Source organism: Ziziphus jujuba, chromosome 3, assembly GCF_031755915.1.
Source record: "Ziziphus jujuba cultivar Dongzao chromosome 3, ASM3175591v1".
Taxonomy (NCBI): Eukaryota; Viridiplantae; Streptophyta; class Magnoliopsida; order Rosales; family Rhamnaceae; genus Ziziphus; species Ziziphus jujuba.
In genome coordinates this window covers 4,636,244-4,707,790 of record NC_083381.1, presented here as the reverse complement: position 1 = coordinate 4,707,790, position 71,547 = coordinate 4,636,244, and the positions used below count along the sequence as shown (strand labels likewise).

General features: G+C 33.6%; 5 protein-coding genes across 8 annotated transcripts; 2 read left to right on the top strand and 3 right to left on the bottom strand.

The window, feature by feature from the left end:
* Window positions 1-42,873: 42,873 nt before the first annotated feature.
* Window positions 42,874-47,927, top strand: LOC125423411 (WD repeat-containing protein 26 homolog). Of its 2 annotated transcripts, XR_009638269.1 has the most exons (6): window positions 42,874-43,401; window positions 44,105-44,912; window positions 45,736-45,837; window positions 46,253-46,882; window positions 47,276-47,416; window positions 47,523-47,689. XR_009638269.1 is itself a non-coding variant. In XM_048477311.2 (5 exons), exons 2-5 carry the CDS (start codon window positions 44,133-44,135, stop codon window positions 47,739-47,741), a joined length of 1,731 nt encoding a protein of 576 aa, XP_048333268.1. In that variant the 5' UTR covers window positions 42,893-43,401; window positions 44,105-44,132; the 3' UTR covers window positions 47,742-47,927. The 2 variants fall into 2 exon arrangements, 1 of the variants encoding a protein (XP_048333268.1); XM_048477311.2 differs by lacking the exon at window positions 47,276-47,416 and having other exon boundaries at window positions 42,893-43,401; window positions 47,523-47,927.
* Window positions 47,928-48,655: 728 nt separating this feature from the next.
* On the bottom strand, window positions 48,656-52,730 carry LOC125418199 (uncharacterized). Its single transcript, XM_016031225.4, has 6 exons — window positions 52,151-52,730; window positions 51,486-51,584; window positions 50,379-50,556; window positions 49,700-49,797; window positions 49,221-49,282; window positions 48,656-49,095 (listed from the first exon to the last, which is right to left on the bottom strand). The coding sequence occupies exons 1-6, from the start codon at window positions 52,631-52,633 to the stop codon at window positions 48,972-48,974; spliced, it is 1,044 nt and encodes a 347-aa protein (XP_015886711.2). The 5' UTR covers window positions 52,634-52,730; the 3' UTR covers window positions 48,656-48,971.
* Window positions 52,731-53,970: 1,240 nt separating this feature from the next.
* LOC107421876 (mitochondrial intermembrane space import and assembly protein 40 homolog) lies at window positions 53,971-57,372 on the bottom strand. Its single transcript, XM_016031223.4, has 4 exons — window positions 57,172-57,372; window positions 55,171-55,202; window positions 54,829-54,954; window positions 53,971-54,473 (listed from the first exon to the last, which is right to left on the bottom strand). The coding sequence occupies exons 1-4, from the start codon at window positions 57,299-57,301 to the stop codon at window positions 54,291-54,293; spliced, it is 471 nt and encodes a 156-aa protein (XP_015886709.3). The 5' UTR covers window positions 57,302-57,372; the 3' UTR covers window positions 53,971-54,290.
* A 145-nt stretch (window positions 57,373-57,517) lies between these two features.
* Window positions 57,518-65,719, top strand: LOC107421888 (uncharacterized). 2 transcript variants are annotated; one of them, XM_048477196.2, is made up of 11 exons: window positions 57,744-57,813; window positions 58,782-58,842; window positions 58,925-59,016; window positions 59,157-59,243; window positions 59,435-59,604; window positions 60,597-60,736; window positions 62,501-62,678; window positions 62,782-63,376; window positions 63,899-64,011; window positions 64,775-65,018; window positions 65,318-65,719. In XM_048477196.2, exons 3-11 carry the CDS (start codon window positions 58,966-58,968, stop codon window positions 65,546-65,548), a joined length of 1,809 nt encoding a protein of 602 aa, XP_048333153.2. In that variant the 5' UTR covers window positions 57,744-57,813; window positions 58,782-58,842; window positions 58,925-58,965; the 3' UTR covers window positions 65,549-65,719. The 2 variants fall into 2 exon arrangements, with proteins under 2 accessions (XP_048333152.2, XP_048333153.2); XM_048477195.2 differs by having other exon boundaries at window positions 57,518-57,813; window positions 58,782-59,016.
* A 1,218-nt stretch (window positions 65,720-66,937) lies between these two features.
* On the bottom strand, window positions 66,938-69,510 carry LOC107421879 (uncharacterized). 2 transcript variants are annotated; one of them, XM_016031226.4, is made up of 5 exons: window positions 69,352-69,510; window positions 69,105-69,183; window positions 68,926-68,979; window positions 68,139-68,261; window positions 66,938-67,373 (listed from the first exon to the last, which is right to left on the bottom strand). In XM_016031226.4, exons 2-5 carry the CDS (start codon window positions 69,171-69,173, stop codon window positions 67,245-67,247), a joined length of 375 nt encoding a protein of 124 aa, XP_015886712.2. In that variant the 5' UTR covers window positions 69,174-69,183; window positions 69,352-69,510; the 3' UTR covers window positions 66,938-67,244. The 2 variants fall into 2 exon arrangements, with proteins under 2 accessions (XP_015886712.2, XP_015886713.2); XM_016031227.4 differs by having other exon boundaries at window positions 66,938-67,367.
* Window positions 69,511-71,547: the final 2,037 nt, after the last annotated feature.

The following is a 71,547-nucleotide window of genomic DNA, read 5'->3' as shown; positions in this document are numbered from 1 at the left end:
ACCATTGGCCACGATCTCTGGTGGCACTGGCCTGACCTCGTCCTTCAACGCCGTCTAAATCAACGGTCCAGATTCATGGTTTTCCAAGAGGTCTTTGTACTGCACAATGTAGGTGTTATTTTTGAGAGGAGAGACCACCGTAGCAGCGTAGTATGACCCAAGAAAGCCATCCTCTTTGCTGCAATCTTCAGACCTGGTATCCTCTGCGAAACGACATTGATTCTTGAGTGCAAAAGAAACAGAGAGAACAGTGAAGGGTGAGAGAGAGAGAGAGAGCGAAACTTGGAGACTAGTAGGAAATTATTTTGGCAAAGAAGTTGATTTGGTTTATGGGTTTAGAAATGGTAAAACAGGTTCTTATAATATATATAATGGATATAGCCGTTGGGTTCGAAAGGAGCTTTTTAGAAAATTGGAAATCTGTACGAAAATCTATGGTCTCTGCATAGAGAAGTGAAAATTTAATGCTTTTTAATTCTAATACAGGTGGGGGCCCACTGGAAATATACTCCTAATTGTGACCATTCGGTGGTTTTTTTGTGACAATATTGCTTTTCAGGGGTGCAATTGTAAATTCGGAAGCTTTTAAGCTGGTTTTCACTTTCGTAACTCGAAAGCCTCTCTTTTAATCTCGGCCGTTTAAATTTTTCTCCCTTTTTTTTTTTTTTTAAATTTTAGGTAAGATTGCAAAAATACCACTCAATTTTTACCTTATCTATGTATGTTTTAAATGAAAATATATGAATATCAGTTATGATGTTAAATAGGGTTGGTTTAATTGGTATACCTATCAAAATTATAATAATAAGTGAGATTGACTATATGTTCTATCAATTATGATCCAGTAGATTATCTAGTTTATTTTATGATTGACTTTAAGGGTAGGATTTACAAATAATAGATGGTAATATTAATTTATATATATATTTTTTCAATTTTCATTTTATAATACTAAAAATTTAGTAAAAGAAAGTGAAACTATATCCGATTAAATTGTCATATATTATATATATATATATATGTATTTCTACTTTAAAAAAAATGAACATTTTATAAACTTTTTTTTGCCTCCATTTAGTATTATACCATGCTACTATCATATACCATGAGATGAGCTGGTTCATTGGATTATAACTCTATTATACATAGAAAGAAATATTCTACTAATAATATTATATGTTTTGATAAACCATTAATTATATGTAACGCAATCATGAATTACACATAATCGTTGAGCTGTCAAGCAACATAATATATCAGATATCATCTAATAGAAAATGATTAAATTATAAGTCATTAATTGATTGTCAGGCAACATAATGGTCCTATATCGCTCATAGAAATGGCCACATATATATATATATATAGAGTCTTTCTATAATCAGATTAGACTTGATTAAAATGGTGCGGTTCAAAAACGTCGGAAAATGGCCAGCTATTAGATTTCAACTTATCACACGAACGACTCAAATTCTTTCTTGTCATAAGTGAGAAAAAAATTGCTTGACAAAAAACATTCCTTTAACATTCCTGCTATTCCTTTCCTTCCTGCTTGTACCACTGTTTCCCCCAAACCCCACCGTTTCAAAATTCTCAAATCCACCATCTCCCACTAGCAGCACCGTTTTCCAAAAATCCCAAATTCAGCTCAATTAGCCACCGTTCAGAACCAGAAAAAGTTGTCGCCGTGAGTGTCAAACCACCAACACAGATGTTCTTCTATTGCTTCTAATGAGGACATGACCAGGAGTACCTCAAGATGGAGTCTAGATCCACTTTAAATCTTTACAGGACCAATAACTAAGGCAAAAGCAAAGAGATTTAAAGAAGCACTGAATGGTTTAATCTAGGAGGTCTTTACAACCCAAGGAAGCAAGTTCATTACTGAGGATGAACTAAAATTGGTCCATATGACTGGGATGGTGGATGCCAATGTGAAAGAGAGTTTAATGCATGGAATCCTATAACATGGTGATGTGGCATCATATGGTGACATGGCATCCAATTAAGCTTGGCCGAATTTTATAATTAGGAAAACATTAATTTTTATTTATGTCTTGATTGGATTTTGGCATGTTGCCTATTTACTTTCCTAATTTAGTTTTTATTAGGTTTTTAAATTACTTTCTTGATTTTATTAGAGTTGAATTGGTCAAAGTATTAAAGGCCATTCAAATTACGAAACTAGGAGCCAAATTAGGTTTCCTAAACCTAACCACATTAGTTTCCTAAACCTAACCACATTAGGTTTCCTAAACCTAATTTCTGTCCATCTTTATTTTTAGTAAATTTAGGAAAGCTTTGTAATTTATTTTTCCTATTTAAAGACATAAAAGTCATGAATAAAAAATAGATTACAAATTTAATTCAAAGTGAGAGTGATTCTCGTGGTTCTGTAAGAATTAAATCGAACTTTTCAAGCTTTTCTTGTGGAGTACAAATTTAACTTATCAATAGGTTATTTCGTACCCTATTATGGCGTCTTCACTATACCAAGGTTCTTACCTCAAACATAGATAAAGGGTCGAGGTCTTCCATTGATAATTTGTAATTAGACGGTCCAAATCAATCTCATTACAGGTTTAGAGGCAAGTCGCTCTACGTTCATATCAATTTGGTAGCAAAGCTAGTTTCTAATTATAGGTTTAATCTATCTATTTTTTTTTTCTCTTGTTTCATTGTTTTTCTTGGTTTTTACAATTTTTAGCACTAGGTTAGAAATTGCTCCTTTAATTTCTTTGGTTGTTCTTTGTGTTTGGGTTGCTGCGTTTTTCTTTGCTGTTTGTGTTTTTTTTTTTTTTTGGCGTGTTCTTCTTCATTCATTCCAATTAAATCTTATTTAAAAAAAAATTATTTGATGTTAAAACCGATCAGGCATAATCCAAGCTTATCCGTTAGTGAATTGTTCAATGACTTAGTGTTGTTTCTATTAAAGTTTGGAGCGTTTGGTGTTGCTAAGCCAAAAAAAAAAAATTGTCCTTAAAATTTTGTTCTTGTTCCTGTGGTTTGTGGCATTGAATTATTAAGATTTTAAGAGAAAGTAGTTAGTGAAAATTCTTTTTGATTGATTTGAGGAGCACAAAAAATAAGCCAAAATCAATACCGAAAATAAAGTTTGTTGAATATTCACTAATTCCACTTTGCAAATCTGATTCCAATTTGTTCTTAACATTCTAGTTTCTTGTGTTTATGCCAAATTTCTTGTAGCAAACCGAGTTTATCATGATTGCCTTGTTCTTGTTATTTTTTTCTTAGCTTTTCTTTCATAAATGTTAGATAGGTTTTTTTTTTTTTTTTTATTGTTACTTGCTAGTTTGATTTAGTTTGAAATTAGTTTGCAAAGAATCAAATAGAATTACTAGAGCAGTAAAAGGAAAGAGAGGTGAGAATTATAGAGGGTAAAAGCTGAAATATAATTAGAGTGCAAACATGAGTGAATTGAGACCTTGAATTTGAGCGAAACACGTGAGGGAGTGTTGTGAGGTCCTTTTTACTAACAAGTTTTGTAGAAAAAAAATCATGTCACATGACCAAAGAAAAGAAAGCATGGAAGGAACTCCAAGTGTGGCTGATTCGAAGTTATACATGGTGGGAGAACTCCAAAGAGCACTGCAGATGGAGATCGGGCAGATCCATGATAGGTTAGATAGGATGGAATTATTAATCCAAATGCCGTCGCAATAACCACTATAAAGGTTCACTCATGGTCGTGGGAGAGGAAGAAGTTCTCCAAGAGGGGAAGATTTGGAGCGAGTGAGAGATGACTATGAGGAAGAAGAAGAAGACATTGGTTCAGGTACCAATTAATTCTATGGGAAAGAGAGATTAGACCGAGACAATGACTATGGAGGAATTAAGATGAAAATACCATTATTTCAAGATAAAGGTGATCCCGAAGCTTATTTAAGTGGGAGAAGAGGATTGAGATGGTATTTGATTGTCAGCACTATTCGGAGGCTAAAAAGGTTAAATTAGTCGCTATTGAATTCATAGAGTATGCCATTGGATGGTGGGACAAAGAGACACTTTCTAGGAGGTGAGCGGGACAAAGACCTATAGATACATGGGATGAGATGAAGGCTTTGATGAGGAAGCGTTTTGTACCTAGTCATTACTATATGAGCATTTTTCAGAAGCTACAAAGCTTGTCTCAAGCAAATAGGAATGTGGAGGACTATTATAAGGAGATAGAAATCCTTATGACGAGGGCTAATGTTGAGGAGGATAGGGAGGCTATAATAGAACATTTCTTGGCTGGTTTGAATAGGAAAAAAGCAAATCAAGTGGATATGCATCATTATGTGGAAATTGAGGAGATGTTGCACATGGCCATCAAAGTAGAGCAACAACTCAAAAGGAGGGGTACCACAAGACCTAGTATTGCTTAAAACACTTAGAAAGCAAGCCTATTCACATGGAAACCCAATCTACCCAAGTTTGAAGATAAAGCCACCACACGGTCTAAATTCGAAGCTAAGACCGCACCATCCTCATCCAAGCAAGTAAATCAAATTCATCTTCAACTAGAAATCGAGATATCATGTGTTTCAAATGTTAAGGCAGGGGTCATATTGCAAGTCAATGTCCAAATAAGAAAGTCATGGTGATTCAGGAAATTGGAAAAATTGAATCTGAAGAGGAAGAGTTAGATAATGAATCCATGCCACCATTGGAGGACATTGATGATGAAGATGAAGATGATTACAAGTATTCGGTTCGTGGAGACTTATCATTGGTTGTTAGGAAAGCTCCAACTGTATATAAAGATGAGAAAAAAGTGCAACGAGAGAACATCTTTCACACTAGATGAAAAGTCAAGGATAAGGTATGTAGTATGATTATCGATAATGGAAGTTGTACTAATGTTGCTAGTGTTATATGGTTGAAAAACTAGGTTTACCCATTATGAAGCATCTAGAACCATATAAGCTACAATGGCTTAACGATTGTGGAGAGTTGAAGGTGAATAAGCAAGTGAAGATTGCATTCTCTATTGGCGATTATGAAAATGAGGTTATTTGTGATGTGGTGCTAATGCAAGCTGGTCATATGCTTTTGGGATGTCCATGGCAGTTTGATAAAGATACTAATCATCATGATCGTACTAATAAGATCGTCTTCAACTTTAAGGGTAAATGAGTGGTGCTTATGCCAATGACTCATAAATAGATTTTTGATGATCAATTGGCTTCACAAAGGAGGAGAGAAGCTAAACAACAACAAAATCAAACTGTGTCCAACAACCAAAAGAAGAAAAAGAGTGGTGAGGTTGAGAGTGCGAGAGAAAACGAAAAGAAAAAGAGTGGAAAGAAAAAAAAGAGTTTTTATGCAAAACAAAGTGAGATAAAGAAGCTTTTTGCCTGTAGAAAGCCTGTGACTGTAATGATGTACAAAGAAGCATATATGAATCATTTAACTAACCCTGATGAATTTGTTTTGCCTAGTTCCATTGTCTCTCTTTTGTAGGAGTTCGATGATGTCTTTTCCAAGGAGATTCCAAGTGGGTTGCCACTAATTAGAGAGATTAAGCATCAAATTGATTTTGTTCTAGGATCAACAATTCTAAACCGGCTGATTTATAGGAGTAATCCAGAGGAGACAAAGGAACTTCAAAAGCAGATTAGTGAATTGCTTGAAAAGGGATATGTTAAAGAAAGCATGAGTCCATGTGTTGTACTTGTGTTATTAGTCCCTAAGAAAGATGGAACATAGAGAATGTGTGTAGATTGTAGGGCTATTAATAGTATAACTATCAAATATCATCACCCTATTCCTAGGTTAGATGATATGTTTAATGAATTGTATAGTGCATGCATGTTTTCAAAAATTGATCTTAAGAGTGTTTATCATCAAATTCGCATGAACGAAGGTGATGAATGGAAAACAACATGTAAAACAAAGCATGGTTTGTATGAGTGGTTAGTTATGCCGTTTGGGTTAACTAATGCCCCTAGTACTTTTATGAGACTTATGAATCATGTTTTGTGTGCTTACATTGGAAAGTTTGTAGTTGTGTACTTTGACGATATCCTTGTATATAGTAGAAGTTTAGAAGAGCATGTAGGGCATCTTAGGTTAGTATTAGATATTCTTAGGAAAGAAAGACTTTATGCCAATCTTAAAAAATGTGACTTTTGTAAATCTGAGCTTGTATTTCTAGGCTTTGTGATTAGTGCTGCAGGTATCAAAGTTGAACAAGAGAAGGTGAAAGCCATTCAAGAGTGGTCCATGCCAACTAGCATCACCCCAGTTAGAAGCGTCCATGGTTTAGCTAGTTTTTATCAAAGGTTTGTTAAAGATTTTAGTATTGTTGCTACACCTTTGACAAAGGTTATTAAGAAAAGTGTAGGTTTTCAATGGGGAGAAGATCAAGAAAGGTCTTTTAATTTATTAGAAGAAAAACTAACAAATGCTCCTTTATTAGTGTTGCCTAACTTTTTCAAAACTGTTGAGATTGAATGTGATGCATCAGGAATAGGTATAGGTGTTGTTTTGATGCAGGAGGAAAAATCAATTGCTTATTTCAATGAAAAGCTTAGTGGGGCAGCCTTAAACTATCCAACTTATGACAAAGAGCTATATACATTGGTTAGAGCATTGGAGACATGGCAGCACTACTTATGGCTTAAAGAGTTTGTGATTCACATAGATCATGTGTCCTTGAAGTACATAAAGGGACAAGGAAAGCTCAATAGTTGCCATGGCAAGTGGATGGAATTCCTTGAGATGTTTCCCTATGTTATTCGCTACAAGCAAGGTAAGGAAAATATTGTAGCAGATGTATTATCGTGCAGGTATGTATTATTTTCTAGTTTGGATGCTAAATTATTTGGTTTTGAACAAATTAAAGAATTATACTCTTTAGATCCTGACTTTGGTGAAATTTACAAACATTGTGAAAAGCATGCTGAGGGAAAATTTTATATATTTGAGGGATTCTTGTTTAGGAAAAATAAATCTTGTGTGCCAAGTTGTTCTTTGCGTGATTTACTTGTTAGAGAATCTCATGGTGGGGGATTAATGGGACACTTTGGAATAGCTAAAACCTTAACTGTTCTACAAGAACATTTTTATTGACCACATATGAAAAGAGATGTAGAAAGAATTTGTGATAGATGCATTAAATGTAAGCAATCTAAATCATGGCTGCAACCAAATGGGTTGAACATGCCACTTCCTATACCTAACCACCCTTGGGTAGACATTTCTATGGACTTTATTTTAGGGTTGCCTAGGACAAGGAAAAGTAAGGATTCAATTTTTATGGTTGTGGATAGGTTCTCTAAAATGGCACATTTTATTGCATGTCATAAAACCGATGATGCATCTCATATTACTGATTTGTTCTTTAAAGAAATTGTTAGGTTGCATGGAATGCCTAGAACAATAGTATCTGATAGAGATGAAAAATTTTTGAGTTACTTTTGGAAAACATTATGGGTTAAGTTGGGTACTAAGTTGTTATTTTCTACTACTTGTCATCCACAAACTGATAGACAAACAAAGGTAGTAAATAGAACTTTGTCTACTTTGTTGTGTACTTTCATAAGTAAGAATATCAAAACTTAAGAAGCATGTTTACCTCATGTTGAATATGCTTACAATAGATCTGTACATTTAGCCACTAAATTTTCACCTTTTGAAATTGTATATGATTTTAATCATTTAACTCCATTGGATTTAACACATTTACCTTTGAATGAGCGAGCTAACTTAGATGGGAAAAAGAAAGGCAACTACATGAGAAGGCTAGAGCTAACATTGAGAGGAGAACCGAACAATACATGAAGCAAGCAAACAAAGGGCACCAATAAGTTGTTCTTGAGCCTGGAGATTGGGTTTGGTTGCATTTGAGAAATGAAATATTTCCGGCACAATGAAAGTCTAAGCTCATGCCATGTGGAGATGGTTCATTCCAAGTATTATAGCGACTTAATGACAATGCCTACAAATTAGATCTTCCAGGTGAGTATAATGTAAGTGCCACCTTTAATGTCACTAATTTATCTCCTTTTTGTGCAGGTGATGATTTGAAGACAAATCATTTTCAAGATGAGAGGAATGATGAGGATTAGGAGCACCTCAAGATGGAGTCCAGATCCACTTTAAATTTCTACAGGACCAATAACCAGGGCAAGAGCAAAGAGATTTAAAGAAGCATTAAATGGTTTAATCTAGGAGGTGTTTACAACCCAAGGAAGCAAGTTCATTATTGAGAATAAACTAAAATTGGTCCATATGACTGGGATGGTGGATGCCAATGTAAAAGAGAGTTTTAATGCATGGAATCCTACAACATGGTGATGCGGCACATTTTGATGACATGGATGGTGAAGTGGCATCCAACTAAGCTTGGCTGAATTTTATAACTAGGAAAACATTAATTTTTATTTATGTCTTAATTGGATTTTGGCATGTTGCCTATTTACTTTCCTAATTTAGTTTTTATTAGGTTTTTAAATTGCTTTCCTAATTTTATTAGAGTTGAATTTGTCAAAATATTAAAGGCCATTCAAATTAGGAAACTAGGAGCCAAATTAGGTTTCCTAAACCTAACCACATTAGGTTTCCTAAACCTAATCATATTAGGCTTCCTAAACTTAATTTTTGTCCATCTTTATTTTTTGTAAATTTAGGAAAGCTTTGTAATTTATTTTGCCTAGTTAAAGGCACAAAAGTCATGAATAAAAATTAGATTACAATTTAGATTTAAAATGAGAGTGATTCTCGTGGTTCTCTAAGAACTAAATTGAACTTTTCAAGCTTTGCTTGTGGAGTACAAATTTGACTTATCAATAGGTAATTCTGCACCCTATTGTGGCATTTTCACCATACCAAGGCTGTTATCTCAATATAGGTAAAGGGTCGAGGTCTTTCATTGATGATTTGTAGTTAGACGGTCCAAATCAATCTTATTATGGGTTTAGAGGCAAGTTGCTCTACGTTCGTATCAGCTTCCACTGCCTAGCCCAGGACTTTTTCTCAACAATCCTAAATCCATTTAGGGCTTAGGTTAAAGGTTAGTATTTGTGAGCTATTGGTCTTTTTTTTTTTTGTGTTTGCATTCCCTGTATCGTAATCAACATTAAACAACAAAAGATTATGTTTTGAGAAAAGTTTCATAGAATAACGGGAAAATTCTAGCTAGACCCCCTAAGGTTAAGGGAAAATACGAAATAGGCCTTAAGGTTTGTAAAATTTCAATCGTCACCTTTACGGAGTGATTCATCTATTCAAATTTATTCTCTTCCCTACGTAGTATATTGCAATAACATTAATACCCTTGTTTCATTAGTTGATGTAACCATTGGGATTTAAAAATTAATAAAATTTGAAAAAAGGTTGAAATACTGGTTAGAGACCATTTCAAACTAATGGCTAGTAGTTGAGGAGCTTCAATGACACCCTGTGGAAGACAAATTTTGTACAAAAACTAATGTTCTCATACAGACACACAAACACTGCTTATAAAACCAGCAACACTTTTTCTTCAAAAACCATTAAATTTCAACTTCTCTATGTCTCACAAAACCTGCTCATCTCTAAAATCCCCTTCCCTTTATCAAAAAGGCTTTTTCTCCTAAACACACAAAACCTGCAAAACACATATTAAATCCCTTAACTCAACAACACCTACAAAACACACTCCTCCAACCAAAGCTCACAATACCTGTACAACCCATAACAAAATCACAGACATAAAACCAGCAAAACTTCTTCAAAAATGACATAACCTTCTCATTCTCTATACTTCACAAAAGTTGTACAATTCCAACCCACAACAAAATCTCCATAACTCACAATAAAATCATAGAAAACAACTTAAGAAGCTGCTGATCATATACTCCATTATTGAAAATGCAAGCATTAAGTGGTAGGAGTGAAGCTAATGGATTTATAATCAAATTTAAAAATAGAAGGTGCAATTGTGGCAAAAAGGCAGGGGTCAAAATTTCAGAATTTACCAAGAACCCGTCAAAACTTTACTTTGTTTGCTTAGAAGGGAAATGCAATTATTACTCTTTTTGGATGCCAGATGAAATGGAGTTTAATATGGTTAATGGTGCAAGTAGTAGCAAGCGGAGGCAAACAAGATACAGTCAAACAATTGAAAATCAGAGGCAAAATGATATTAAATCATTAACTGTAAGAATCGAAAATTTAGAAGCAATGCAAGGTGGATTGAAGAATATGATGCTTATAAATATGTTATTTTTTTGGCATATCAGTTGTTATACTCACAATATGTATCATGAGTGTGAAAATAAATTAAAGTTTAAATAAAAGAACAACTTCAACACACAAGTAATATATAAAGTGTCTAAATATCCTATTAAACTCATCAGGTACATAAACTGATTACATTTCCATCATTAATCCCCCAAAGTGATAACTGTTATATACAATTGTCATGTGTGTTGTGCTTCAAAAACAAAGATGACACAGTCATATATGATGTACACATTCATATATACCAAATCACCTACTTACAATGTCATATGCACAAAAAGATAGGGTATTACATGTCATATTAAACCTAATCTGTCTAGTTGAAAATTATTATGTGAAAGTTAATACCCCACTGCACTAAATAAACAATTTGCCACTCCAAGATGTCCAAGTATATTGTATTCCTGAATGCAACAAAACATAATCTAACATAAGATACTAGTTAATTGTATCCACTTGAGGACAAAGTAATTGAGGTTCCTATTATCTTTGCTGAGAAAAAGCCCTTGGAACATTTGAGGCCGATGTTGATGGATTGTCATTTTCATTATTCCCCTAAATGTAGGAATATTATAACTAAAATATAAATTAATAGTTATTATTCAATTCAATAAAATTGAATAAACAAAATTAAAAGACTAATTAAATTACCTGCAAGGTTCTTTGCTTTTTTGCATTTCTAACAAAGCATGATCTCTTGTTGTGGCCAATGGTTTTGCATATGCCACATCTAAAAGTGAAAAATCTGTTCTGTTTTAGAGCTGGTTCATCATGTGCGCTCCTCCTTGTCATTTTTGCCTTCTAAGTCTCGTGTCATATGTTGGAGGCTACACCCTTTCCACATCAACTTCTAGCCATAGTGTCTCATCTAGTATAGGGTGAATCATACCACTATAAGTCTTAAAATAAGTTGCCTTGGTCAAACTCTTATCAACATATAGCAGGCTTCATCCTCATATGGTCGATAGCTACCATGGCATGCTTACATGGTATTCCAATCATTTGCCAAGATCCACATCCATATTAGGCTTTATTCAAGTCTATAATAAATACCTTTGTCTCATCTAAAAGCTCATAGTCATCATTACCAACCCAAATAACATTTAAATGTCGTCCTGCCTTGTGATTCCTATTCATCTTAATTTGGACATTCGGTGGAAGATCTATAGTCCAAGACAATACCTTCCTTTCTCGTCTCCTAAACCTGCCCATCATATTCCTCCTCAAAAATTTAACCAATTGTAGGATAGGTTTGCTTTTATACTCATTTGTTTGACTGTTAAAAGATCCAGTCATATTGTTGGTCACATGATCTGTTTTATCACTTTCATCAAAAGCATGTATGCTCCAATGACAAGCAGACATTTCCATAAGCCATTCATAAGCAGCTAGACTAACATTCTTTATGCCTTCCATGTTTTCTTCAAATTCCTTGACATTCGTTGACCTTGCTGCTGCCCAAAATATCTTTCTTAACTTCATTCCAGGAAATTTGCCTTTAAAATTGGAAAAAATATGCTTAGCACAAAATCTATATTTATCATTTGGCAAAATCTCATTCAAGGCTGCCAAAATCCATTTTTATCTATTAGACATAAAAAGTAATCTTTTAGTTTCATGCACCCCAATATACTCATTTAGTAAATTCAAAAACCACCTCCAACTATCCAAGTTCTCACCCTCGTAGATACATACTACCACAGGAAATATACTGTTGTTGGCATCCAAAGATGCAGCAGTTAGCAATATACCACCAAGTTGTCCTTTCAAATGGCACCCATCTAGACCAATGAATGGTCTACAACTCTTTAAGAACCCATCCTTCTATGTTGGAAAACTTAATAAGAACTTCTGGAAAGTGGGTTTCTCAGATAAAGCATTCCTCATAGCCATTACATGAACCAATGTACCAGGGTTCTTAATCCTTAAAATATTTCCATACTTATGCAGCTTTGAATAACTTTCACCATGGCCACCACCTAACCTGGCCAATGCCTTAGTTTTAGCCTTATACAACGTTGAATTCTTAACCTCCACTCCATATCTTGATTTGACCTTTGCAAACATCTAATGATGCGAACCCGCCGGAGCTCGCACCACCGACAACTCACTAGGGTACTGATCCGATACGGATGAAGACTGGACCGCTCACTAGGGCTCAAGCTAAGAGGTTTAAGGATAACCTTGTTGCCTTTATCTAGAAAGTAATTCATTCTCAAAAGGGCTTGTCCATACCTGAAGATAAAAGACCTATTTTAAGTATCCAAGTGGTGGAGGTTGATACATCGGACACCCATACATCGGACATTTTATATCGGACACCCATGTCTCGGACATCTAACCTCAGACTTCGGACATCGGATGTAACTTAGCTCGGACAGACATCAGTTAGCTCGAACAGACATAAGTTAGCTCGGACAGATATCAGTTAGCTCGGACAAACATAAGTTAGCTCGGACAGACATAAGTTAGCTCAGACATCAGGCAGACATAAGTTAGCTCGGACATCAGACATAAGTCGGCTTAGTTGTCAAACTAGTCAACTCGTTTTCTTATTTGCGTTTGACTTTTCTTTTTGGGTTTTTATTTATTTGCTGGACAAATAAGTTTAGGAAAGTTTTTATTTTATTATTTTGTTTGTAAATTAATTAATTCTTAATTGAAAATAAGGGAATTAATTAATTAGATTAGGAAAAGGAAAGATTAGGTCAAGCTAGAACTCTTCATTGTGTGGCCGGTTTTTCCTAGGGTTTTTAGGGTTTATTTTGTTTCTTTCAAAGCCTATTTAAAGGCTTATTTTTCAATAAGAATACAACTTTGATTTGATAAAGAAAATACTTGTGAGATTAATTATCTCTTTGTTCTTTGAGAACACCTAAAACACAATTAGAGAATTGGTTGTTTTAGCTTGACTTATCAATAGATTTTCCATCCCCCATTATGGCGTCTACATTATACCAAGGTTTCTAACCAAAGGTTGGTTAGGGGTTGAGGTCAATTCCATTAGAACCTGAACTTAATTAAGATCCGGACTAATATAATACAGGTTTAGGAGCAGGTCGTCCTAGGTTCGTATCATTTGGTATCAGAGCTAAATTTTGTTCAGGTTTGATATATCTTTATTTGCTTTATTTGTTTTAGTGTTATTATACAATTTTAGCATTAGGTTAAGGTTGCATCCATTCCATACATGTTCTGCATCTTAAAAAAAAAAAAAAAATTCATTCCTAGTTGAATTAGGATTTCCTAGTTTTACCATATTTTTTGTTTCCTAGTTTGTTGGTTGTTTTTCATCATTGTTCTTTTAATTTGGTTTTTGTTGATTATTCTTTGCTATTTTAGTCTTAAATATTTGCATTCATCTATTCAAAAAAAAAAAAAAAGAGTTTGCGGCAACATTTAAAAAAAAAAGAAAAAAAAAACTGCACATTTGTGTTTATTTGGAGGTCACGGGCTTGGTGAATTTTTGGAGTTGGAATTGCAAATTTGTTGTTTATTATTGCTACTTCAGTTGTGTCTGATATTCAGTGAGTGAAAAAAAAAACAAAATAAAAAAAAAAAGAAGAACAAGCCAAATAAAAATTAAAAAAAAAAAATTTCGGTTTGTTGGAGTTTGATTTGTTTGCTGGAAATTTGTTGGAGCTGCTGGTTTGTGATTATTTATTCAACATTTGAGTTGCTGGAGAATTATTTTTTCTGCTGGATATTTGGAATTGTGGGTGTTTAAATTATATGGATTAAAATTAGTTAAAGGATTTGATACAAAACTTGAATTACAAGAACAACAACCAACACTTTTCTATATTTTTGTTCTTTTTGATTCTCGTTCGTATTTGAATTTCTTTTTCTAGAATTTTATTCTTTAATTCATAATATATTACCATATGGTCAAGTTCTTAATTTCCTTTATTTTTCCTAGAAAAGCCTAAACTAGGTTTTATTGAATTCTTTCGGTATTGCCTACTTTTTGCTACTGTTTCGTTGATAAGTTTAATTAAAACATACTTGTGATCTAATTTCTATGTTGAGAGTGTTTTAATTAGAACTTAGAGATAATTCTTTGAGTGGAAAAAGGCAAGAGTGTGTGAGCTTAAAAGAGGGTAAAAGCCGAAACTAGTGTGCAAACACGAGTGTCGAGACCTTGTTTAAGTGAAACACGTGAGGCAATGAATATTGTGAGGATTTATTTTATTTTTGTAGTATTTTACTAACATGGAAAATTCTAGAATAAGAAGAGGAGATCCACCCTTGAGGATCAATGAGGAAGAGTCCTAGCATTCCATGGCGATGCCCGAGCTATCGGGAATGGAGACCAAGTGGACATGAGAGCTGTTTTGGAGTCAATAAAGCGGGTTAGTGCTCAAGTTGAGCATATGAATCAAAGAATGGGAAGGATAGAAGCCTCACAGGGAATGCCGAACACAAGAAATAGGCAATAATTCCATGGAGGACGAGGAGGTCGCGAGAGACTGAGAGAGGAATTTGATGAGGAGCCATTCAGTGGAGACTTTGAGGAAGGTATGGACGAAAATTTTGTTGTCCAAGATAGAGCTGGCCGTGGAAGGTATAGGAGGGAAGATACAGATGATGATTTGGGAAATATCAAGGTTAACATCCCACCTTTTATGGGTAAAAGTGATCCCGAAGCTTATTTGGAGTGGGAAGAAAAAATGGAGATGATTTTTGACTGCCACAACTATTCGGAAGGTAAGAAGGTGAAGTTGGCAGCAATGGAGTTTGGACATTATGCACTCCAATGGTGGACCAATGAGCAAAATACCTAAAGGAGAGTTGGTGATGATTTAATCTCGACATGGTGTCAAATGAAAGGAGCCACGAGGAAATGGTTTGTGCCATCTCATTACCATAGGTTGCTGCATCAAAGGCTTCAATCTTTATCTCAAGGAACTAGGTCCGTGAGGATTATTACAAAGAGATGGAGATGCTCATGATGAGGCTGAATATGAATGAGGATAGGGAGGCAACAATGGCAAGATTTCTTGGAGGGTTAAACCGTGACATTGCCAACCAACTTGAATTACAACAATACTTGGAATTGGAGGAGATGTTGCATGTAGTAATTAAGCTTGAGAACCAATTCAAGAGGAGGAGTGTTAGCACACGGTTTGGAGGAGTTTCTAGCAGTGGAAGGACAAGTTCAAGTGGCTGGAAAAACAATTCCACTTATGAAAGCAAGCTGAAGCCGAAACTTGGTGAAGAAGCTATCAACCGGCTGAGAAGAGACTTTAAAACCGAATCTACCCAAGCCATTAAAGGTGAGGTAAAATCTGAACCTAAACCTTAAAAGTCAAGAGAAATTATTTGTTTCAAGTGCCAAGGAAGAGGACATATAGCCAGCCAATGATCGAATAGAAGGATAATGGTAATTAGGGGTAATGGAGAGGTGGAATCCGAAAGTGAGGCTAGTGAGGCTGAAATCGAACAACAAGATGAAGGACTTGATGATGAGATCGAACCATTAAACACATCAAATGTTGAGCTAAATTTGTCTCAAGGAGGGTACTTGCTGTTTACAAGGATGAAGAACAAATTCAACGAGAGAACATCTTCCACACTCGTTGTGAAATACAAGGTAAAATTTGTAGCATGATTGTACATAGTGGGAGTTGTACTAATGTAATAAGTAACCTTGTAGTTGATAAATTGGGCTTAAAAACAATAAAACATCCTGAACCATATAGTTTACAATGGCTTAATGATAGTGGTGAGATGAAAGTAAACAAACAAGCCAAAGTAAAATTTAATATAGGTAGATATGAGGATGTAGTTTTATGTGGTATTGTACCCATGATTGCTGGACATATACTATTAGGTAGGCCATGGCAATTTGATAAAGATGCTACTCATTTTGGTCGAGAAAATAGTATTGTTTTCAGGTTTAAAGGGAAGAAGGTTAAGCTGGAACCATTATCTCCTAAAGAAGTTTACAAAGACCAATTACAAATACAACAAAGGAGAGAAGCCGATAAGCTCAAGGAAAAAGCAAGTATGGTACCAACAGCTTCACCATCCTTTCAAGAAGGTAAGAATGAGGTTGATGATCAAGGTAAGGTTTCTAAGACTCATATTGAGTGGAAAGATCAAGGGAAAATAGAAAGAGAGGGGAAAGAAAGTGGCAAAACTGAGAGCTTGGAGAAGGAAGAAAAATCCGAAGGTTTGCGCCAATCCAAGGGAAAAAAAGAAAAAGAAAGAAAAGAAAGGTTAAGTAGCAACTTTTATTTGAGTTTAGGGGATATTAATAAGGTTATTGAGTGTAAAAAACCTTTGCTGGTCATGATTTATAAAAAAAATTATTTTAATGATCAAACTAACTTTGAAGAACTTGAATTGCCAAGTTCAATGATTTCTCTTTTGAAGGAATTTGGAGATGTCTTCCCAAATGAGATTCCAAGTGGACTACCACCTATTCGAGGGATAGAACATCAAATTGACTTTGTTCCAGGGGCTGCCATACTAAATAGACCAGCTTATAGGAGCAATCCTGAAGAAACAAAGGAGCTGCAAAAACAGGTAAGTGATTTACTTGACAAAGGTTATATTCGTGAGAGTTTAAGTCCATGTGTTATACCTGTTTTGTTAGTGCCAAAAAAAGATGGTACATGGAGAATGTGTGTTGATTATAGGGCTATAAATAACATTACCATCAAATATAGACATCCCATTCCTAGATTAGATGATATGCTTGATGAGTTGCATGGTGCTTGCATGTTTACAAAAATTGATCTTAGGAGTGATTATCACCAAATTAGGATGAAAGAAGGTGGTGAATGGAAAACCGCATTAAAAATTAAATGGTTAGTTATGCCTTTTGGATTATCCAATGCACCTAGTACTTTCATGACGCTTATGAATCATGTAATGCGTCCATTTATTGGTAAATTTGTGGTTGTTTATTTTGATGACATTCTAATATATAGTCAAAATTTGGATGACCATGTGGATCAACTTAAGCCAGTTTTGCAAGTTCTTAGAAAGGAAAGATTGTTTGCTAACATTAAAAAATGTGAATTTTGCAAAGATGAGCTTGTGTTTTTAGGATTTGTAGTAAATGCTGCAGTATCAAAGTTGACCAAGCTAAGGTGAAAGCAACCCAAGAGTGGCCGGTTCCTACTTCTATCACCCAAGTGAGGAGCTTTCATGGCTTGGCAAGCTTTTATAGAAGATTTGTCAAGGATTTTAGTACCATAGCAGTACCATTGATTGAAGTTTCCAAGAAGAATGTCGACTTTAAATGGAGGGAAGTACAAGAAAAATCTTTTAATTTGTTAAAAGAAAATTTGTGTAATGCACCTTTATTAGTTTCCCAAATTTTTCTAAGACTTTTGAAATTAAGTGTAATGCTTCGGGTGTAGGTATTGGAGCTGTCTTAATGCAAGAAGGAAGACCCATAGCCTACTTTAATGAAAAATTAAATGGAGCTGCCTTAAACTATCCGACTTATGACAAGGAGATGTATGCTTTGGTGAGGGCTTTGGAGACGTGGCAGCATTATCTCATGCCAAAGGAGTTTGTGATTCACACGGATCTTGAGTCTTTGAAGCATAGCAAGGGTCAAGGAAAGCTCAACCGAAGGCATGCCAAGTGGATTGAATTTATTGAAACCTTTCCATATGTGATCTGCTACAAAAAAGGTAAGGAAAATGTGGTTGCCGATGCATTATCCCGAAGGTATGTACTCTTTTCTACCTTAGATGCTAGATTGCTTGGATTTGAACAATTGAAAGAACTTTATGAGCATGATAGTGACTTTGGAGAAATTTTTAGAACCTGTTTGAAACATGGATTTAATAAATTTTACATATTTGAGGGTTATTTGTTTAAGGAAAACAAACTTTGTGTGCCTAATTGTAGTATTAGGGAATTATTGGTTCGGGAAGGACATGGGGGTGGTTTAATGGGTAATTTTGGTGTTTTAAAAACTTTATCCTAACTGCAAGAACATTTTTATTGGCCTAACATGAGGAGAGATGTTGAGAGAATTTGTGAAAGATGTTTGAAGTGCCGAAAAACAAAATCAACATTGAAGCCGCATGGATTGTATAAGCCTTTGCCGATTCCTACCTATCCTTGGGTAGATTTATCTATGGATTTTATTCTTGGTTTATCTAGGTCAAGGACAGGTAAAGATTCAATATTTTTTGTAGTAGATAGGTTTTCTAAGATGGAACATTTTATTGCATGTAATAAAACTGATGATGCATCCAATATTGCTAATTTATTTTTCAAAGAAATTATGAGATTGCATGGAATGCCAAGAACTATTGTTTCGGATAGGGATGCTAAGTTCTTAAGTTATTTTTGGAAAAATTTGTGGGCTAAGTTAGGTACTAAGCTTTTATTTTCAACTACTTGCCACTACAAACAGATGGGAAAACCGAAGTTGTGAATAGAACCTTGTTCGCTTTGTTACGTGCTTTAATTAGTAGAAATTTAAGAACTTGGGAAGAATGTTTGCCACATGTTGAATTTGCTTATAATAGGTCTTTACATTCAGCCACTAAATATATACCATTTGAGATTGTTTATGGTTGTAATCCTTTGACTCTGTTAGATCTAACACCTTTACCTTTGAGTGAGCGTGCTAATCTAGATGGAAAACAAAAAGCTGATTTTGTAAAACAGATTCATGAGAAAAAAAAGGCAAATATTGAGAGGAGGACCGAGCAATATGCAAAGGTGGCTAATCAAGGCCTAAAATCAATGGTGTTTGAACCTGGAGATTGGGTGTGGCTGCATTTAAGGAAAGAAAGGTTTCCTGAACAAAGGAAATCCAAACTCATGCCAAGGGGCGATGGACTTTTTCAAGTTTTGGAGAGGATAAATGACAATGCCTACAAACTTGATTTACCAGGTGAGTATAGTGTTAGTGCCACCTTTAATGTTGCTGATTTATCTCCTTTTGCTGCAGGTGATGACTTTGATTTGAGGATAAATCCTTTTCAAGAGGAGGAGAATGATGCGAACCCGCGCGAGCTCGCACCACCGACAACTCACTGGGTACTGATCCGATACGGATGAAGATTGGACCGATCACTAGGGCTCAAGCTAAGAGGTTTAAGGACAACCTTGCTGCCTTTATCCAAAAATTAATTCATTCTCAAAAGGGCTTGTCCATACCTGAAGATAAAAGACCTGTTTTAAGTATCCAAGTGGTGGAGGCTGATACATCGGACACCCATACATCGGACATTTTATATCGGACACCCATGTCTCGAACATCTGACCTCGGACTTCGGACATCGGATGTAACTTAGCTCGGACAGACATAAGTTAGCTCGGACAGATATCAGTTAGCTCGGACAGAGATAAGTTAGCTCGGACATCTGGCAGACATAAGTTAGCTAGGACATCAAACATAAGTCAGCTTAGTTGTCAAACTAGTCAACTCGTTTTCTTATTTGCGTTTGACTTTTCTTTTTGGGTTTTTATTTATTTGCTGGACAAATAAGTTTAGAAAAGTTTTTATTTTATTATTTTATTTGTAAATTAATTAATTCCTAATTGAAAATAAGGGAATTAATTAATTAGATTAGGAAAAGGAAAGATTCGGTCAAGCTAGAACTCTTCATTATGTGGCCGGTTTTTCCTAGGGTTTTTAGGGTTTATTTTGTTTCTTTCAAAGCCTATTTAAAGGCTTATTTTTCAATAAGAATACAATTATGATTTGATAAAGAAAATACTTGAGAGATTAATTATCTCTTTGTTCTTTGAGAACACCTAAAACACCATTAGAGAATTGGTTGTTTTAGCTTGACTTATCAATAGGTTTTCCATCCCCTATTGTGGCGTCTACATTAAACCAAGGTTTCTGACCACAGGTTGGTTTGGGTTAAAGTCAATTCCATTAGAACCTGAACTTAATTAAGATCCGGGCTAATATAATATGGGTTTAGGAGCAGGTTGTCCTAGGTTCGTATCATCTGAGCTACATTCATGTTAGGATTGTCCCTAAACTCTTGTTCAAATTTCAAAGAAATCCACTCAACAGTCACCAATGGATTTATGGTCAATTTAGTATATTTATTGATACGAACCTAGGACAACCTACTCCTAAACCCATATTATATTAGCCTAGATCTAATTATGTTAAAGTTCTAATGGTCACCTTGACCCCTAACCAACCTCTGATTAGAAACCTTGGTATATAATGAAAATGCCACAATAGGTGATGGAAGACCTATTGATAAGTCAAAACTAAAACACTCACTTTCTAATGGTGTTTTAGGTGTTCAAAGAGAACAAAAAGAATTCAATCTCACAAATTAATTTCTGTATAAAATTCAAGCTTCATTCTTATTGAAAAATAAGCCTTTAAATAGGCTACAAAGTCACAAAATAAAAACCTAAAAACAAAGGGAAAACCAACCATACAAAGTAGTTTCCTATGGTGGCCGAAATTCTCACTCATTTCCTAATCTAATTTGGATTAATTAATTCCTTTATTTTGAATTAGGAATTAATTAATTTACAATGAAAATAATAAAATAATAACTTTCCTAAACTTATTTTTCCAAAAAATAAATAAATAAAAACTAAAAAGTAATGGTAATTTCCTAAAACAAAAAGTAGAATCAAATTAGGAAACTATAATCCTAGCTTTTTGACTAAGTTAACTTTGACCAATCTTTGACCAAATTGAGCTCCAAATCAACTTCAATATGCTTTGTAGGATGCCAAATAAGCTGACCATGAAGCCCCACATGTTGCCCTTTCTTGGAAGAAAGATAAAAAGCCAACTTAGCAAAATATAGTAAAAATTAAGCCAAATTTGAAACTGTCCGTACAACCCCTTTTAGAATGCCTTTGAAGCTGGCTTGACTTGATTCCATATCCTCTTAGACATATGTATTGATTCCCTAAAGAGTTGGAACCATTTCATGTTGCCCGTTGTCTATGTTTGCACCAAAACTGCTACCCGGGTTCGTATCGGCTTCCACCACTTGGATGCTTAGAATAGGCTTTGTATCTTCAAGTATGGATAAGCTCTGTTGAGAATTGATTACCCCCTGTATAAATGCTCACAAGTTGTCCTTAAATGTTTTCATTTGAGCTCTTGTGATTGGCTTGGCCTTCATCCGTGTCGGTTCAGCACCCCAGCGGGTTATCGGTTGAGCTGGCTTGGGCGGAATCACATCATTTATATTCTTCATTATATATCTTAACTTAAAAACTTTGACCATCAGGCATTAGGGATGCATGTATCCTCCATGGACATCCTTCTGCAGTACAATGTACAGTAACTCTATCCTTTTCATTTTTAAGTCTTATATAACTAAAATCCTTCTTCTATGGCATAATCCAACAAAACATTTCAATAGTTGATAACATTGTCAAAAATCAGTCCATTATACAAGTAAGGTTTTCCATTTGGTCTAGGCACATAAACAATGCCTACCATTTGCCTAGACATTCTAGTAATTGGGTTCTCTCCTCAGAATCAATTCCAACACTCCTATCATCATCATTTGACTCATATACATCAAAATTATCATCACTTTCGAGGTTCACATTTGAATCCTCATCTACACTAGAGTCCTTATATATAGTTTCATCTTCACTCATCCAAACTGTTCTAAGGCATTAGATTCCCTAGGAGTTTAAATTGAGGAAGGCATGGTTCAGTTTCAGATTAAGATTCATAAGTGGCAACTGGTTCTGATTGGGGTTCAAATTGATGTTGAGTTTCAGTTTCAGCTTGGATAGGGGTGTCATTTAGGATTGGAATTTCATTAGGTTAATGAATGCCATTTGTTGGGTCATTTTTTGGATCATCATTAAGATTATACATGTCTAATGGCAAAAATGCTATCTCCGTTCTAATTCTCTCAACAGCTTTTTCTTTAAACATTGCAAACAACGCCAACAAATCCACATCATTCTCTATAAACATACTATCCCCCATAGTCGAAGGTAACCTAACTTTAACAGATATCTTCTTCCCTATAATTCAAAACAAATCTATTACAATCTCAAATAACATCTTGCTGTAAATAAGAAATAAATAAATAAAACTCAATGTCTAATAGCTATTTAACATTCAAACACCATATATCAAAGGTTCAAATACCACATATCAAGAATAGAACATCTACCATTCTAAAGTGACAATCCAAGAACAATTACCATTTATCAAAAAATTGTATAGGTGTGTGACTCACTACAACATGTGTTTTTATTTGGAAGGCAACAGTTATTATGAGTTGTGGGAATTACCTCCACTCTGTCAAAGCCATGTTCATCTTTTCCTTTTCTTTTTCTTTTTTTTTTTCTATTTAAGAAAGGGGATTTAGAGGACTATCGAAAGCTTACCTAAATCAAGAGGGGGAAAAATGCTCAACCTAAATGTACAGAAAAAGAAATAACTAACCTTCTTGTTCGAAAGATCCAACTTTTTCTCAAGTGTTTCCCTTCTTGGCTACCTAAATCTACACAAACTGTAAACTAGATGAAATCAAAAAATAAAGTAATAAACCATATCCAAACAAACACACTAATCAACAACAAAAGCTTCACATAAACTTACCAATGGTGGTTTGGGTTTCTTTCCTTCCTTTTTTCAGTGTGAGCTTTTAGGTTTTTGAAAGTATAGTTTAAGGATATGATGGCAGGAACAATGGGTAGAGAACAACAATGATGCCAATTTTCTGGGTAAAGACTGCACAATGTGTAGAGAACAACAATGGCACCAATTTTGATAAGAATCTGCCAGAGCCCGCATATCCGACAACCCATTGGAGTGCTAATCCGATACGGATGAAGACCGGACCGATCATTAGAGCTCAAACCAAGAGATTTAAGAAAAAATCAGCTGATTTTATTCAATGAGTAATTAATTCTCAAAAGGGCTTGTCAATACCCGACGATACAAAGCTTGTTTTAAGCATCCAAGTGGTAGAAGCTATTGCGGACCCAGGTAGCTGTTTTAGTGCAAATATAGACTCCGGGCAGCCACAAACGGATCCAACACTTATTAGATTCAATGGATATTACCAAGAGGCCATGGAATCATGAAAAGGCAAAATCAAAAGCACCTAAAACCAGCTTGTACGAATAGCATTAGGCTTGGTCTCGGGTTTGGCTTATTTATGGCTAGCAATTGCCATGATTCTCTAACACGTATCATTTGGTATTAAAGCCAAGATTTTGTTTAGGTTTGATCTATCTTTATTTGCTTTATTTGTTTTATGTTAATCTACAATTTTAGCATTAGGTTAAGGTTGCATCCATCTCAAACACGTTCAGCATCTTTAAAAAAAAAAAAAAAATCTCCTTCATAGCCAAAATTAGGTTCTTTATTTTACTGTATTTTTGCTTCCTAGTTTGTTGGGCTCTTTTCTTCATTGTTCTTGCTAATTTAGTTTATTGTTGATTTTTCTTTGCTGTTGTTGATCTTAATTATTTGCATTCATATATTTAAAAAAAAAAAAAGGAGGAAAAAGGAATTGCGGCAACATATATAAATTCATAAAAAATTAAAAATTTATAGTTTGTATTTGGTGGTCATGGGTTTCATAGTTATTTGGTGTCAGAATTGCAATTTTAGTTGTTAATTCTTGCTACTGCAGTTGAGATTATATACTGTGAAAAAAAAAAAAAAAGAGAAGAAGTAAAGCTGAATAAAAAAAAAAAAATCAGTTTTTGTTGAATTTTGAGTTTGGAATTTGTTTGCTGCAAATTTATTGGAACTGCTGAGTTGTTGATTATTTATTCAATATTTGGAGTTGCTGGAAGTTTAATTTTTCTGCTGGATATTTGAATTTTGGGTACTAAAATTATTTGGATTAAAATTAGTTAAAGGATTTGATACAAAAACTTGAATTACAAAGAACAACAACCAACAACTATCTTATATTTTTGTTCATTTTGATTCTTGTTCGAGTTTGAATTTTTTTCTCTAAATTTTATTCTTGGATTCTTAATTTCTTACCATCTGATCCAGTTCTTATTGGTTCTGAAACTTTTTTTTTTAATTTGCCTTATTTTTGCTTAGAAAAGTCGAGAATTAGGTGTTTAAAATTCACTCGGTATTACATTTTTGCTTAGAAAAGCCGATAATTAGGTGTTTAAAATTCACTCGGTATTGCTTGCTTTTTGCTAATGTTTTGTTGATAAGTTTAATTAAACATACTTGTTATCAAATTGTTGTTTTGTGGGTGTTTTAATTAGAACTTGGAGTTAATTTTTTGAGTGGAAAAAGGCAAGAGAGTGTGAGCTTAAAAGAGGGTAAAACCCAAAACTAGTGTGCAAACACGAGTGTCGAGACCTTACTTGAGTGAAACACGTGAGGGAGTGAACTTGGTGAGGAATTATTTTATTTTTGCTATATATTTACTAACATGGTAGATTCAAGAGTGAGAAGAGGAGATGTACTATTAAGGATTAATGAAGAGGAATCCATAAAATTCAAAGGTGATTCCTAAGCTACGGGGAGTGGAGATGAGCACATGGATATGAAGGCCATCTTGGGGCAATTACAGCAGATAAATGTTTGATTTGATCATATAGATCAAAGGATAGACAGGTTAGAGACTTCATAAGGTGGACAGAATCTGAGACAAGAATTCATGGAGGCCGAGATCGAGGTCGAGGAGCCGACCTAGAGAGGAATTCTGGGAAGGTAATTTTGGAGATGACTTTGATGAGGGTTCTGATGAAATTTTTGCTTACCAAGGAAGGAAACACCTTGAGAGACCAGCAAGGGAAGAGATGATGATCTTGGAAATATCACCTTTCATGGGAAAAAGTGATCCAGAGGCATACTTGGAATGGGAGGACTGCATGGAGATGATCTTCGGTTGTCACAACTATTCGGAGGCCAAGAAAGTTAAGGTGGCACCAATGGGATTTGGAAATTATGCCTTCCAATGGTGAACAAATAAGCAAAGTGCCCGAAGAGGAATTAGAGATGAACCCATCACTACTTGGCGACAAATGAAAGGAGCCATGAGAAAGAAGTTTGTGCCAAGTCACTACCAAAGGTTGCTGCATCAAAGACTCCAATCATTATCACAAGGTAGTAGGTCCGTGGAGGATTATTACATGAAGATGGAGATGCTCATGATGAGATTGAGCATGAATGAAGATAGAGAAGCAACCATGGCACGATTTCTAGGTAGATTGAATCGTGAGATGGCTAATCAATTGGAATTGCAACAATATGTAGAATTGGAAGAGATGTTGCATGTAGCTATCAAACTTAAGAATCAATTCAAGAGGAGGGGCACAAGTACATGGCTTGGAGGAGTTTCAAGCAGTGGAAGGACAAATCCAAGTGCTTAGAGGATAAATCCCACCTTTGAAGTAAGACAAAAGCCGAAACTTCGAGAAAAGAGCACCAATCGACCAAAAAAGGGAGTGCAAAACCGAATTTGTCCAAGCATCAAAGAATGAAGGTAAATATGATCCTAAACCTTCTATAACTCATGATATTGTGTGTTTTAAGTGCCACGGAAGAGGACACATCGCTAGCCAATGTCCGAATAGGAGGATCATGGTGCTGAAAGGTAATGGTGAGCTAGAATCTGAAAGTAAGGAAATTGGAGATGAAGCCGAATTTGATGATGAAGAACTTGGAGATGAAGGACATGATGAATCCAAAACACTCAAGGCATCTAGGGCTAATTTAAGTTTGGTGGCAAGAAAGGTTCAAAGAGAGAACATCTTCCACACCCGATGTGAAATTCAAGGTAACATTTATAGTATGATAATTGATAGTGGGAGTTGTGCTAATGTAATTAGTAATTAGTAATGTTGTGGTTGATAAATTAGGCTTAGCAACAATTAAACATCCAGAACCATATAGATTACAATGGCTTAATTATAGTGGTGAAATGAAACTAAACAAATAAGCCAAAAATAAAATTCAGCATTGATAAATATATGGATGTTGTATTATGTGATGTTGTTCCTATGCATGCGGGTCATATTTTGTTGGGTAGGCCATGGAAATTTGATAAAGATGCCATACATTATGGGAGAGAGAATTCCATTGTATTTAAATTTAAAGGGAAAAAGATTAAGCTGGAGCCATTAACTCTAAAAGAAGTATTTAGAGATTAACTTCAAATGCAAAAAAGGAGGGAGGCCGAAATGCTTAAAGAAAAGGCTAGTATGGCACCCATGCCTTCAACAACTAGCTTTGGAGATGTTAATAAAGCCATTTTGAGTAAGAAATCATTGCTGGTCATAATTTATAAATATGCTTATTTAAAGATGCTTTTGTTATATAAAACTTTATCTGCATTGTTGAGAGCTTTACTAAGTGGAAATTTGAAAATTTGGGAGAGATTATTTGATAACTTTAAAAAGTATGATTTTTGTCATAATGAGCTTGTATTTCTAGATTTTTTTGTGATAGTATTTGACCCAGGAGAATGGCTTCGGTTGCATTTAAGAAAGGATAGGTTTCCTGAACAAAGAAAGTCAACGCTTATGCTATGTGCAGACAAACCTTTTCAAGTTTTGGAGTGGATTAATGACAATGCTTACAAACTTGATTTATGGGGTGAGTATAACATTAGTGCTACATTTAATGTTGCTAATTTATGTCCTTTTGCTGCAGGTGATGATTTTGAATTGAGGACAAATCCTTTTCAAGAGGAAGGGAATGATGAAAATCTGCTCGAGCCTGCACAACCGACAACCCGCAGGGGAGCTGATCGAATACGGATGAAGACAGGGCTGATCAATACAGCTCAACCCAAGAGATTTAAGGACAAACTGGCTGCTTTTATGATGCGAATCCGCTCGTGCCCGCACAACCGACAACCCGCTGGGGTGCTAACCCAATATGGATGAAGATCAGGCCGATCACTAGGGCTCAAGCTAAGAGGTTTAGGGACAACCTTTCTGCCTTTATCCAGGAGGTAATTTATTCTAAAAAGAGATTGTCCATACCTAAAGATACAAGGCCTGTTTTGAGCATACAAGTGGTGAAAGCCGATACAGACCGGGCAGTGGGAAATGGGTTCAAATCTTCTTGATATCACTAAGAAGGCATGGGAACTGATCAAAAGCAAAGCTTTACTGGTCATTTAAGTGGTGTGCGCATGAGAGAGAAAATGGTCGGTTTTTCCTATATTTTGTGCTGGCTTTACTGTATTTTGCAGAGTTGGTTTTTTCTCCTTCCTCCAAGCAAGGGCAATGTGTGGGACTCCATAATAAGCTTATTTGGCATCCTAAAAAGCATATTGAAGCTGATTTGGAGCTCAAATTGGTCAAAGATTGGTCAAATTCAACTTAATCAAAAAAGCTAGTATTTTAGTTTCCTAATTTGATTCTACTTTTTGTTTTAGGAAATTACCATTATTTTTTGGATTTTATTTATTTATTTTCTGGATAAATAAGTTTAGGAAATTTATTATTTTAATATTTTTATTGTAAATTAATTAATTTATAATTCAAAAATAGAGGAATTAATTAATCCAATTTAGAATATGAAAGTATGCAAATTTTGGCCACCTTTAGGAAACAACTAGCATGGCCGGTTTTTCCTTTTTGTTTTAGGATTTTATTTTGTTTTCTCTTAGCCTATAAAAGGGTTTGCTTTTTAGGAAGAACACACCATTAATAATATTCAGATTTTATTTTATGAGATTAAATTTCTCTTTGTTCTTTTGAACACCTAAAACACCATTAGTGAGTGAGTGTTTTAGTTTGACTTATTAATAGGAAATACATCACCTATTGTGGCATCTTCAATATACCAAGGTTTCTAATCACAGGTTAGTTAGGGGTCAAGGTGACCATTGGAACTTGAACACAATTAGATCGAGGCTAATATAATACAGGTTTAGGAGCAAGTCGTCCTAGGTTCATATCATTTGGTATCAGAGCCAATTTTTTTTCAGGTTTGATCTATCTTTATTTGCTTTATTTGTTTTCGTATTATTCTGCAATTTAAGCATTAGGTTAAGGTTGCTTCTATCATCATACACGTTCTGTATATTTTTTTAAAAAAAAAAATTCATTCCTAGTTAAATTAGGTTTTCCTAGTTTTATCGTATTTTTGTTTCCCAGTTTGTTGGTTGTTTTTAATCATTGTTCTTGTTAATTTGGCTATTGTTGATTTTTGTCTTTGTTGTTTTAGTCTTAAATATTTGCATTCATATATTCAAAGAAAAAAAATAAAGGGTTTATTGTTGGAGGCCACGGGTTTGGTGAGATTTTACTATTGGAATTGCAATTTAGTTGCTAATTTTTGTTACTGGAGTTGTGTTTGATATTTAATGAAAAAAAAAAGTCGAATAAAAAAAAATTTGGTTTGTTGAATTTGGTGTTAAAATTTGTTGCTGGAAATTTCTTAGAGCTTCTATTTGTTGATTATTTATTCAATATTTGGAGTTACTAGAGAATTATTTTTGTTGCTGGATATTTGAATTTTGGGTGCTTAAATTATTTGGATTAAAATTAGTTAAAGGAATTGATACAAAACTAGAATTACAAGAACAACAACCACTACTATTCTCTATTTAGTTCAAATTGATTCTTGTTCGTTTTTGAAATTCTTTTTCTAAATTGCTATTCTTGAACCCTTAATTTCTTACCATCTGGTCCAATTCTTATTGATCCCAAAACATACCACCTTTCATGGGGAAAAGTGACCCGGAGGCTTGCTTGGAATGGGAGGAGCGTATGGAGATGATCATCGATTGCCACAACTATTCGGAGGCTAAGAAGGTGAAATTGGCAACAATAGAATTTGGCCATTATGCACTCCAATGGTGGACCAATGAGAAAAATACCTATAGGAGAGTTGGTGATGATTTGATTACTACATGGCAACAAATGAAAGGAGCCATGAAGAAACGATTTGTACCATCACACTATCATAGGCTACTGCATCAAAGACTTCAATCTTTATCTCAAGGAAGTAGGTCTGTAGAGGATTATTAGAAGCAAACGGAGATGCTTGTGATGAGGTTAAGTATGAATGAAGATAGAGAAGCAACCATGGCAAGGTTTCCTGGTGGTTTGAATTGTGAAATAGCCAATCAACTAGAATTGTAACAATATGTGGAATTAGAGGAGATGTTGCATGTGGCTATTAAACTTGAGCATCAATTCAAGAGGAAGGGTGTAAGCTCATGGTTTGAGGGTGTTTCCAACAGCAGAAGATCAAATCCAAGTGGCTGGATAAACAATCCTACCTTTGAAAACAAGCCAAAGCCGAAAGTTGGAGAAGAAAGTTCAAATCGTTCTAAGAGAAAGGCTAGAACCGAATCTGTCAAATCATTAAAGAATGAGGTAAATCTGATCCTAAACCCTCAAGATCTAGACAAATTATTTGTTTTAAGTGCTAAGGACTAGGACACATCACTAGCCAATGCCCGAAAAGAAAAATCATGGTGTTACAGGGTAATGGTGTGCTAGAATCCGAAAGTGAGAAAAGTGGGGGAGAGGTCGAATAGGATGATGAAGAACTTGGAGGGATGAGCATGAGGAATCCAAAACACTTCAACCTTCAAAGGCTAACTTAAGCTTAGTTGCAAGGAGGGTCTTTATTGTATATGAAGATGAGGATCAAATTTAAAGGAAGGACATCTTCCACACTCGATGCAAAATTCAAGGTAACATATGTAGTATGATTATAGATAGTGGGAGTTGTGCAAATGTAATTAGTAGCATGGTAGTTGATAAATTAGGCTTAACAACTATTAAACATCCAGAACCATATAGATTACAATGGATTAATGATAGTGGAGAGATAAGACTAAATAAGCAAGTTAAAGTAAAATTCAACATTGATAAATATATGGATGTTATATTGTGTGATGTTGTGCCTATGCATGCTGGTCATATATTGTTGGGGAGGCCATGGCAATTTGATAAAGATGTTATACATTATGGGAGAGAGAACTCTATTATTTTTAAGATTAAAGGAAAGAAGGTTAAGTTGGAGCCGTTGACCCCGAAGGAGGTTTTTAGAGAACAATTACAAATGCAACAAAAGAGGGAAGCCGAGAAGCTAAAAGAGAAGGCTAGTATGTCACCAACGGTTCCACCATCCATTCAAGAGGGAAAAGGTGAGCTTGCTATCCAAGGTAAGCCTTCTAAAACCTAGGTTGAGTGGAAAAATTTTAATAAAACCGAGAGTGAGAAATTTGGAGCAAAAGCCAAGAGTGAGAAAGGTAAGATGGTCGTGAGTGAGAAAGGAAAACAAAGAAATGAAAAGAAAAATAAAAAATTTTATCTTAGCTTTGGTGATGTTAATAAAGCCATTTTGAATAATAAACCATTACTGGCTATGATTAATAAAGATGCTTATTTAAAGATGTTTTTGCTGTATAGAACTTTATCTGCCTTGTTGAGAGCTTTACTTTATGGAAATTTGAAAATTAGGAAGAGATTATTTGCTAACTTTAAAAAGTGTAATTTTTACCATAATAAGTATGTATTTCTAGATTTTGTTGTGATAGTGTTTGATCCAGGAAATTTGGTTTGGTTACACTTACAAAATAAGAGGTTTCCAAAACAAAGGAAGTCAAAGTGTATGCCATGTGTGGATGGACCTTTTCAAGTTTATGAGCGGATTAATGGTTATAAACTTGATTTAGTAGATGAGTATAATGTTAGTGCCACATTTAATGTTGCTAATTTATCTCCTTTTGCTGCAAGTGATGACTTTGATTTAAGGGCAAATCATTTTCAAGAGGAGGGGAATGATGCGAATCCGCCTGTGCCCGCACAACCGACAACCTGTTAAGCTGCTAACCCGATATGGATGAAGACCGAGTTGATCACTAGGGCTCAAGCTAAGAGGTTTAGGGAAAAAAATTGCTGCCTTTATCTAGGGCATAATTCATTCTCAAAAGAGCTTGTCCATACTTGAAGATACAAGGCCTGTTTTGAGCATACAAGTGGTAAAAGCTAATGCGGACCCGAGTAGCGGTTTTGATGCATTTATGGATTCTGGGCAGTGGGAAATGGATTCAAATCTTCTTGAATTCACTTGATATCACTAACAAGTCATGGGAACTGGTCAAGACCAAAGCTTTACTGGTCATTTAAGTGGTGTGTGCATGAGAGAGAAAATGGTCGATTTTTACTGTATTTTGTGTTGGCTTTACTGTATTTTGCTGAGTTGGTTTTTTCTCTTTCCTCCAAACAAGGGCAATGTGTGGGACTCCATAATAAGCTTATTGAAGCTGATTTGGAGCTCAAATTGGTCAAATATTTATCAAAGTCAACTTAGTCAAAAAGCTAGTATTTTAGTTTTCTAATTTGATTTTACTTTTTGTTTTAGGAAATTACCATTACTTTTTGGATTTTATTTATTTATTTTCTGGACAAATAAGTTTAGGAAATTTATTATTTTAATATTTTCATTGTAAATTAATTAATTCCTAATTCAAAAATAGAGGAATTAATTAATCCAATTTAGATTAGAAAAGTATGCAAATTTTGACCACCTTTAGGAAACAACTAGCATGGCCGGTTTTTCCTTTTTGTTTTAGGGTTTTATTTTGTTTTCTTTAACCTATAAAAGGGCTTGTTTTTTAGGAAGAACACACCATTAATAACATTCAGAATTTATGTTATGAGGTTGAATTTCTCTTTGTTCCTTTGAACACCTAAAAAACCATTAGTGAATGAATGTTTTAGTTTGACTTATCAATAGGAAATCCATCACCTATAGTGGCATCTTCAGTATACCAAGATTTCTAATCACAGGTTCGTTAGGGGTTAAGGTGACCATTGGAACTTGAACATAATTAGATCCGGACTAATATAATACGGGTTTAGGAACAGGTTGTCCTAAGCTTGTATCATTTTATACAGGGAGTAATTAATTCTCAAAAAGACTTGTCACCCAATGATACAAAGCCTATTTTAAGCATCCAAGTGGTGGAAACCGTTACGAACTTAGGTAGTTTTTTTAGTGCAAATATGGACTTCAGGCAGCCACGAATGAATTCAATGGATATCACCAAGAGGCCATGAAATCATGACAAGGCAGAATCAAAAGCATCTAAAACCAGCTTGTACAGATAGCATCTCAATTTGGTCAAAAATATGTTGTTTAGCCGCTAGCTTTGACTTTTCTTCTTGTTCAAGCAAGTTTGACTTATTCCAATCAAGGGGCAACGTATGGGAATCATTATTAATCATATTTGACATCGTACATGACATACGGAAACTGACTTGGAGCTCAAACAAGCTATAGATTGATCAAAGTTAGTTTAGTTGTCAAACTAGTCAACTAGTTTCCTAATTTGAACATTGTCTTTTGTTTTAGGAAACTAGCTTTTATTTTGGTTTTATTTATTTAATTTTTTGGACAAAGCAACTTAGGAATGTTATTATTTTATTATTTTCATTGTAAATTAATTAATTTCTAATTCAAAATAAAGGAATTAATTAATTCAAATTAGTTTAGGAAAGTAGTGTGAGAATAGGCCAATATGTTTCCTTTTCTCTTTGGTGGCCGGTTTTAACCTAAATTTTTAAGGTTTATTTTTTTGTGACTCTAGCCTATTTGAGGGCTTAATTTTGAGGTAGAACAAACCTTCAATAATATTTCATAAATTATTTTGTAAGATAAAATTCTCTTTATTCTCTTTGAACACATAAAACACCATTAGAGAGTGAGTGTTATAGTTTTAACTTATCAATAGGACATCCATAGCCGATTGTGGCTTCTTCATTATACCAAAATTTCTAATCACAGATTGGTTAGGGGTTAAGGTTTTCCCACAAGAACTTGAACTTAATTGAGATCCGGACTAATATAATACGGGTTTAGGCACCAGTCGACTTAGGTTCGTGTCAAATTTTTTGGGCAATAAGCATGGTTCTGTTAGATTTTTTATAGGACTGAGAAATAGAAACTTCTTGAACGTGATTTGCACATTGCCCAAGCCTTTTTCAACGTCATCTCATGCATAAAAACCACATTTTTAGTCTAAAATTACATTATTACCCATTTTCAGTTAAATCTAACGGGGAAAGCTTAACGGCAAGGGAAGTAAATGTAATTATACTAAAACTAAGGGTAACATCTGTAATTATAATGAATCTGAGGGGGTCTAAACGAAATTAACCCTAGAATAACCAATCTGCATGGTACACATTTAGGGAAAAGTTGTCATGACATCTTACTTTGAAAATTCATCCAAATCGAAGGTCGTTTATTTCTAAATTCCATTCCTATAGCACTATTCATTGGCCTATAGAATAAAAGCTATGAGTCACATTATAATACAATTAAGTTGACTAAATTACAATAACACTGCATGCATATATAGAAGCAAAGATATAGAATAAATGCAGGAAAAACTGCTAAAAACATTACTTTTTAACTGATGGCCTTCAAAAAACTGCTAAGACTGTTCTCATATGGTGAACTCAAAAAATGCACCAATAAATTCTTAGAAAGAAATTTAATTAGAATTTTGATAAACTATGTATTTGGCATGTGAAATAGTTAGAATTCAAAGGATTCTGTCGAAAGATTGCCTTTTTTTTTAAATAGTTTTTTTTGTCTTTTTTTATTGCATATTTTAAAATTGGATAAATGGGAGAGTTATAAAATTTCAGAAATTGATAAATGGCCCTTTGTCTTTCAATTCGCATTTTTTCCTTCAATTTGTTGTTTATTTTTTTGTATTTGGTTTAAGGAGATTCGTAGATTGAAATAAATGCCTCATCTTGACACTGCATTCATAAACGAGCGTGTAAAAATTTTACGGCTTATTAACTCCTGCATTGTCTTCTTTAGAAGTCACAGTTGGAGATTAGTTTTCTAAGCATGTCAACAAGTATTAGTGAAGTTCAACTGATCCGGATGTGCTCATATGGGCAATATATGCATATAAAAATGTCAAGGACAGATAAGAACCTAAATATTCAATTTCGAAAATGCTTAGATGAAGAACAAGTTGTACATAATTGTTAATTTGTTGAGTTTTCATTTGTTTTCGCTTATAAAATAATTAAATTCTATATTTTTAATTGATACATGAAAAATGATGTGGTAAATCCATTTGGGCAAAAGAATGAGATCCTAAACTTGACAAAATGGATATACTTATAGGTGAACTTCATCTTTTGTCATTGCAAATGGAGAAATCTAATAATATTCTTGAGGCAATTCAGAAGAATATTAAGAGCAGCCACCAATATGACCCTAAGATTGTTATAGTTATTGTAATTTTATTATTTCTTTTATTTAAAATGTTTTCCTAATGACCTAGTGATCATATATGTGTCTATTGGTAAACTAATTATGTACTAAATTCTGCTATGTGTTTGTTAAGCACCATATGTAATCCATAAAAATATGACTTGTTTTGTTGAAACTGTCAGTTAAAATTATCTATAAAATATGACTTGTTATGTTCAACTGTTTGGTGAATTAAATGGCATTTCTACATTTGTTGTTGAATGTAAATGAATCACAGAAAAGGGTAGTAATGGATACACTTGGTAAAGTTCAGTGCAACTGCAAAGCTAGTGCTCAACTTATATTGGGTCCACCAGGAACAAAGGGGATTCTCTAACACAACGGATGGGTTCTCAGAGGTAACAAAGTTTTTATATAGGGAAATTGATTAGAGGTTTAACACAATTGTATCTGATTTGAATCATCTACAATATGTTGGAGAATGCAAGTTATCATGGATGGTGCTCCTTATCTGAGGAAGGTAGATCTGAGAACTTATTTTGCATATCAAGAAATGTCATCTGCTCTTGCGAAGATGTTGAGCTGCTTCACCATAGGTAAGCTACTATTTTAGTCTTAATTTATTCTTATATTGCATGGACCCAACTACTGCACATTTATTTTGCTTTCAGGCCAATATGGATCCCATGGAGCTCCAGGGATAAGAACACTGAGTGAGAGTAAACTTGGAGATCTTCTTCATGTATCAAAATATGTGCTTACAAATAAGGATAAAGATGGTGAATGGATGCTTGTTGGGGATTTCTATTGATTTATTTATGTTAGAATATAGTCGTGGAATAAAATTACTTGCTTTTCATTTTTAAGTTTTTATTTAGTAATTCTTATGTTCTTCTTGTTTAGCATAATTTGATTTGTAATTGAACATTATGAATTACAATTGGTCAAGCTGATGTTTCTAGAGTAGAAAGATGAATCTTCAATTGTTAAAAATAAGTATGCATAATGCAGAAGGTTCTTAGTCATTGGTGCAGATTTGTTATGTTGGAAAATTTAACAAATTATCAACAAACTTTTACATAGAGGATTAAAAGAGTGCTTGAAATATACTTGATAGCTGTTGTATAATTCGATTGCCTTGACTGTTAGTTAGTGTTGGTGCTTAATCGTCTACAAATATGGTATCCCTAACTTGTAACAAATTTCTAAATATTAAATACCATTTCGAGGCATTAGAAGTTGAATAGGTTATACTGCAAGGTGAAACATGAATTGGCTATATGAGGTGGAAATTGTTAAATTTTGATGCTGGTTTATCTAAAACTTGGTTTGAATGATTATTCATCTAGTTCAAGTTTAGAGCCAACATGTAGCATGCCTTTTCCGATGGGTGAGCAATCTCAAGAGCAATGCTCGTTTGTGGAACAAAACCGAAGCTATAATTTTAGGCCGACCAATAATCTTCCTAACTACTACCATCCGAGGTTAAGAAATCATCAAAATTTCTCATATGCAAATCCAAGTAATGCATTAAATTCGCCACCGGGTTTCCACAAGCCTAAAGAAGATAAGCCATCCGTTGAAGATTTGATTACTTCCATGAACTCATTTTTCTTGGAGACAAGAGGAAGGCTTAGCAAAGATGAAGCTAGGCTCGATTCGATTAAGAATCATTGTGCAAATATGGGAGCTACTATGAAGTCACTTGAACATCAAATCGGGCAATTGGTAAATGAGATAAAAGGAAAGTCCATTGGTAAATTTCCAAGTGATATGGAAGCAAATCCAAGAGAATGCAAGGCAATTACACTTAGAAGTGGGAAAGTATACCAAGGACCTACACCTTCTAGTGGTGTCTCTCAAGAGAAAATGGTTAACAAAGAGTCATCTAAGTCTGAAGTAAATAGTATATCTAGGAAAAATAAAGGCAACACTAGCTGCAATAATAATCTAGGAAACAAAATAAGCAACGAGCATATAACCCAAAGACAAACATGAACAAAGAAAAAAAAAGGCATTAGAAAAATTAGGTAGTTCAATGGTCTATGCTATAATCTATGTCCACAAGCAAACAAGAAAGAAGAATCTGGTATTGATCTATAATTAATTACAAAGCTTTACTTCTTGATGACAAACTCTAGAAGAAGAGCAATCTAAACGCATCTGCTGAGCAATCTAAAAGCATCCACTTTCTTTCTCTCAAGAAAAACAACTTTATAAACTCTCTTCTTTACCCTTCTCTCTTAATTTTTTGGTTTTATACAAGTCTAAAAAAACTAAAGAAGGGTAAAAAAGTAAAATAACTAAAAAAATTAGACATGCTGTAGTGTCGCAGTCTGCATGACTAATGCTACAGTGTTAAAGACATTGCCAAAACCAGCATAAGCCTTTACGCTTAGTGGCTTAGTGTCATGGTGCCTTCAGTTTTACCAGTACATGCATCTAAATACAGGCTGCCATCATGGCACCCATAGAGTAGAGCCATAGTGCTCGAAATGCTATTTGGCCAATGCTTTGCTTCAGTCTTTCAAGTTCTTCTTCTCCTCTCGCATAATGTCTTCCTTGGTTAAATCAAAGCTTTGTAACACCATACTTAGAATCCTAAACTCAACACGTTGGAGGAGGTTAAGCCATTAATAAAGTCCATAGAAATATCCAAATAAATCCATTCAGGAATGGGAAGTAGTTGGAGAAGCCTATTTAGTTTAGTGCAATCATGTTTTTTGCATTGGCAAGTGTAGCATTCACGAATATAATCTTTAACAACAGCTTGCAACCATGGCAAAGTCACATTTTAGTTGACTAAAGATTTTGTGATATTTGAAGTGCCTATCGATTATAGATGCGTAATACATCCCTAAAGCAAGTGGAATTAGAGAATAGGTAAGACTTAAACATGCTCTCCTTTATTTAAATCAATTTGCGAGTCTTAAAAGATAAGATTGAGTACTCTATTGGTAGAGGTTGGAAGTTAAGTGTAGTACGGTCCTATAAGACGACCTGTTGAGAGTAATCCACTAATCAAGATATTATAATGTCACCATTTGATGCTGAAATTTGGTCATGAATAAAAAGGCAACAACATTTCCTTTTCCTTCTTGTACTATATGAAATACTCATACCCCAATATTTTTGGTAACCAATGGGATTAAGCTGGAGTGGTGATATGTTGCTTCAACATATATTTCAAACTCTTCTAGTTAGTTCACACAATAAAAAGCTTACCAAGTAAATAGGGTCACATGCTTTCAAAGATCCTTTACAATTGCAAACATCGTTTTTCTTTGATGTTGATAAGGGCTAAAGAATGACCTTTTAAAGCCTCACTGAAGTAGGCAATTAGATGGCCCACTACATTAATATTACATCAATGCCCTCTGCATATGCATCTCTTTCAATCTAAAATGTTTGAGGAGAATTGGGTAATTAGAGGATGGAAGGGGAAGTCAAAGCTTGCTTCTAGTGGTTGAAAGTTTCAATAGCTTTGGTGGTCCATTCAAAATCAGTTTTAGACAACAATCAAGTAAATGGTGCTATTATTCCACCAAAACCACTGATAAACTTTCTATAATATTCGGTGAGTCCCAAGAAATCACGAATTCCTCATTGTGACATTGGTGTTCGCCAGTCTTGGGCTGCTTGTGTTTTGGCAAGATCAACCCTCACTCCATAATGGGAGATGAGATGCCTGAAATAATAAACTTGTGACTTTTGGTGACACTTTAATTTTTTAATGAACAACTGATAAGTGGAGAGGAGTTGAAGAATAATGCATAAATGGGACAAGTATTTTGCCTAGGTTTTGCATAAACAATATATCATTAAAAAAACTCTAATATAAACTTACATAGGAATGGCTTAAGTAAGTCATTATAAGACTTTGGAATGTGGTCGAAGCATTATTGAGTTTAAACGGCATGATTACTGTTAGGACCCGTCCAAAATTCCTCACCGGAATCCTAGACAAGCCCTGACAAAGTCAACGGTCAATGGTCAACCTCGGTCAAATTTGAAAAATTTCCGGTATACTTCAGGACGGGGTGTTACAACTACAGATTCAAAATGGCCTTCGTGTATGAATGTGCTCTTCGTTCCTTCATGTATATGAAAAACTATTTTATGAATGTGCTCTTTGTAAACTTGGATTAGGTGATAACCTGAACATAACTAAAGGTTGGTGAAATATTTCACCCCATAAAGTTTGTTAAATAATTAATTGATAATAAGAATTGGATATTTGTCCTTGGTGGTTATCTCATTAAGTGCCTTATAATTCTCACAAAACCTCCAACTACCATCTACCACCTTAACCATGAGGATTGGTGATGAGAATGGACTATTGTTAGGTTGAATTAATCTCATAGCAAAAAACGTGTTCACCATTTATTCAATTTCAATTTCTTGGTAGTGTGGGTAATGATATGGACGCACATTGATAGGACCACAGTTTGGTTGCAATGGAGTAACCTGATTTTCAATGCATAACGACTGTAACTTAATGGGTTCTCAAAATACTTCCTAAAATTTGCCATGGAGTTCACAATAATTAGCAAGTAAGTTGGCATCATTCTTGGTTGGTAAAACTGAAGCAATTTGTAGTAGGAAGAGTATATCGTTCAATGAGTGTAACTCTTTTTCGAAGCAAACGGTTAGAATGAGTTGTTGTATTTCTCATTAATAATGATAAGATTTTTATATAGATGACATAGTTATTCAAAGGTAATCTTATATTCTATACAATATAAAAAGAAGGAAAAAAAATAAGGCTAAATTGATATATGTGGATGGATACATTTTATTCCTTGACTTATGGAGATTTTTTTTATTAGTGACATCATTTTGATTTCTTACTTGTTGTAGACTTGCTTTAGTTGGAACATCACAATCTTTGACTGACACATGAGATGTATCCTTAATATGCCCCTCAAGTTGATGGAGGGAGCAAAGTGAACTCCCAAGTTTAAATAGAAATGACTAAAACTAGCGTGAGGTAGAGGCTTTGTGGATATATCTACCGGTTGGCTAGATGAAGCAATGTATTGAGTAACAAAAGAACCTAACGCTACTTTTCACGAACAAAGTAGTACATGGAACAAGGATTAACTGTCTCATGCAAAGCACTAATATTAGTTGTGGAGATTGAAAGAAAAGGATACCAATATCACAAAGGAGATAAGGGATCCAAGTTATTTCAACAATGGTAGAAGCCATGGAATGATATTCTGCTTCTATGCTTAAATGAGAAACAATTGTTTGTTTCTTAAAACCCTAAAAAATACAGTTTACTTATAGAAAAATACAAAAATCAGAAGTGCTTTGTTTAGTAATAGGACAGCTTGCCCAATCAACATCACAAAAATCATACCAATTTGGTGTGTTTTTACTAAGAAACCATAAGCCTAAGTATGAGCACCTTGTAGGTAGCGCAATATCCTTTTGACAGCATGAAAATGGAGAACAATCAGATTGTTGAAGTGTTGGCAAACTTGGTTAACAACATGAAAAATATCAAGTCAAGTAGACATAAGATACTAAAGTATCCCGCTATGCTAGGATAGGCAAATGAATCAACAATTTCATGATCTGTGAATTGAAGTTATTCTTTGATATTACTTGGTGTGGATATGGAAGAACAAAAGGACATCCATACGTGATAAAGGAGTTCTTAATGTACTTTAATTGTCAGAGAAATGCATCACACTTGAAATACTTTATAGAAATTCCCAAAAAATAATGCAAAGTACCAAAGTCCTTAATGCCAAATCCAATCCTAAATTTCTCAATTAAAGAGTGAATAGGAGCTGAAATATTCCCTGTAACAATTATATAATCCACACAGATTAAAAGTAGAATAAGTACGAAGTTATGACGATATATAAACAATGAAGGATCGGGTTTACTGTACAGAAAGCTAGATGCTACAAAAATTTACTTAACCAATCGAACCGTACTAGTACAGCTTACTTGAGGCCATAAAGAAACTTTTGAAGATGACACACATGATGAGACAACTGAGAGTTCACAAAGCCAGGAGGTTACTCCATGTATACAGCCACTTTTAGATTGCTATAAAGAAAGGCATTCTTAACATTAAGCTACCTTAAGGCCCAATTCTAAAAGATTGCAAGAGAAATGATTAATCTAATGGTAGTGGATTTGATAACAAGACTAAAAGTTTCATCGTAGTTCTATCCTAGAACTTGTGTGAATTTTTTTGCAACTATATACATTTTGAACCGATCAATGGACACATAATATATATATTTCAATCTATAAATCCACTTTGAGTCAATAACATTGACATTTGGAGGTCGTGGTACCAATATCCATGTTTTATTTGTGGCTAAAACATTGAGTTCTTCTTACATAACAGTGAGCCATTAGCTATTCTTAAGAGTAGTCCTTAAATGTGGAATATTTTTTCCTAAGCTGTTAATGCCATTCCTTCCACTCCACATCATTAGAACTCACTAAGTTCCTTGATTTTGATAATGGTCATATAGAAGAGTCCACTCCACCATTCTTACCTCTAAAGATAATAATATCCCTAAACAATGTATGTCACATGGGCCATTATTAGAATTTAATTGTACACCTCATAATCTAATTGTCATTAATATTCTAAATAAGCCCGCTTTAGTTGATCCATGTGTGACTGATATATCTGAGAGTCCCACTACAGCTCAAACTCCTCCCTCAACCATGATCGATAATTTGTTATACGCATTTACTTTACGTGAAGAAAATGAAGAAACTGAAAAGCATGGGGAAAGAATAGGTAAAGAATTACAGGTATATTTTTGAAGAGATAAAGATCGCAATCCATCGTTAGATGAGGACATAAAGAAATCTTAAAATTTAGCTGCAATCCCATGGCCACCATTTAAGTTGTAGAACTTGTAGAGCCTATTAAACCGGTGATTAGCACTCAACATGCAAAACCCGTGGTCTCTACCTATAAAATGATTACTAGGATTAAGTTCCATGATGACCCTTCCCTTGCATCTCAAGTATTGTTTGTGGCATCGGATAACTCTTTACCTATTAAGCTTGCATACCCCTACTTCCCCAAACTTCAAGCAAGCTAGGAATTCAACATCATGAAATGAAGAAACAATGTCAACCTTATAATAATAATATTATTATTAAGGATATAACAATAAGCAATGTCTTTTTTAGTCATCTTATATGGTTACAACAATTAAACATTATTATGTAAAAAATGTATAGGCATTGATTTTAAAACCTATAACAATTTTTACACATTCGTTAACCAAACACTTGATCGATTTTTTTTTTTCAGTACAACTAAAACTGATTAAAAGTACATTTTAAGGATTAAAAGTTCAAGACATTGTCTAATAGGAAAAGACACAATTTCATTTTATAATACTTGAGTCTAAATTCTCTTTCAACAAAAAAAGTTCCCTCAACTCATCATAAAAATAAAAATTAAAAATTAAAAATTCAAGACCTAAAGTAGTAGACCTGGCAAAATTCTACTTGATATGAAAACATGATACGATACGAACTCTTGAAATATTATGACTGTTTGGATTTGTCTTTACAATATCTGAGTCTATAACAATATCAACACAATAAAACGTGATAACTAACAGGTTGTTAATTGTAAAACACGATAATAACCAGTTAATATACTAAGAAAAATATTTCAATAATATATTATATTTATTAAATATTCTATTACTTGTTGATATTACTCAATATTATTTTCCTATATGTAATGTTTTAATTCATCTATTTAATATTTAATTTTGTAAATATAATTATTTTTTAACTAAAAAAATTTAAAAATTCAAGACCTAAAGTAGTAGACCTGACAAAATTCTACTTGATACGAAAACATGATATGATACGAACTCATGCGATATTATGAGTGTTTGGATTTGCCTTTACAATATTGAGTCCATAACAATGCAACACAATAAAACATGATAATTAACAGGTTGTTAATAGTAAAACACGATAATATTTCGGTAATATATTATATTTATTAAATATTTTATTACTTGTTGATATTGCTCAATATTATTTTCGCATATGTAATGTTTCAATTCATCTATTTAATATCCAATTTTGTAAATATAATTGTTTTTTTAACCACTAACCATTATGAAATATAATTTTGTATTGATTACTTTGATTTTAATATTTTTTATATAATTATTTTTTTAATTTTATTTAAAAATTTATTTTATAAATGAATTTAATAGATTAAATTAGTTATTACGAGTTACAAAATAGGATTTATATTACATATTCCAATATGAAAGATTAATTATTTGTATTTGAGTGAAGAAATCATAACATAACATGACAAGTTGGAATACCTACCTAAAAGTGAAAAATCATAAAAGGGAAGCGAGAAAGTAGGGGAGGAACAACATCCTAAAGAAGATACCATAAATTACGTAGCATATCCCGTTTTTCCAATATGAAAGATTGGGTCATTTTCCCAACAAGTTTTTTATACTTTTGGTAAAAGTTTTCCAACGAGTTTAGATGGGCTTTGGTAATGGCAAATTGGGTCAGTGAAGCAGAAACTCATCCTAAAGCTTGTCCTAATCGGAATGCTGAGAAGACTTATTGGAAGAGGCAGAAAATGGACAATGTCCACATGGATGGGGCTGCAGTTGGTTATACTCGAATTGCTCTTGCTGTCTTGAAAGCCTTCTCTTTATATTTCTACCATTATCCATTACCATTATCTCTATCTACTCTCGCTCTCTCTGTGCCAACTGCCAAAGGCTAAATTAAATAAAAATCTAAACTTTAAATTTTATTCAATCTTTTCCATCTATATCACACTCTTCTCTATGCACATGACTTTCGGTGGTATTGCTTTCGGTCTCCCTTGTTCCTTTGTCTTTATCCACACTCTTTCTCTTCCTGTGGAAAACACCGCCAGTTTCTTCGGTTTCATCTTGTTTTGGTTTCTGGGTATTTCTCAATTGGAAGGATTTTGACTCTGGAATTGGTTTCTCATACTGTATAAATGCTCCCTGGTACAGAAAATTTTGGACCATCTCTTTATGGGTTTTTTGAGTTCCTGTAGATGCTTTCCTTTCGCTTTACACTTTTGGTTAGATTAGTGCATTCCTTAGAAATTATGATGCCGCAGATAGTTGTTTTTCTTTCTCTTGGTTTTAATATAATCTCTTAAATAATTTAGGAATTGAATTATCATTTAGTTAATGCTGCCAAACATAACTGAAAAATAGTAGAGCTTTTTTTTTTTTTTTTTTTTTTCTCCCCTTCAATAATTGGGATATGAGGGATGAAGGAAAACTTGGGGGTTTTCGTGCTTTTCTGTTTTAACGATTTTTTTGCATTATATTTTTGGTTTTGATTTTCTTCTGATCAAATTCTGAGAGAACCACAACAACCAATCTGATGTTAAAATAGAACCACAACAATCAATCTGAGCTTCACGTATTTCTTCGTTTGAAGCTCCTTAAGGATGATGCTTAGATGCTTATGATAATTAATATCATCCAATATGGTAACTTGGTAATGCGGTGTCTATCAGACTTTTTGCAAGTTCAAAATTTTGAGTTGGGGTTTTTGTTGTTTATGGAATTCATGGCTTTGTGTTTCAATATGCTGTTTCTTATTGATTTGTCTTATATTTTGCATGAATGCAATTCTTTGTTCTAGTGTTTGTCGGGGTGTCTATGTGATTCAATATTCTTTTATGTTTACTTGTAGAAACTATATGGGCTGAGTTGGGCATTTCATGGGAGCTATAGAGGACAGTGAACCACCTTTGAAACGCATAAAGGGAAGACCAAATAGCTTAGAAGATTCATCATCTTTCACAGATTCCATAGCTTGCTCTTTGGGAGACTCGATGGCCAGGCCTCTACCCTCCCAAGGAGATGATGGGGAAACAATTGGTTCAAAAGGAGTCATAAAAAGATCTGAATTCGTCAAGATCATAACAAGGGCATTATACTCACTTGGTTATAACAAGAGTGGGGCCATTCTAGAGGAAGAATCAGGGATACCGTTGAACTGTTCTGTGGTTAACTTGTTTATGCAACAAGTTGTGGACGGAAAATGGAATGACAGTGTTTCCACATTGCGAACAATTGATCTCTTGGATGAAAAGGCTGTCAATTTAGCATCTTTCTTGATTTTGGAACAGAAGTTCCTTGAGCTTCTGAAAACTGAAAAAGTCAATGCTGCTTTAGATACACTTAGAAATGAGATCGTGCCTCTTCAAATCAACAGCAGCCGAGTTCATGAACTTGCTAAATGCATTTTCTCTCCTTCATCTGAATTTTCAAGTCCAAATGAAGATGTTGCAACGTCAAGGGAAAATCTCGTACAGAAACTGCAGAACTTGCTTCCAGCTGCATTGATGATACCTGAAAAAAGGTTGGAGCATTTAGTTGAACAGGCTCTTGATGTGCAGCGAGATGCTTGTGCGTTTCATAATGCTCTGGACACTGATCTGTCTTTATATTCGGATCATCAATGTGGAAGAACCCAGATTCCTACTCAAACATTACAGGTTAAATGTCTTCTGAACTGATTCATATTTGCTTCTGATGCCTTATATGCTTGGTTTGTAAATTTTTTCTTTTCTTCATTCCCCTATAAGCCGATTATCTATTGGAACAATATGTGCAAAAAGTAAAACTTTTTCTATTAGTTAATCCATCAAGTTAATATAATTCAGAGAGCAGATATAAATTTAGTTTCTGTGCTAATATACTGCCGATGTTAAGATTCTTCAATGAACACATTGTTGCAAGTGCAGGAATAGCAAATGTTGAACATTAATATTGCACTTGTACTGCCTATTGTTAAATTACCGCTAATCCCGACAACTTTAGATGATTAGATGTGGGCTCAACTAGTGTATCAAGCTAACATAGTTGATAGATAGTTCTACCTGTAGGCCCACCCAATAACAGAGGACAGAAATTGGGTCCTTTCACATGCAAAATGGTTTAAATTTATACTTATTTGACACTTTATAAATGCATACCAAGCACTCGTCCTGCATCTTATTTTTCTCAATCTCTCTCACATTTGGTTTAGTTTTATTGTTTTCTTATAACTTCGTGTTTGATGGTGTATGCATTTAGGTTCATGATCATTATCTGTTATTATTGCCAATTGTAATCCATACTGATATAATCATGATGATCATAATTGTTTATGATTGACAACTTGGTTTAGTTGTCTTTTCAACCTACATATGGTGTCCCTTGCTAATTTACCTCAGTGGGACTGCACGAGAGTTGTTCTTTCCTTTTCTTGTCTCTTTTATTTATTTATTTATATGTTGCAAAATATGCCAAATTTTCCCTTTCTCATTCTTATTACAGACACTAGTAGTGCATAGTGATGAAGTGTGGTTTCTACAATTTTCACATAATGGGAAATACTTAGCTTCAGCTTCTAAAGACCAGTCAGCAATTATATGGGAGGTAACATTCTATTTGAATTCTGACTTTCAATTATTGAGATTGATTTGGTCGATCATTAATACTGCTCCTATTTTAAATCTTTAGAACATCTTGTGTTTCATATCTATGCATGCAATTTTATTTATTTTATTTTTTTTGAAATGAGGATGGTACGTGTGTGTGTGTTTGTGTGTTTGTTATATATATATATATATATATATAGAGAGAGAGAGAGAGAGAGCATCTTGTGTTTCATTTTTATGCATGCATTGTTTTTATGGGGATGGTCTCTGTGTGTGTGTGTGTGTGTGTGTGTGTTTGATAGAGAGAGAGAGAGAGGATTTCTATTTGTTTATGAATATCTATTCAATTGCTGTGTGAATTTCATTTTTCTTTTTTCATTTAGAAATTGAATTGAGATAAATTACTCTTGCAGGTTCAAGAGGATGGCCCAGTATCACCGAAACATGTATTGACTGGTCACAGGAAGCCAGTGTTGGTTGTTTCATGGAGCCCTGATGATCAACAGCTTCTGTCATGTGGACAGGAGGAAGTTGTTAGACGCTGGGATGTCAGTTCCGGAGAATGCCTCCAAGTTTACGAAAAAAATGGTGTCGGCCTGATTTCATGTGGATGGTTTCCTGATGGTAAAGGGATATTCTCTGGCATGACTGATAAGAGCATCTGCCTGTGGGATTTGGAAGGAAGAGAGCTTGAATGTTGGAAGGGGCAGCGGACAGTCAAAATATCAGACATGGCCATAACTGATGATGGGAAGAGGATCTTAAGCATATGTAAAGAAACTGCAATACTATTGCTTGACAGGGAGGCAAATTGGGAGAGCATGATTGAAGAGGAGGAAGTGATTACTTCATTCTCATTGTCGAAGGACAATAAGTTCCTATTGGTCAATCTTATAAACCAAGAAATTCACCTGTGGAGTTTGGAGGGTGATATTAAGGTTGTTGCCAAGTACAAAGGCCATAAGCGTGACCGGTTTGTTATTAGATCTTGTTTTGGTGGATTTGAGCAAGCCTTTATTGCAAGTGGGAGTGAGGATTCACAGGTACCATATATTAATATTGATTGCTTTATGACTCCTTTATGCCTTTATGTGCACAATCCTTTGTGCGCACATGTTTATTTCTTTTTGGGTGCTTCATAGGTAGTAAGTTAGAAATCTTCACCTAATTTATTTTCTTTTTAATTCGGAGCTATTGTGAAATCAATTCTTTTGAACGGTCAATTCAAATTTGTCCAGGAAGTGGTGGACAACCAAAATATTAAAAGGCAAACCAAGGGGAAGTAGTTATAAATATTTTAACATGGTACTGTTATCAGTTTGTTTAGATTAGACTACTTGATGTTCATGCAAATCATGGTTTGTTTTTGTAGTAGTGATCTTGTAGAATAATCAGTCAGTTTGTAGTTATAGTTCATTTAGTTATTGGCCTTGTAGATATGCAGACTTGTCGGCAATTTATCATCAGGTGACTTATTTTAATTCTGTGTTTGGGCTGGGATAACAAAATTGGTTTGGAAACCCAGTGAGGCTTTGTTGAACCAGAAGTCTTCAAACCTTTTTTTGTGTCGTGCACAGGTAGAAAAGCATGTTCTTGTCCTGTTTGGATTTACTCCATTGCTGAATATGCTTGTATTTTGGGTCAAGAAGACATATATAATAGGCATAATATTCCTTGTTGCAGATCTACATATGGCACAAAAGTTCAGGGGAGCTTCTATTGACATTGCCCGGGCATTCTGGAGCTGTAAACTCTGTGAGCTGGAGTCCTGCAAATCTTCACATGTTGGCTTCAGCCAGTGACGATCGCACAATCCGAATATGGGGTTTGAATCAGCTAAACTTGACACATAAACTCACTCACAGAAATGACATTGCCATCCACTCTAATGATAGAACCTGAAATGATATTGTAAGTTCAAATTCATCAACATTGAAAAAGTAATGTTCTTTATAAGTAAAACAACATTGTGTAAATTCTTCAATCTTTTGCTTTTGTTGTTTTGCATCTATAGAGCAAAAGGCATGTAAATTGTTGGCTGCAATCTGCCAATAACGCTATACAAATTCATGACATTTGTTTTTTTTATTGCTCTTTGTATCATTCTCCTTCAGACTTTAATCAAAGTCAATCTAGATTTCCATCAGTATCTGAACCTGCCTAAAGGGGGAAAGAGCAGGATATTTGATGGAAGAATGGTGGAATCTGTTTTAGTAGGAAAGCCTTGTATATAAATAAAGTTTGTTATGGAAATGATAATTTTTTTTAACAGTACACTTGCACCATAATTTATGTCTACCGTCAATATCACCTATTTGATTATGCTACCCAACGAAATCACCTGTTTGAACCAAACAGCGATGACCATCTTGGCTGTTTCTTATGCAACCACTCTTTGCATGTAGAAATTACAAAGAGAGAATTTCTCATACACCTACAATTTATCCTACTTAGTAAAGATTTTAATAATGTCAATTTATATATCTATAGACGGTGTGAATTAAAGAGATTAATGTTCAATCCCAAGGGTATGGATATAATAACAAGAAAGGTAGATGATTTTTGAAATCCGTGGAGCGCCATTGAATTTATGTTAAATTTGAGAGAAGAATGATATTTAACTTTTTTAAAAATCATAGTTATGATTCCTTTACTTGTGTCTTGTACTGTTATTCCCACGGATTATACACACTCCTGCATAAAGCAAGAAACAAAACAAAATACCAGCATGCATTCTTATTTATGAGTTATGACAAAATACCCTATCCCATTTAAGAGTTCATGCCAACTAAAAGTTTTTACGGCTTCAGATGACAAAATTATAATAGCTGGGCTCTAGTTCAAATTTTCATTTCCATAACATAAAATTGACATCCTTTAGTTTTGTTTTGCAAAACCCAAATCACCAAAATCCGATTCAAATCTATTAACTTCCAAGTAAACTACAGCAAAAACCATCACTTTGTATGACAGACTTTTTGCCAACTGATCTTCTCAAACCAAAATTTTTCTACTATACATGATCCTAAAGAACATAACCTATGAATAATGCCTCGTAATGACCATTTCTTGTCAGAAATCATTTTAAAATTTTCTGACTAATTTCTCTACTGGCATGGTGGATAATATGAATCAAGGAGCATCAGATGAACCATCTTCAGAATTTTCAGAATCTGAATCATCAACCATCTTCTCGAGTGAATCCATATCCCCTGCTTCAGAGAGTGTGTGCATCCGGAGTTTGATTGCATCCTCGCTGAGAATCAGAGAAAAGAATCAAAATATGTAACTACAAGCATAGAAAATACTGATTCCAAAGCCTTTGTATTGATCAATAAAAAGAATGAATGGATGAAACAAATTCCAAAGTTAGAGGCCTACTCTGCAACACCGAATATTTCCTTGACAACTAAGGAGCTATCCTTCGAACAGAATTCGGGAAGCTGCCAAAAGTTTCAAGCAATAAATTGAACATGTCAATAGCAGAAACCACAAATTAAATAGAAGTGATGGGCAATTATTTTTTACATGATCAAAACAAGAAGGAAAAAAAAAAAAAAAAAGAAGAAGAAAAAAATTGGATATGAGAAGAGTAACGCATCTTAGAAAGGATTACTAAAGAGACCTGTTTAGAAATTAAAGAGGCTAGAAGAAGAAAAATTTCTAACTGTGGCACTTTCTTACCTTTGTTTGCTGAGTTAAAACTCCTAATTGTTAAAATTAGAATAGGAAGAAATGGGTATTGCATATACGGTAAAAAAGGGGGGGAAAAAAAAATGGACAACAAAAAAAAAAAAAAAAAAAAAAAAAATAGCATAGTAGTTAAGCAAAATATTATCTTTGACCAATCAACAACTTACCTCAGACAAATAGAAAACCTTTCCAAAGAGGGCCTGAACTGCTAGTTTTCTCTTGAAACCCTTTTCAGAATAACCAGATATATTCATTACAACTGGACCTGAAAATCACAGAATGCTATCAGCATCAGATAGCTAATTGTCGAAAATGTATTTTCTATACTAAAATTCCATTTTACAAAAGCTCCTTAGAAGGCAAATGAACTGGATTTATATTCGTGTATTTTGACCACATATAGATAAGAATAAGTATCAAATGAGTCCAAAGTCAAACAAGAAACTACACAAACAATACAAGAAGGTGAAAGAAGTATCAGCTTCATTAGCAGTATCCTTCCTTCCTCTACCCTCCAGGCAGCTCACATGTATGCCAAATCTTGGGTTTTAAATGAACAAATTTAAGTGAAATGAAGAATTTAAGAATATAAGATCCTAAAAGAGACAATTCAAATAAAAGTCCCAGTAGTCCATTGCCCTAAAGAGAGAGAGAGAGACCAAATACAATCGACTTGAAGCATAATAAAATAGCAAGCCTAATAATCAACGAAGCAATGCAAACAAAAACTGAGATCCCAATAATCAGCCAATTCTTTGAAATTCTAATTAGATTATTTCTTTAAAGGGCAAAAGAAAATAGGAAGCACACACTTTTAGCAGACACAAAAGAAGTACAATAAGCTACCTTTATCTTGCACAATCCTTCTTGAGATTTCATTTAAAATCCCAGCAATCTGGGAATCATCCAATCCAGAAGCTTTCCTGAGCTGAATTAAGTCAGCGACCAAATCTGGGTTGAATGGTTTCTCATTCAAAGCATACCGTATGTACTTGCGCAAAATCTCTTCTATGCCAAAACCTGTCTGGATACAAATTAGATGCTGTTATGAAAGATGAAATGGTGAGCATGTGCAAGCACATATACAAGGTAACGGAAATTATTGTAAGCAAAAAGCATCAAATATTTGAGGAATCAAAGAAGAGCAAAACAGAAAAATCAATTTCCCTTCAAAAGAATACGGCCCATATACATTATTGTTTGATCGGAAAGCCTTAAAGTCAACTTGAAAATGTGAAACCCACCCATCAAGTTGGATTCCTTTGCACCACCCTTCTATCTTCAACAAATTATTTTGGTTTCGGGTGCTAAACATAAAACTAATTAAATAATATAATCTGAATATAATGCTTTCATTAAAAGTCTATCTTCATCCAGCAATTTAACTATTTATGATATGAAGATAAATGATGTACTCCGTACTCCCAAGTCCTAACATATACAGTTTATGGAGACCTAACATCATAACCACATGGCTTTACCCAGTTCTAACATATAAGGAGCCAAACATGTAATCAAACCATTCACATGGCTTTTACTAGTCCTAACATATAAAGAGCCAAACATGTAATCAAACCATTCACATGCCTTTACCAAGTTCTAACACATAAAAAGCAAAACATGTAATCAGACCATTCACATTGCTTTACCAAGTTCTAACATAACAGAAAATCCAAACTAGGCAAGTTTCAGCCTATTAAAAGTTAAACTTTTGCAGAATCAATTTTGCACCAAGTAGATAAGAAAACCTAAATAATATGCTATACTTTTTCATGTATTATATTTGTTGGTTTACACCTATTGATGTTGCAAAACCATTTACAATGTTAATATGAAAGGATCCCAGCCAACATCTTTCACTGATTAATTTCCGCATTTAATCAATTATCAGAAAGAACATATCAACAAATGAATATATTTATGTTAGGTGCAAGCATTGAGCAGGCATCTCACCTTTTGGGCAAGACGGTTGAGCTCATCTGGTTCTACCGCATCTCTTCCTTTCAGATACAAGTCATCGATAGATTTGCATAGCATAGCATTTTTATTCACCTATACAAGCAACTAAGCAAGATCAAAATTTTTACAGATTTAAACGGATATCCATAACCAACATAAAAGTCAGCATCTTTCAGATTAGGACACCATTGAAACAAACTCATAATTGAGAGAAAATTTACACTATGACAGTGCACACATAGATAATATTGCATCCCGAAAACCAACAATCACACTAAGTTTTACTTTTCCGAATTTCTAGCTCCAAAAACAAGAAACACAACAAAAGGAAAAACATATATTCAGTAATTTGTCAAGTAAATTATACATTAAAATGAAAAATAAATAAATAAATAAATAAAACCCGGTAGTGTTGGGTTCCAAACTCATAATGCAGTGATGATTTACGATATACCACCAGTACACATGTAGATAATAATGCATCCCAAAACCAATAAAATCACATAGCCAATCATTTTTTTTTCCCCCTGTTTACGAGCCCAAAAACAAGAAAACCTCAACAATGGAAAAAGCACATCCAGTGTATAAGCAAGTAAAATATACATTAATATCATCAGAAAAATTAAAATAAAAATTGGGTTGGGGTTGGAAAAGCAGACCAATCTCCTGCGTTTTTCTCTTGGGGAAGTGAACTTCTTGACGGTCTTAACGAAGGCAATGACGAAAGTGAGGCCGGCATAGGCAAGAGGAAGAGCAAGAATCCAAGGGAGAGAAGTGGAACCAACTCTTGGGCCAGGAATGGCCTGAGTGACGGAGCCAGTGAACTCCACAATGTCCAAGGCCTTGTCTTGAATCCATGGGAGGTCTTCTTCCACCTCCACCTGACCCTCTTCGGAGTCTGCTTTGTTCTGGTTTTTAGAATCAACAACTGGGTTTGAATTGCTCTTGGAAGCTGCTGCTGCTGATACGCATAACGAGGGTCGAGAAGTTGGTGTGAGACAGAGACGAGTTAAAAAAGAAGAAGAAGAAGAAGAAGAAGAAGAAGAAGAAGAAGAGGGGAAGGGAAAAGAGAGGGACTTTGGCTTCAACCGAGAGCGAAGAGGAAGCAATTGAGAAGCAAAGGAAGCTGAAGCTAAAGCCATTTTCACCCAAATGGAATGGTGAAGGATTCAGGAAGATGAAGAAGGGGTTTAACAACACCACTCCTACATCCTCTCCAAGGGTATTATGGTCATATCATATTTAAAAAACTGTTTTTCTTTCAAAGTCCGTCTATTTAGGTGTTCGCATTGTTTTTGTTTTTGTTTTGGTAATTGGTGTCCTTATTCGTCTTTATTTCCACATATACCACCACAACTTATATTCGATAGCAACCTGCAATTCGAAATGATATGCAATGCCAACAAGCTGAGCTCACGGATCAGTAACCGTTACTTTGTTAGTAACAAAAATAATGTACATATTCTATTTGGGTATCATACATAATTATTAATTTACGTTTTTGCATGTAAAATTATTTCAAAGTGGGTATTTATTAAGATAGAACGAGTAGTTCGGGTGAATGAATATTTTTTTTTGTGCCCCATAAAAACATAATGTAGAAAAAATTTTAGATTATTTATAAATTAGATGATTTGTTCAAAAAAAAAATAGATATTTATTAAATTCAACTATTTTTTGATAGGATTTTTAAAGAGCCAAAGATGCAAAATAATTTTGAATAGTTTATAAATTAGATAGTTTATCTAAAAAAATAAAATGAATATTTATTAAATTGATATCTTATTTGATAGGATTTTTGAAGAACTAGAAACAGTTTTTAATATTTAAAAACTGTTTTCTAAAAGTATTTAAAAATAATTTTTTCAAAAAGCATTTATAAAATAGCAAAAACAAAAACAGAAGCAAAAGTAAGAACATAATATGATCTTAGTGCTATTTTATTTTTCACTTCTAATATTTTCTTTTTGCTGGCTTTCACTTCTAATACTAGAAGTGAGGATTGATGCTTGAATTATTATATATGAGTCACTCTTCCAAAAGATTTAAATTAAATCATTTAACCATTAGGGCTGCTCCGGACAAATTTAGTGCTTTCATTAGTAATAATTTTGAGGGCTAGGTAAATACTGAATTCATAACCTTCCACTTCATCCATAACTTAGTTTCATATGATTATAGTTTTTTGATCCATAACTTAGTTTCATATGATTATGGATATTTGAACTGCTATAGTTTCAAGAATTACATCAACACCATCCATACTTTATTTTTGTTGTTAATAGTACCTCCTTTCATACACCGGTTTTGTTTTTATTTTTTATTTTTTTAATTTTTATTTTTTATTTTTAATGTTCCATAAATGATATTGCCGATTGTGGTTGTTTTCAAATGCCATTTTAGTAAATTTACTGATGGGAGATCTTCCTATGGAAACTTACATTAACATGTTAAAGAGGAAATATTATATGGGAGTATATGAAAAATGAAAAATAAACTAAAATAAAATAAAATTTGTTTCTGTTATCTACTTGGTTGCATTGTATCCAATTTCCTTCCACAGAGTATCTTCCTAAACCATGTCTGTAGAAGTTCACCATTCATTTTTTAATCTCAGTGAACTATGAAAATGTGTTTACAATGCCAATTCTGTTTATCAAACTAACAAATTAGTTTCTGCCTATGTAAAAGAATAAGAAAAAAAAAAAAAAAAAAGTATAAAAAACGAAAGGATGAAAGGGAGGAAGAGACGGACAGAAAAACTAAGTTGAGAGAAGGAAAGCAAATGGCTTGGATCTCTCAAAGTTTGGATTTTGGTGTTTGAGATTCCTTGGTCCATAGAGGTGGGATTATTCTCAACTGCTGGTTCTCCTCTTGTTCATTCTTGACTTCATCTTCTTCTAAAACATCTTTAGAAAACGCATCGGGATTAGCTTTGATACAGTTCTGCAAAGCCACAAATGGATTCACACAGTCTGAGCCCTGCACCAAAGAAGTTTTCTATGTCAATGCTTCAGGAAAAATTAGGAGATTAATAGACATATAATTAGTATATTCACTTCCACCTGGCTGACAAAGTTCTGGCCATAACAAAATTAATGGGAATCAAAAGCATGCAAAACACTATGGCCAGGTAGGCGACCATTTAATCCTCTTCTTATCAAGTAGAAACATACAAAAATGTTAATTAACAATCTATAAGAATATAAATAGCAGCCAAAAGCAACCATAATCAGAAACGGAAGACCATGGAATCCAATACTTTGTCCTTCGGTAGCTGAGAAAGACAGAATGGGGAAAAAAGATAGATGAAGCAAAGGGCATAAATTATAATTACCTTTTCTTCAGCAGTACTCTTGAGAAAACAGAGGAATGCCTCTGAAAACTGAGCCCCACATGGGCCACTTCGCAAATCAGCTATGCATGGGCATTCTAATGCTTTCTGAGCCTTGGCATCAAGAGACTGCAAAATTCAAATTCCAGCCTCTTTAATTGCTAATCTTCATTGGAAAAGCGGTGTTTCCATTTATTTTTTATTTATCATTATTATTATTATTATTTTTTAATTTCAGTCTTTATTATTATTATTATTTTTTTAATGGAAAGATTAACAGAAGATCTACCAAAACCCCACCCCTGTTCTCTTGAGGAAAAAAAGCACATCTTAAAATGGACTAACCTCATTTCCATCATTGCCATATGCTGCAGCTTCTGCACATAGACAACATCATACGAATTTCAAATACTCATCTGATTTCTAATTTCTATGATACAACCTCATGAACAAAGAAAAAAATGAAAAAGAAATGAAGTATTCAATTTCATCATATTTGGTGGCATGTAGCTAAAGCTGAACTGAACTATTAAACACCAGTAGTTTTGCTTAGAAATTTGTTTTGGTGTGTTTGCGTTATTGTACATTTACATGGATGATGAATAATACATGTACACAAACATGGAAAACTTAATACAATGAATCCAAAACCATGCTACTTGGACTTTGGTTTGGGGTTCGGTGTGAGTACAAATCCAAGGTTCAATTTACAGCTTTTCAAGTCATTCCATGTATTTGGAGTGTCCAGTACCTCTTACCTTATCAGCATCCAAGATTTGATGCAGGGATGCATGATTAGGTGAAGTGAGTGAACAACCCGTGAAACATAGATCAAAATCATTATTTAAGCTTCCTAGGTAGTATTCAATTCCAACTTCTGCAGATAAATTATTTGTACTTTAACAGCAAAGAAGAAATATATAGATCCATCGTAGAACTTGTATATTGAAGATGAAAAAATTTATAGATCCATGTTAGAATTTACTTATTGGTTGGGATTGGTAGTCTAGCAGAGAATAATCATGTATCCTTCAGTGCACATACAAAATTCAAAAGTAAGCCAGGTCTTACTTATTAAAATTTGTTACCAAAGTCTATTGCAGTAAGATTAAGGAGTCTATATGGTACGAACTCCATAAAGCAGTGATGTAGGACAAGTAGAGAAGGAAAAATAAATAAATAAATAAAAAACGAAAATTAAAAGATAAAGTTCTAATATCCCACTAGAACAATTTTAGGAATCACTCCTAAAATCCAAACATCACACCTAGTTTTGGTTAGCATCACACAAAACCAGAGAAATTAATCTTTAAAAAATACTTGTATTATTATCAACTATCTAGTGAAGGTTGTAGAGATCCCTATTTATAATAACACACCTGACAACATAAGAAAACTAAAAATAAGATACCCTAATTAAATAAGGAAACTAAATAATAAAACTTCCTTAAAACATAAGGAAATTAAAATAATAAAAAAAATACCTAATAAACATAATAATATTAAAACCCTAGAAATCAAATAAATATAATAATATGAAAACCCTAAAAATCATAAAACCCTAGTAACTTATAATCCTATGTAATCTCCAATCCTATGTAATCTCCATCATTCTCCACCAAGCAGCTGCAAAGTTAATCAAACTAGTAGGTGGTTCAATTACTTGACTTTTGGTTACTGTCACAGGTCTTCTCCAACTATATTTATAAACCAACCAAAAAAATACAACGCATAATCCGCAATTGATTTCATATTCAGTATGGAGAAATAATATCGAAATCAGTTATGAAAACTGCAACCAAAACAGCTATTTTAACACACCAAGTAATGCCACCACCCATCACCATAAGAGAGAAATTCATATGACACTAATTGGATTGCTGTGATCCACAGGCAATCCACTATTTTATCATTTGTTGTCTCTAAATTTTCCAAAAGTACCCTATTACGACCAATGCTGCAGAAACATGTACAAAGATAAATCCTAATGACTTAGCAACTGAAATCAAGAAATCCAAAAATACATCTGATGAATACATGGATGGAGCATTAGCATCATCACGTTCAGACTCATCAACTATGGCTCAATTGCTCTCTAGCTAAAAAGCAAACAAACAACACCTTCTAGCAATAACAGCAACAATTCATAAATATGTGCGCTAGTATAAACATATACATAATTCTGATATAATGGGAACATTCTATATATTTATTTAAAAACAAACAGAACCCGTAATTCCATTGGAAGAGAGACAAAAAGAGGCAAATTACAAATAACCCATATTAAGTTTTAAGCTAACATGAAGCTGATAATCATAAGTAACAATTCCCAAAACGAAAACATACCAGCAATGACAGATTCCATGGAGAAGGAAGACGAGGAAGACGAGGAAGCCGAAGAAGAAGTAGAAGAAGCAGAGGGAACCTCATCCACTGCTTCGGCTGCTGCTGCTGCGTGACTTGGAACCTGACCCATCTTTGGTCTCTCTCAAAATCAAATCTTTGGTTAAGAGATAATTACAAAGCCAACCAAAGCCGCCGTAAGAGAAGGCAAAACCCGTAGATTTGTACGTTTCGTTTTGGCCCATCCTAGAAGGGTATTTTGGACTTTGCAATCCTAAATTGGACCCAAAATTGTAATTTTATCTACAAGCATGGGCTAATATTGAATCTGAAAATCACATTTTCGGATCAAAACCAAATGGGAAAGAAAGGTATATATATTGATGCAGAAGCAGAAGGGAGATAGAAACAAGAAAGAATTCCAAGGAAGCGAAAGGACATGGAGAATGTGAAAGTGGGAATGCTGGAAGGTTTGGTGATAAGGAGCCAAAACCTGTCCTTCAAATCCCTCTTCAACCGCAAGATCAATGCCAATGCTATTGCCGGCGAAAAGGGTGAATCTTCTTCCCCTTCTTCTCTCAATTCCCCAAGACCCATTCCCCAGCTCTCTCCTCTTGCCAATTCTGTCGTCTCTCGCTGTTCAAGGTCCATTCTTTCTTTCACTATTGCCCATGTTCTCCATTTCTGTCTGTATATTTTCTGTTTTCTTCTTCTGGGTATACAACCATTTTCTGTGATTTTATTTCATTTGGCATTCATTTGTGTGCTTGGGTGTTTTTAGCATATTGGGTTTGGGATGTGATTGGAATATTCATTGCTGAGGGATGGGAAAAAAATTTTCTTATCGATTAGAATTTTTCATTCACGAGCATATATATATATATATATATATAGATATATTGGAAACTGTGGAAATCTGGATGTTTTAACTTTCTATGGGTCTTAATTTTATATGCTCATAAAAGCTTTTTTCTTGTTTCTTTTATTTGATGATTGTATATGGCTTTTTGTTGGGCAGAAACTGCTCAACTTTAATGGATTTTGATTTTCTGATAATTTGATTTAAAGAGGTCATTCAAATGTGACGTGTTCATTATTGTTATATTTGTAAGCAACATAGTACAGCAATTCATCATGGACTCCATTAGAAACAAAATTTAACGAGGATACTTATCGACTTCACTTTTGATGAAAAGTACTCCTTTGGGAGGCCAAAACATAAAATAACGATCAACTTTTCTTCCACTAATTATTAGTGTAAATATTGATAATTACTTGTTACATGTTTACTTTTCCGTGAGTGGCTATTTTTCTCTGTTTCTAAAAAATTATGGGGAGCTTCTTTTTTTTTTTTTTGTTTTTTTTTTTTTTTTTGTTTTAATAGTTTAGTTCCCTTCTGTCTGTTATGTCATCCATATCTTTTGGTTAGATGGCTATTAATTGTAGAAGTTTACAAGTGGACATACATGAACCAACTTGTCAATTCCTCTAAGCTATGAAATTTGTTTGTAGCAAATTCTATATCCCTAAACAGGTAGAATAATGTCTCTTAAAAATATAAGAGATAAAATGGTGTAATAAAGTTAACCCCTCCTAATTTCATGCTTTTGTAGGATCCTGCAAATCCCAACTGAAGAGTTACAGCATCGTTTTGATACAGAGCTACCTGAGAGTGTTAAGGAACTTCTTACCTATGCAAGGAATTTTTTAGAATTTTGTTCATACCAAGCACTCAATATAGTGAGTGGACATGCAGATTATTTGAGTGACAAGGAGTTTCAACGTTTGACTTTCGACATGATGCTTGCATGGGAGGCTCCCAGTGTTGAGAGTGAACAAGTAGACAAAGTGAGACAACCCATATCTTTATCTATTGAAATTTGTAAGAAAATAGATGTTTCTTCTCCTAAGAGTTCCGACGTCAGGCAGTAAGTCTTTATTCTGTTTTCTTGGTTTGTGATGTCTGTCTAACTTCTCCTTGGCTGCAGGAAACTGCAACTTGTAGTAATGAGGAAGTAGAGGAGGATGATGGATGGTCACTTTTTTATTCAAGTTCCACAAACATGGCTGTTCAGGTTCTTTTCGTCGCTTTTTTTTTTTTCTTTTTTTTTTTTGCTCTGTGCTTCCTTATCTGCAAGTAGGATATTCTCCTGATGTTCTATGCAATTTTATATATAGGATGGTTAAGGTCTTAAATCAAGTGGTCAAGTTAGTTGTATCTTCTAAGAAGTGTTGACGTCCATATTTGTGCTACTTTCTCCTGCAGGTTGATGAGAAGAAAACTGTTGGACGGGAGGCTTTTGCACGTATAGCTCCTGTTTGTGCTCCTGTTGCAGATATAATTACTGTACACAACCTTTTTGATGCACTCACAAGCTCTTCATGCCATCGACTTCATTTCATTGTATATGAGAAATACATAAAAAGCCTTGACAAGTACGTTTTCAATCTTTGATTGCTATCATTTGCATCAATTCCAATTGTTTATGTGAGTGAAACTCTTACTCCAAGTTTACAACTCACTTTTAATGACAAAATTTCACATCTATGTACTAGTGTGCCTTATCTTGCATTGCCAATAAATGCTTTTGCGAGTTTACCTCTCTTTGATTTATTTACTTAGTATTGAATGTTAAAGTACGAGGAAATGATCATGAGAATGTGTCATTGTTTCTAAAGGGGAAAAAAATACATTTAAGATCAACACAACTAGAAAAATTTTAAATTTCTTGTATGATAAAGAATGTTGTACATATGGAAAAGGTTTTAATAAAATGGGAGTGCACCATGTGGATCATACCCTATGGGCTGGGATTTATGTAACATCTGACATGATGAAACAACCTCCAGATCAGTTTATATAATAAATTTTTTATGATTCGTTGGTGAAATTTTAGTGATTTTAGCTTTTGAATGGAGGTTAATTCTGAAGTGAAATAAAATAAAAATATGGTATATCGAATTTCCAAGATATCCTCTCTAGAAATAAAACCAGAAATTTTTGATATAACAATCTTTTGTGTTGTTATTCAAAATCTGGGAGCATAGATTATGTTGATTGAAACGGGCTGAAGGTTTAATCTTTCAAAACATTTACGTCCAAGGATTCTTTAACGAAACCCACAGCTTTTAGATGATTTATTCATAGCGATCACTGTATGCAAATGAGGATGGAGCCGATGGTTTCTTCTTTCTTTTTTCTGTGAAGATCAATGTTTATGGTTTCAGGAAATATATAATAATAATAACAACAACAACAACGATAATAATAATAATAAATAAATAAATAAATGTTTATGGAAGTATGGACATTTTTGGTAAATGCTTTTGTTCTCATGGTTTGATGTTTCCTCAGCTTTTTGTCGTTATATATATATATATTTATATTGAATTGTATTAAATAATATCAAATCATGGCTCTTCTGCAGGGTTGTTAAGGCTGCAAAAAATGCATTGGCTCCTTCTATTGGAAATCTTGAGCTTGCTGAAGGAGAAATCATCCTTGATGTTGATGGTACTATTCCTACTCAACCAGTTCTGCAACATATTGGTATTACTGCATGGCCTGGTAAGTGATTCTATTCCCAAAACGTCATCTTGATTCAGAACCATAAAGCTTAGGGCCAAATAACATCATGTCGCTTACATATAGAATATAGATACAAGGACGCAAGGTTTAAAAATTGTAAATATAAATAAAAATGCATCATTTATTACAAAATACAATATTTTTTTTATGATCTACTAAAATGTAAATATATCATTATCTATGTTGTGAAGTGTGTGTTGTGTTGGCTGATCTATATCCAATTCCTATGAACTTAAGCTCATGGAGTTAAATGGTTCTTAACATCATACTAGAGCTCAAATTGTCTTTATAGTCTTGTATAATGAATTTATAGTTGGTCCACTTCCTATGGGTTTAAGATCTTGGTACTGATGACAATTTAACATACGTAAGCATATCTATGTTTCTATAAAATAGGTTTCACGTTATTGACTTTCTGTATCAATACGGTATAGTAAGGTTAAATAATTCCTTTTCTTCCATCCTCATTATAGTTAATTTTTTTTTTTTTTTATAATTTAAATTAAGTCATATAGAAGATTTAATTGATCTTGGATTCAATTTAATGGGTTATGTCAAGTAAACCAAACCATTCCTGATTTTATTTATATATTTATTGGGTATTCACAATTGTGATAACAGAGGAATTTGTGTTTCTGTTGAGGAAAAGAAACAACATTGATGATGGCAGGAATGGGGATGGAGAGAGAAAAGAGATGTCCCATTGCTTGTGTGAATTTGTAAAGCCCAAAAGGAGCCCTTGGTCAAGGCCATGGGAGTCATCTTTTGACGAGGAGACTTGCACCTCCAGTTGTTTCACCTATGCCCTGTTTGGTAGACGGGAAAGTATTGAAGAAAACTGATTCTCGAGAATCAGTTTTCTGAGATTCGGTTTCCCAAGAATAAGTTTTCTTGGGATTCTTTTTATAACATTTGGTTAATAATAGAATAATATAGGAATTACAAGTAATTAAATAAGTTTGTGCATTAAAATTAAAGGGTAAAATTGTATTTAAAATAAATAAATAAAACTAATTTCCCAAGAGAATTTCAGAATGACATCTATTTGAGAGGATCAACTTTCCATATTAGTTTCCCACATTGTGAGATTTATTTTTTGTTGGGCCCCACAATTTTCTCCTTTTAAAAGTCATCCAAATAAGAGAAAATTTTACTTTTCCAGAGAATTTCAAATTCCTACTAACTTTACCATTACCCAAACACCCTGTCATTGTCAGGTTTACCAGATCTATCATTTTAGCAGTATTCCTGTGGCCTTAGCCCATGACCTGACCTTTCTTTCTTTGCAACCCAAATCAAACTTCAAAAACCTTATAATCAATGTGACAGAATTCCTTGTTATACCAGCATGCTCTCTTTCTGGCAGCTCTTCAAAATCAGGTTCATAAGTTTTACTTGTCTATACTGTACCTGTATCAGGTAATTTATTTTCAACAAGAGCTAGCCAGGTCCCGTGAGATTTTTTGAACCAGCTTGCCTTGTTAAAGCTGTCAGTATTTTGCACAAAATTCAATGGTTTTGCCTACTTTCCTTAAACACATATAACTGCGATTTATGTATATAAATATATATATATATATATATATATATTATTTTCTTTTTTCCATTTTCTTTTAATGTTAACGTAGACCATGCTCAATTTAGCTTTGATGAACATTGGTCCTTAAATCAGTTGTGGAAAGACTGAATATTTGTTAATTTCTTTATCTGGATGTTGTTATCTTCAATCTCTGATTTTTGTAGGAAGGTTGACGCTGACCAATTATGCACTGTACTTTGAATCACTGGGTGTTGGTTTATATGACAAAGCTGTTAGATATGATCTAGCAACAGATATGAAGCAGATCATAAAACCTGAATTGACTGGACCATTGGGTGCTCGTATTTTTGATAAAGTGGTTATGTACAAATCAACAACCATGTACGTTTTATGTTGAAATATATTGTTTGAAATCTTAGATTTGAAAATAATCATAGTTTTAACTCTCTTTAACTTTTAATTCTTACTATAATTTTATTTACAGAACAGACCCTGTTTATTTTGAGTTTCCTGAATTCAAAGGGAATTCTCGCCGGGATTATTGGTTGGATATATGTCTTGAGATCCTTCGTGCTCACAAATTTATCAGGAAAAACAACCATAGAGAGAATCAAAGGTCTGAAGTACTTGCTAGGGCTATTCTAGGTATCTTTAGGTACCGTGCAGTTAGAGAAGCTTTCCACTTCTTTTCATCCCATTACAAAACTTTACTTTCTTTCAACCTTGCGGAAAGCCTCCCAAGGGGAGATTTGATTCTTGAAACTCTGTCAAACCGCTTGTTTCTTTTAAATGTTGCTGCTGTCCAACATGATGTTTCTGGGAGTCCATATGCAAAACCGCTGCAAAAGCTGTCGCCGGTTTCACTTCAAACACTTCGTCTATTTGGACTCATATTACAAAAAGATATAAACCCTGACGAAGAAGTGATAATAGCAGCAGATGTCTGTGTTGGTGAGACAAATCCCCTGGAGATAGCAGTGAAAAAGTCTGTGTCAGATGTAGGAAAGGCTGAAGCTGCACAGGCAACTGTAGACCAAGTGAAGGTGGAAGGGATCGATACAAACCTTGCAGTAATGAAGGTCAATTATAAAAATGATTTGTTAAATTGGCTTTCCTGGTTAAAATAATTTTGACCTCCATTTTTTTGGGGTTGAGTTCATATTGCTTTTCATGTTTTGGAGGAATGAGAGTTAATTTTATTCCCTGATTCTTTTAGCCCAGAGCATTATTGATGATTCAGATATTGGATAGGTTATAAGCCTAATACATATTTGATTAACCAAGCTAATAAGTAAACATTTGAACCATGTTCATAAAAAACATATGGATATGAATACTGGTTAGCATTTAGCACCAGAGCATTATTGCTGACCATTCCTTTTTTTCATTTTTTGGTAACTTAGGTTATAGTGCACAATTTGAACCATATTTTATATGACAGACACACGTGTAAGCACACTCATTGCTCAGTGATAGAGTTCCTAGGGAAAATCTAGGCATTATGGTTTTATTATTTCTTGGAGATTTATTGTTCTTACAACTTAAAATGTTGAAGTTTGCTTAATTTTATATTTGAAAATACACGGCTTTTGTTGTTACAGGAATTGATGTTCCCGTTTCTTGAAGCATCTAGGCGTCTTCAACTTTTGGCTTCATGGAAAGATCCTTATAAATCAACAGTGTTTCTGATGTTGGCTTGCTACTCTATTTTAAGGTAACTTGTCTTTGACTGAATCATTGTTGCCTAGACATATATGAGTAACTGTGTTTACAAGCATGTGTGTTAATTTGCGATCATTTAGAAAAGTTAAAAGTGATGGGAAGTCAAGCCAATTTTGTATATTAATCCAACACAATAAGCACTTATCATGACATGCGTCAATCCAACAATTGGACAGAAAGTGATCCTTACACATGACAAAGAAATAGTTATTACAAATAGAAATGAAATGCATCTTCTCATGTGTAAGCTCATTGAATTATTGTTCCTAAAGTAGGCTTTACATGTGTGGAATTTTAAATTACTATAAAGGAGGGTACCAATATTTGTATGGAACTAAACGAACAACTAGGTTCTGATTTTATGTTTAAGTTACACTATTAAACTGAAAACGTTAAACTGATAGGAAGCTGATCCAAAATATTTATATCAAATCAACACTAAACACTTCATGAGAGCGATCAAGGATTTCTGTGGATACCATGCGTGCTTAATAATTTGACTGCTATGATGCTTGCTACATTGTTCTTTTCTGATATTGGAAAGTATTTGTAGCATTATTTTGTCTTCTCTTCTTTTGTTTTTAGTTCCTGGGATCTGCTTGTCTTTTGACTTAGGCAGTTTTATTCATGCTAGATAAATATGATTTTGCTATCAATTTGATGTGCTTCTATTGTTCTAAATGAAAGTTGAAATTATTAGCAATGGCTTATATGAAGATAAGTTATGTATTAAAGTCATCGACTTGATCATACAGAGGTTGGATCAGATATATGTTTCCGTCCATTTTTGTATTCGTTGCACTTCTCATGCTGTGGCGCAGACATTTTAACAAAGGGAAGCCATTAGAACCCTTCAGAATCACACCTCCTGCCACTCGAAATCCCGTAGAGCAGCTACTTACATTACAAGAAGCCATCTCTCATGTAGAAGCACTGATCCAAGCTGGAAATATCATACTCCTAAAGATTAGAGCTCTCCTCTTTGCTGTTCTTCCACAGGTATGTGAAAAAAACCAAGTTACTGTTAAGATAAATTCTGCTTTCATTAGATTTGCACAAAATCTATTGATTCCAACCTATCAAAATCCAGTTGTTCCTTTCTGGACTACAGATTTATACACTCTTTTAGATAAAATTCTCTAATATTATGTTGGTATGTTCAACACGTAGGTTGCATGAACCTCACATAAAACATACTTGACAAATAAGAGCTATCCTTTGAATGAATTATCTGCAGAATATGCTATAATAATTTCCTTTGGTGTTTCTAATTTTTTATCTCTATTTGTGTCTGCCAGGCAACAGATAGGATTGTTATATTGCTCGTCGCCATGGCTGCGGTGTTTGCATTTGTGCCACCGACATATATTTTTCTGCTAGTATTTGCAGAAGCTTTCACGAGGGAAATGCCATATAGGAAAGAAACCAGTGACAGATGGGCGAGGCGGGTCAGAGAATGGTGGATCAGGATACCAGCTGCTCCTGTTCAACTCATTAAACCTGTTGAAGACAAAAAAAAGAAATCGTAAATTATGTGAAACAGTAGTAAGTTGCAAAATGTTTAGGTCAATTCCACTTACTGTCATTGCTCATAACTGTATATATACGCAAGGTTTAAGCTTTGGAAGGGTATTGATGCAGAATCTAATACCTTGTCATGTAATTCAGCTATATATATATATATATATATTTTTTTTTTTTTCTTGCAAATTGAGGTGTGGCCAAATCTAGATTCTAGAACTATATTTATAACTGTATAAAGCTACAGAGCAGGAAAGAGAAGTATGAAATTATAACTTACCAGGTGTTGCAGTAACTCAAAGGCCAACGGCTTCCGAGGCTGATCTCCTAATAGACATGGTGCCAAGTTGTGTTCTTATCATGGTTGGTGCCAATAAATGAAATTTGAAAGTAACATAGCTTAACTATGATCGTGGATAAATCTATAATATGCTATGCAGTTCCATTAGAGCATGGCATCAGGATTTGTAAATCTTATTCGACATATTCCAATCTTTGGTAAAAGAAAGTAATGTTAATCTCTATGATCTGTCACTACTTTTTCTCGTTTCATTTTCCCTTCAATTTCATTTTATGGTTTCTCTCATTCATACCATTAGTTTCTTCTTTTTCTCGACAAATTAATTTCCCTTGCGTTTTTCTTTCTTTCTACATAGCTTTTCACTACTCTTAATTAATTTTTGTGTCTAGTTGTATGTTTTATATTTATAATCTTTCTCTGATGCGACTAATGTAATTTCATCAACCTTTTTTTTTTTTTTTTTTTTTTTTTTTTTTTTTTTTTTCTAAATCCTAATCATTCTTTGGTTTCTTTCTCTTAATGCTGTCTATATCGCCTAAATACTTTATCTCTCAACCTTTTTTAACATTAATATTATTTACTATTTTGAGTTTCAAGTAATTCTTTGAACCTTCTTTTTCTTCTTTTTTAAATCCTAATCGTTCTTTAGTTTCTTCCTCTTAATGCTGTATATATCATCTTTTTTACTTTATCTCCCAACCTTTATTAGCATTAATATTATTTTCTATTTTATGAGTTACAAGTAATTCTTTTCCAAATAATATTAATAATCAAATCTTATAGCACTTAAAACATTTTGTTCAAGTTTATTCCATGAGTTAACCAAAAAAGAAATAAATTTATTTATTTCATTTCATGCATATATTTAAAACATTTTGTTCAAGTTTATTCCATGAGTTAACCAAAAAAGAAATAAATTTATTTATTTCATTTCATGCATATATTTGTTTCAGTTCCAGAGAGTCCAATTTAAGCAAACAAACATCAACTTAACGCATAGGTAGGAAATGGAAAATTTGTAATTTAACAGCCTCATTTTTTCAATGGGATACACCACCAAAAGTCCAAGCATTCACAACTAATAAAATGAGGTATGGATCATTAACACTAACAATTGACTATATGAGAATTATTTAACAAAAATAATACAAGAAGATAGTTCCCCTGCAGACAGCTGAGTGGCACAGTCCATTTTTACTAGGGGCAACGCACCCGAGTTTGAATCCTTACCCTAGGATTTAAGGGGAAAAAAATGATACAAGAAGATACAACCCGAATATGGTATGATTTTAAGTTGCATTGGGGAAAAAAAAAAAAAAAAAATTGACTATACAAATTCAAAATTTTTAAAAAGATGGGGGGCATGAAAGAAAGTAAATTAGAACATGCAATTTGTTGCACCATTAAACATTATCTGGCCAGAACTCCCTGAAAAAGGCTCTTTCAAATTCCTTCTCTTGCAATTTCTTTTCAAACTCCTGCATCTTCCTCATCCTCTTCGAGAGTGCCTTTGATTTTTTTGATGGCTGTTCCTAAAATTAATAATACCAACATCATAAAAACGTCAGACAAATTAATGAACTATCTTCTAAAGTAAAAGAAACAGAAAACGAAAAGCATGAAGATGAATTAGAATGGTCTATAAATCAACTTTATATTTTTGCCAAAGAAAATCTTCTCCAATTATAATTCCTCCACATTCTAGAATCCAGCAAACAACGATAAACACTTGCAATTATTTGCTTTTGGTTGCAAAGTCTCATTTCTTTTGTTCTTATCCTAGATCAATAAATGCATCAATTAAATATGCTTCCATACAAGTTCAAGACTATGTTTACTAGGCTCTTTTTTCGAACTAAAAAAGGTAAGTTAAAGCAAAATCTTAATTTTTGTTTTTAAAAATCATCTTTTAGAATATGGGTCAGTTTTTCAAAACCGTTTCAAGTAGTTTCCCAAGTTAAATTTTCAAGAACCATATTTTTCTCACTGCATCCTCTATCTTCTCTCCCTCTCTCCTATCCCTCACCTCTCCTCTCCTGTCTCCCTATCTACTTTTATTCCTCTCATTGACATCATGTCTCACTTATCTTTTGTTTTAAATGTAAATACGGCTACCAAACAGGTCCTGCTTTTCATTTTCTAATCTTTAGGAACATAGAACTAGCAGATGAAGTTTCTCTATCTCATGTCATATATTACAAAACTGCTTCTAATGTTAAAAAGAGGAAAGGTATTAATAGAAAAAAAAAATTTAAATTAAATTCTGAATTATCGATACATAAGCAAATGGAATTTACCTGGTCATTTTTCTCATTAGAATCGGTAGTTTCAGGAGGCTTTACAGTCTTCTTCTTTACCTTCTCAGCTCCCAGGCCACGTTTATTGTTCTTCCAATAAGTTTCTACAGGTTCCAACCTTCCCTGTTTAGACGATAAAGTAATTAGTTAGAAGTTAGATTGAAACATGCTCCAGATACAGAGACTGAACAGGCCAGACCAAGTTAAGCAAAAGTTTGCTTTAAGAAAACACAACTTCCATAAAAGAGAAAGATTGAGAAATCATCTACCAAAAGTACGATAGTGAAACTAAACTACAAAACATTCTTCCAATTTAAATGTATCATAAAACTAGGAATATCCTTAAACTCCTAGTTAAACTCGTTGCCCACAAAAACCGTAAAAACTAAATTCTATAGCACAGCAGTAGAGCACATCCTGATGATGGTTTGAACTTAAAAATCAGACAATAAATTTCGTTTTATTTGCTTTTGATTGTGCAATCACTGAAAACAGCCTTATCTTTTTCGGCAACAAAATTATACTTGAAACATGCTATTAGGTACTCCAAAATACAACAGTCCCTAATTTGAGTGTAAAATTTAAGATCTTTTAAACTATCAATATTTTGACCATCGACATTAACAATAAGTATAAAAATGCCTAAACATTCACCTAAAAAAACCATAAAATAAACCCAACAAAATTTGAGAAGAAGCATGTATTATAACAAACATTAAAAGATGATGATTATAATATGTTTCCAACTATGATATATATGTAAATAAAAATATAATATGAGCGTCACCTGCTGGGAAATCCCAAGACCGGTTCCTTCTTGCCAACCGTGCTTCTTCAAAAGCTACATAAACATCAAGCATATAATCAAAAAAACAAAAGTTAGAAAGAAACTACAATTTTTTTTTGAAAAAAAAAGAAAGAAAGAAATGAAAACAAGAGAAACAAGCAGAAAGAGAAGTTAAGCACCTTAAAACCAACATTTGAGGAATCAATGGCTGCTGATGAACCACTGAAACCCTCCAAATCTTTTCCCATAACCTTCCTCCTGAAAAACCCAAAAACCCAAAGGATTAAACTTTATTGTCTCCCAAGAATTATAACACTAAAGTTATCCCAGTTGTATAAATTCCCAACTTTCTCTATCTCAAAAATCAACTCTTTTTTATTATTATTATTATTATTTATTTTGGGTAAAAAAAAAAGAAATTTTTACCTTTGAATCTATTCGATTTCTTCGAACTGGGGGTCGTTGTGAAAAGAAGCCCCGGAGAGACGACGGGGTGCTGAAGAATTTCTTAGAAGGCGCCAAGATCAAACCGACAAAATCCTAACCTGACTGGGAAATTATGGGCGTTTCAATTTTGATATTTAATTTTTTCTTTTATATGCATTATTCAAGCGAAAATTATTGCTTATGCACTGTTTAATACGACAGCGTACAATGGTAAATAGCGATCGAAATCAAACGTCGTCGTTTCAGATTAACTCCTTTTATTAAATCTTCATCAATCTTACCTTCTTTTGGAAGATTTTTTTTTTTTTTTTTTTTTTTTGCCCTTTGAAAGGGATTCTGCTAGAGTTTATATTAAATCCTGTAAAATAATTTATATTTCTTTCTTATTTAAATAGAACGCACGAATTTAGTTATCTTTTTTTTTTTTTCCTTAATACAGTTGGTATATATATTTTTTAAATTGTAAAATATCATTTTAAATCATATATATATATATATATATATTTGTCAAGTGAAGTTGTTGATCTACTAATTAGTCCCTTGTATCCACTATCATATTGATTGAATTTGAAGATTTTATATATATATGACAGGTTTTCTAACTAGACATGTTGACTTGTCATAAAAAAAATTGTTTGTTTAATTTACATAAACAGGAGGTTATTGTTTCATTCGGTATACATATATTAAATGATATATTAATGCGTTATTGTTTTTATATTTGTTGTCCTTGGCATCGTCCCCTTCATTTGTTAAAGTGCTGCCATTGTCGTCGGCCATGCCACTTACCATCAACCGTGTACCACCTCTTCCATTACTTTTGATTTGAAATCATATTTACCAATTAGGGTATAGAAGAGGGTAGTGTGTATATATATATAGTTCTGTTTATTAATTTTTAATTTAGAGTAAAGTAGATTTTATTTTAGTTGTATAGGAAGAAAAATAAAATAAAATACAAATAAATATAAAATTTAGTGTACGTAACAATATACATATATATACAGCTCAAATAAAATTTATTTATTTTAATAATATAAAATATATTCAAATTTTAAATTTTAATCATTTAACAATTTAACAAATTAAAAAAAATGTCATTTCTCATATTAAAATCTTATTTAATTCTAATTATATATATTTTATACATGTATAATATAATATACTCTCCTACCATACTTTTGGCTTTTTTTTTCTAAAATTTTTTAATTATTATTATTTTTTTATTGTACGTTTGGAGAGAAACTCTCCGGCCGGGGTTTGGTCATTGGTGTTTCAGGATTAGGGGTAATTTGGTAAATGGCGAAAGACTTGAAGGCGAGCATGCCCGTACTTCAAAAAGAAGAAGGAAAGAAAAAAAAAAAAATTCTTATATACATTCCTTAATGAAAAAATTAATATGGAATCATGTAAAATAAATATATTTAATATTTTTACAATGTGGCTAGCTAGGCTAGGACATAAAGCCTGGCTTTGCCAATTTGTCCTAGAAATTTACGTCAAACTTTTGGTTTTAATGATAATTTTATTTTATTATTTTTTCATTTATTTTTGTGATTAATTTTATTATTTAAATTAAATGTTAATTATGGAAACTATGGAAAGATATTTTAAATAAAACATCCATTTTACAGTCATTAGAAGTTAATATCCATAAAGGGTTTTGTTAGGTTTTCAATCCTTTTACATCATACATATATATATATATATATATATTTTTTTTTGAAAGATAAAATTTGTTTTCGTAAATATCTTTATTGGTTACAATCTATATAGCTATATTTGTTGATGTTTATCTATATTATTATTTCTTCAAAACACAATTAGAATATAATTTTACATTTAATTTTGTGATGGTGACCCTCTCAAAAAATTAAATTTCTTGATTCGCCACTGACCTCCATGTTAATTTGATTCCAAAATTAACCCATAACGAATCCTTGATGGCTGAGGGCTTTCATGAGTTGGCTAACCTCTGCTTTACTAATAATAATAATTTTGAGAAATAAATTTATATTAGTCTAATTCTAGCCAGAGAACTTATGAAGGATATAGTTTTTAAGAAGAAATTTAATTTTAGAATGAAAGATCATCTATCTGGTGTTTTAAGTGTTCGAAGAGAAGAAAAAAAAATTTAATTTCACAATTAATTTTCTGTATAAAATTTAAACTTGT

Coding starts and splice junctions, on each gene's coding strand:
- LOC125423411 (XM_048477311.2), top strand. CDS start 44,133: ATGGGAGCTATAGAGGACAGTGAACCACCTTTGAAACGCATAAAGGGA. Junction 44,913..45,735: donor TTCCTACTCAAACATTACAG/GTTAAATGTCTT, acceptor TTCTTATTACAG/ACACTAGTAGTGCATAGTGA. Junction 45,838..46,252: donor AGTCAGCAATTATATGGGAG/GTAACATTCTAT, acceptor TTACTCTTGCAG/GTTCAAGAGGATGGCCCAGT.
- LOC125418199 (XM_016031225.4), bottom strand. CDS start 52,633: ATGGCTTTAGCTTCAGCTTCCTTTGCTTCTCAATTGCTTCCTCTTCGC. Junction 50,557..51,485: donor TCAACCGTCTTGCCCAAAAG/GTGAGATGCCTG, acceptor ATTTGTATCCAG/ACAGGTTTTGGCATAGAAGA. Junction 49,283..49,699: donor AGGTTTTCTATTTGTCTGAG/GTAAGTTGTTGA, acceptor AACTTTTGGCAG/CTTCCCGAATTCTGTTCGAA.
- LOC107421876 (XM_016031223.4), bottom strand. CDS start 57,301: ATGGGTCAGGTTCCAAGTCACGCAGCAGCAGCAGCCGAAGCAGTGGAT. Junction 55,203..57,171: donor CATGGAATCTGTCATTGCTG/GTATGTTTTCGT, acceptor GTCTATGTGCAG/AAGCTGCAGCATATGGCAAT. Junction 54,474..54,828: donor AGAGTACTGCTGAAGAAAAG/GTAATTATAATT, acceptor TCTTTGGTGCAG/GGCTCAGACTGTGTGAATCC.
- LOC107421888 (XM_048477195.2), top strand. CDS start 57,608: ATGGAGAATGTGAAAGTGGGAATGCTGGAAGGTTTGGTGATAAGGAGC. Junction 59,605..60,596: donor TACATAAAAAGCCTTGACAA/GTACGTTTTCAA, acceptor GCTCTTCTGCAG/GGTTGTTAAGGCTGCAAAAA. Junction 63,377..63,898: donor CAAACCTTGCAGTAATGAAG/GTCAATTATAAA, acceptor TTGTTGTTACAG/GAATTGATGTTCCCGTTTCT.
- LOC107421879 (XM_016031226.4), bottom strand. CDS start 69,173: ATGGGAAAAGATTTGGAGGGTTTCAGTGGTTCATCAGCAGCCATTGAT. Junction 68,262..68,925: donor GTCTTGGGATTTCCCAGCAG/GTGACGCTCATA, acceptor TCGTCTAAACAG/GGAAGGTTGGAACCTGTAGA. Junction 67,374..68,138: donor CTAATGAGAAAAATGACCAG/GTAAATTCCATT, acceptor TATTAATTTTAG/GAACAGCCATCAAAAAAATC.